At 37.2% G+C, this 72089-nt stretch overlaps 1 protein-coding gene across 1 annotated transcript; it reads left to right on the top strand.

Moving 5' to 3' along the window:
- Nucleotides 1-33083: 33083 nt before the first annotated feature.
- Nucleotides 33084-70595, top strand: LOC145982975 (hemolymph lipopolysaccharide-binding protein-like). The gene is made up of 4 exons (XM_083116255.1): nt 33084-33173; nt 60159-60259; nt 63157-63408; nt 69367-70595. Exons 2-4 carry the CDS (start codon nt 60181-60183, stop codon nt 69537-69539), a joined length of 504 nt encoding a protein of 167 aa, XP_082972381.1. The 5' UTR covers nt 33084-33173; nt 60159-60180; the 3' UTR covers nt 69540-70595.
- The last annotated feature ends 1494 nt before the right edge of the window (nt 70596-72089 follow it).

The raw sequence follows: 72089 nt of genomic DNA, 5'->3' as shown, positions 1-72089 counted from the left end.
ACGTCACTTCGGAAGCAACGAAGAGGTGCAACAGACTGTGAAGAACTTCCTTAAATCGCTGGGCACCGATTGTTACCAGGAGGGTTTCTTGAAATTGATTTCGCGGTACGACAAATGTATCAATGTCGGTGGCGACTATGTGAAAAAATAGCCAACAGATTGTATTTTGTTATGACATTGTATTCTTCTGTTTGTAATAAAGCTTCCCTGCGAAAAAAATGACGAAACTTACTTTCGAAACGTCCCTCGTACTTGACTTTTTCTACTTTCGACTCAGCAACGTTTGGCACACATTGATGAGGTGTCGATTCCAAAACATCGTCCAAAACTACATAAAAACAAATCGCTCTGAACCACGACTTTCTCACTACAAATAATTTGCAAATAATGAACCTACTTGACAAATTTCAATCTCCTCCTTGCCTGCACCCTGGATAAGCTAGGGTGACTCAGTTATGTGAACTTCACATGCGCTTCTGCGTGCTCTCCAAATACCGTGAGCTCTACGCGTTTATTAGAGGTGTGAGGGATACCGGAAAGTCAGTACCGGAATCATGAAAAAACATTTCCAGCCCCTATCCCAAATTCGAGAAACGATTTCCAGACCAGTCGGGAAATCCAAAATGATAGTATTAAAAATGGCGAATTCTTGTTGCGATATGAATGCCTTCTTTGGAAATTAAAATTTTGAATATAGAAACGTAAAAAAAAGGGAAAAAAACTCAAAGGGGAAACAAATGTGTAGAATAGCAGTGCCGCCGCCAAGTCACGCCTATGATTGACAGTATAATACTAAGAGATCTATATTTGGAGTAAATTTACCCTAGTGGAGCTAAAAAGCTCATTGGAGCATTTCGAAATTTTAGGAGCCAAACGAGATCTAGCTCTAAAAAACTTAAGTTGGCAACAGTGGCCCTGAAGCTGCCGTTAAAGATCACATCCAAGTACTTACTTTCTCTTGCGAGAGAAGATGGGAATCAGAAGTCAGCAGGTCAAGCACTTGGCAATAAGAACAGCATGATGAGGAAGAAGTGTGTAATTAGTTCTTGCACTTGAACAAAAGAAGGAAGAAGTTTGTAAGAACAATCTGACATTGCAACGTTAACCATGAATAGAACTTAGATTTAATCATACTTACATCCTTTCTATGATTGGCCGTCTGTAGGTGTCCATGGAAACACGAGCAAGGTTTTTCTTGCACTTGCAGCATAAGATGATAAACAAAGAAGATGACTTACATCGGAAGAGATCGCGTAATGTTTCAACTTTCCTTTCTCAAGTGCAGCACTTCCGTAGTTTTTCTTAAAATTGAAAAGTTGCAACACCTGTGATACAAGTTACTGAACTTCAAGGAGGTTGAATACCCACATCGTACCTAGTTTATTTGTTTTATTTTTATTTTATTTTATTTGTTTTGCGGTTCAAAACATTTTAAGTGAGGAGAGAGCGAGAGAAAGTACATGTACCCATATTTGTTTGTGGTATACTACAAGTCAGGCCCGCACCCAAGTGGGTATGGGGCCATGTCTCCCCTCGAGCTATGAAATATTTTACCGTAGACCTATAAAAATAACATTGATGATTTTTCAAATTTTGCAAGAATTTCTATTTTGTCGTTTCACACACAAATAATGAGTTATTCCTGGAGAGAGGCAGTTTCCAGAAGTCTGCAGTCTGAAATATTTGGAAATTTTAGTTTTGTAACAATTGGTGCAAGACTACCAGATCCAAATTTTGACAGGACAGTCCATTCTATTTAATCCATGCCGCGACATCTTTCGTCTCTGCTCGGACACTTGCTATAAAGGAAGACTCTTGCACCACTATAGACAGTGTACTGGTTATGTAGGACATTCTGTAGAATACTGTGTACATTGTTAAGATTGTTTTGAATTTTTTATGAGTCAAAAACAGTTGTTTGACACTGGAAAAACAAATAGGAACCTCCTGATTATTGAATGGTTTCTTCGATTACAATGTCATTAATGTTTCACATTAATTTTCACATAGGGAAATTTAGTGTACTTTTTACATTATGGAACAAAGGTTCCTTAATAACTGAAATACAAAACCAACCATACAAGGAGGGGGCATTTAGCTCTCCACCTGCACGGCACCGTCTGTTGTTCCCTTTTGTTACCACTGAGCAGAAGGATAAAAATAACTTTGTCTTCTTTTTCCAACATCAAGGTTTTTTCTCCAACTGATGTATAATGCAAATAGAAGAATCCACTTCACAGCAGAAAGTGTACTAGAAATTCTTGTCAAAAATTTGCCTAAAGTACTTTCAATTTTTCCAATACATTTAAGAAATTAATTACAATATTATTTACCAGATTCAATCAATCGGATTTTTTTTACTTCAACTTTTCTTCTTTTCTAATTGTAATTGTCTTGAACCTCGTACACAGTGGAGTGACCGTACAACACTGACAAATTTCACAGTGTGTACAGGACATCAAGGCGAACAAATTCGGCGCTATGAGCCCTTTGAAATTGGCATTATTATTTTATTGTTTCATTTGGTGTTTTAAGTCTACTTTATGCACAGTAAGGCTGTTCGGGACTGGACCTACAGTTTAAAGTTGCATCCGAATCACTATGTGCCTCCACCGGGTATCGAACCCGGGACCCCTTGATTGCAAGGTGCTCCATGGGGGAGGTACTGGCATTTTTCTATCCTATATGTTTGTAACCCTATTTAACAGCTTCTTGGTTTCCACTGGCATTTGTTTTTCTGTCGTATAACATTCTAAAAGCGAATATACGCATTGGAAAGAATATTATTCCAGCAGAGACACTGCCAGGGTTAAGTAAGTTATCTTAACCGTTCCCTTCAGATAATTCATTAAATGGTTCCCACTGAACTTACATTCCTGGAGTACATGGAGAAGTCAGGAAAACCAGGCTAGGAGTGAGAGGTCATTGAAAAGACAGCAACTTTTTTAAAAGCTTTCAAAACCTGGAAAAGTCAAGGGAATTTAATGATTTTTGCTTCCCAGGATTTTGAACTGAAAACACATTCGTTTTTTAATCGCAAAAAATCTTCTATTGGACGTTGTTTTATTTTATTTTAAAATTATTTTCAAAAATGTTCAATAAACTTGATTAATTTGAAACAACCACGATATTCTTAATTGACTGAAAAATTGTGATGGCAAATTGCAAGATATGGGAATTAGAGTAAGTAGTACTGATTAACAAAAAAAAAGTTACGAGAGAGAAATAAATAAGTGATTTGCATTGCTTGATTCCGCCACAATAAAAATAAGTCAATAATTGCCCGATGTAGAGAATAAGTTAATTTTTAAACATGGAAGCCACCATTCCCCCCTCCCCCATAGTTTAGTTATTACAATGTTTAAAGGTGGGAAGGAGAATAATCTAAAACATACGTTTGATGTTTATCTTGTCAGCATCGTTTCTCTAGGATAACACACATAACTATACCGTTACTGTCGTTTGCTCACATAGCATTTTGAAAAGTTCATACACTTATATTTCCACACAACAGGGGAACCACAACCAGCACCTGGCTGACTTTCTCATTCCATGCTTACAAACAAATGAACAAGCCAGAAAGAGTGCATTGTAGTTTACTGCGTGCTCAATTGCTCATTTAATTGATGTTTCGAACTGCACTAGATGAAGTCACATCCGACAAGACCATCCTTCAGGCCTCTGTTTTTGTACCTTTCGGACACAGCCTGAGAAGCATGACGGCAGGTTGAACCCTGGTTCGATAATAAGACAGTAATCCAAAGCGAGTCCGTGAATGGAGGTCAGTGGCTATTCCATCAGTTTCACGGCACACAAATCGTGATCAATGCTTTCAGTTTCTCGCCTTTCGTTCCCCCTTGATGCTCATCTCCCAAAATAAACGGTCTTTAAATTCTACGAAGCCTTCGACTAATGCTTAGTAATGTGCATCTAAAGACGTATGGCCAAGCTGTTGATCAGGGAGCATGTAGATATTGCAGATTGGGTAGAAGGTTCAAGGATGGCTCTAAATGCCATTTCTAACATTTATATGACACAATGAACACTGAAACAAAGTGCGTCGTAAATAGGAGATGTGCAAGAGGTTCTTACTTGCGGTAACCTTGGTATTTCTCAACAATGGTCGAATAAAGAGGGGTGCTCGGATCTCCCTGTAGAAAATTGCGTTCTAATTACAACAATTAGCCACTCGTTGAATACAAAGGCATGTCTAAGAAAATATTTAGTTAAGGGTTTTTACCGATTTGTGTATGTCTGTGAGGGTCTGTTTGTATGTGTACGTATACATCTTCCCCAATCGCAAATCAAGTAAACCAAGTTATTTTTCACTTGCTTTGCATGAAAGCCTGTGCACCGTTCGATCTATATTTATTGTATTTAAAGTTTAAGTAAGTTTTCATTTCAACACAGTGTAGTAACATTTACATAAAGAAAAGACTTAAAAAAATTATGGTACAAAAGGACTAACTCACCTTAATTAACTTTTGTACCATAAATTTCAACTCTTTTCTTTCATCTGGGTATTGATTGAATAAAATAGCCGGATGTCGGACACACATGCTACTGCCTCCTGACACGACCAATGTTGCCAGTACCCCTCGTAATTTGAAAAAACAACAAAACATACTTCTTCATAAATATGTCCCTCATAAACGCAGCTGTCCTATCTACACTTACAGATTTCCTATCGATGTCGTTTGCAGAATGACTCAAATTATCTATACAAAATTGTCAATTGCGAAATCCGCTGCAACACTCTCCTTCAGGAATTTCACTTTCGAGTGCCTATGCGCACAACACGTAACACAAACGTATTTTACACAGAAAAACCCAGACTGGAAATTAATAAAAGATTATTTTGCAGACTTCCTACGCAATATTATGACCTCCCATATACAGAGTATGCCTTTCGGTCTTCCATTAGAAAAAAAAATGTTTGTAAATAATATAATGCATAAAAGTGCCATCTTGACTTACTTTTGTTAATATTTTTGTGTTTTTTTTTCTTTTCACTGTTGACAATTTCAGAGTAAAATGGTCATTTGTGCTGTATTTGGAATTTTCTCAATAAATAAATACATTTCACCGATAGTTCGTACTCCCCCCGAGGCAATTTGAAGTACTTCCTGAGTTGCGAAGTCGCTCCACTGTAATATCCAACTGGTAAAGAACAGTTCCTGAGATGCCACTGCCTTCATTGGAATATCCGTGCTTCCTGAGTTGGGAAATGCTGAATCGGGAATAAATCCACCAGCCATGACCTGACTGAGTATGAAGTTGACTTACAGCAAATATTATGATTATGCATATTTTTATATTACAGCAATAGCACAATGTTTTGACACCGACTATAAACATAGGACAATAACTTCTGTAGAGACTGTGGGAATGCCTTGATCACCCGTTCACACCAGCGCATGACTCATCTTCCAATCCTTCCCTGGAGGCCGGAGCTTCCACAAACGTTCCAATGCTTACTCCTGCCCACGCGAGGATCTGCAGACAAAGGTGAGCGGATGGTGGCTGCTCTTCACAAGGTCACGTTTCTCTCAATGACCGGTCCTTGGATACGAATTATTACAGTGAAAGGCAGGAGGACTGGGGTTGGAATCCAAATGAATCGATTCAAGTCCTGACGTAATTTTCAATGAAACCGGAAGCGATTGAACAAAATGAATGCTACTGCAGGACAGTCGTTCAAAAGCCCGATTGAGGTCTAAACTTAGGCCCCCTGGCAGGCCCGTAGCCAGGAATTCTTTGTAGGGGGGCGAAGTCAATCCTGGAGGGGCCAAATTTTTTATATATTGTGTCGCATTGGCATATATAGCAGGGTACACAGGGTAACAGAAAAGGGATGATATCTTGAAACTGCAACGAACTAAAAAAAAACTTCGAGCAACATCAAATAGTAATATTTCAATAATGACTTCTCCAGATTGCCAAAGAATATAAAGTTTAAGGGAGCCCTTAAAAATCATGCTTCATAATGATTCCCTCTAGTTTCCAGTATGCAAGATTTTTACGCACAAAGGAATCTAACGAGAATCCAACACCACCGTTGTGTTGTGTTATGCAAAAAAAAATCGAATGAATTAAATAATAATGGTTACATATTATCTACACTTAGATGAATTGTGTAAAAATTTGTAATACATTTTTCGTACTTGCTAAAACATTAAAACATGGTCCCTTACTCCACCACGGATTCTATTTCCTTCAAAGGGGAGACTCTTGCATTACTACAGACAATGTTTGCCTACTGGTTACGTTGACCATTTTGCAAAATATTGTGTGAATTGTATTATATTATAGTTGAAATACATGTTTTGACACCTGACAAACAAATAGGAATCCCTTGATTGATCAATGACTTCTTGGATTACAGTGTCATCATTAATATTTCATATTAAGTTTCATAGAGATAAATTGATTTAGTAGGGCGCAAATAAATTTACGGGGCACCATGGCATTCTGTTTAACATTTTTTTCATAAAGATCGTTGGCTCCCAGGGCCGACTCCCGCCGCCCCATAGCTATGGCTATGAACTTGGGCCATGAGAATAGCAGAGATTCCGAGCGAAGCGAGGAAGAAAATTTTACAAAATGTATTTTTATTTGTATAAAATTTTAAATCGAGGGGAGGGCAATTGCCCCTCTGTGCCCCTTGCAAGTGCAATTGGCTGTCTGGAAGAAGAATGCAAGGAACACGTAAAAACTAATTTCATCATAAGTATCCAAATGTCCTCCTATTCTTAGATTCTCCAAGTCTTGTGTTTTTTACAGTACTTCAATGTTTGCTTCCCCTAGAATGTATTTCCGACCAAGGTCCCGGGAGTGGGGGAACAATGCTCCCACCCCCAGTGGTTGCGGCACTGTTTATGAGTGTCTCTTCATCAATTTCACGTCATCATTCATTGTTGCGATTAGCTAGAAGTGGCAGAAAAGCAACGCTAAGTAACAAAAATCAAATATCCACTCCCTCTCTCTACGACATGAATCACTATTACCAAAAGGTAGACTTGGGAAACAAAAATTTAAGCAGTTCCAAGTTCTATCCAAGAAAAAACATCGGAATACATTAGGCACCTGTAATACAAGACTACTCAAAATGTCACAACTGTTCTAGATACTGAAAATTGCGAAATCATTTCCCGAAGTCTGGATCTGGAAGGGAATTCCCCCCCCCCCAATCCTGATACGACATTATACGGAATCCCATACACCCTAATAAATCACAATATCAATTTAGTGTCTTTGTTATGTTGCTAGTGTAACACATGATAATTATAAAGATTAGTGAGAATTCCAGGTAGGAATGTGTTTTGTATTTTCACAGGGGGGCGCAAAGCATGCTCTCAGGAGAGCAGTTGCACCCCCTGTCCCCCTCTAGCTACGGGCCTGCCCACTGGGCTGGAAGGGGCATTTGGGGGGGGGGGAATAATTCAATATTAACTTGGTACTTACATCGGCTACGCCTGGGTGGGAGTAGGGTGCTACGCGATACATGATGTAAAAATCTAGAGAAACTACCATTAAAAATTCTGAGACTCTAGGACTCCTGCGTAGCCGGGTGGTTAGCGGGCTCGTTTTTGGTGTGAGCGGTCCAGTGTTCGATTGTCGGTTGGAGCTCTCAGTGATTCGGCGTTAAACCAGCGGACAATTGGAAGCTATTTGATGAGAAGTAGCGGGCTTACGTATCAAAAGGTAGGAAACAGCGGCAATGGGACTCGACCACCCGTCACCCAATTAAAAAGCAAAAGCAGCTCTCGCAAGCCCTGGCTCTTAGAGAGCTGTTGCGCCACGAAATGTTTATTTATTTATACAGGGCCTACTAATCAGTTCTGCAGGGGCCACCAAAACTAATGTAGCGTCATCGCTTCTGCTAGTGTGTGTACACTATTCGTACATTGACATTATCGACATGTAGAACATGTAGACATCCAGAACCGAATAGCCAACTTTTGTTAAACTCTTTTTTTTCTTTGTGTCCATTGCCAGTCTGGAAAAGGATGATATTTAAGAATTTTATTTTGTGTTGTTCGTTGTGATAAAATGCCATCGCATTTCTTATTAGTTAGCCATGGTTTTGGGGGGCAGCTGCCCCTACCCGCTAAATTCGCCAATGATTTTAGTGTTCGTTGATTCGTTGCTTTTCACCTACAAGTTCAAGTGGTGTCTAGTGTAAACAGAGTAAAATTATATACCTGCACGTGAAATGAAGAGCCACCTCCATGGACCCTTTCTACAGACACTCAGACGACAACCTCTCTTCCACGTAGTACAGCACCCTTGACTGCTAAAGAGGCTCTGGCGCCTGAACCTGCAGCCAGTATAATCATCTGAGGGGCTTGTATTGTGGTAGAAAAGCGAAGTAAAATAAACTGAATAAATCACTCATAGACATCCGCAGACTGCATCAAGGGATTGAGGAAAATTTATGTTTTCTTCTCTTGTATCTTCTTTTTCAGCACTTCTCCTTCTTTGGTCTGTCTTCCTGGTTTTTAGTTCTTTCCTTTCATCATTTTTACCTATATTGTCCGTGTATCATTTTCTGTTTAATTTTATTTGTCCTGTCACATTTCTTTTTTCTCATTCCCTCTCTTTTTTATTTATTTTGTTTCTCTGTTTCCCGTCTTTCTTTCTCTTTTCTCTTTTCTCTCTTTCTATTTCGTCTACTTCGTCCCTCTCTCTCCATATCTCACCCTGTGTAGTATGTTTGGATTTTTAAACTCCCTCTTACAGTTTTTTCTTTATCACATCTGTCGTACTCATAACTTGTCATTCTCTCTCTCTCTCTCTCTCTCTCTTTCTATCTCTCTTTCTCTCCCTTTTTATCTTATCTGTCTCTCGTATCTTTATTTTTTCCTTCCTCTCTTTATTCACTTTCATATTTTAATTTCCATTAGTCTGTTTATCTCCCTCTGTCTGTCGTGTTATCATTATTACTCTTCCTTCTTGATTTCCCTCTCTCTATCTCTTTCTCTCTCGCTGTGACTTATTTTATATCTGTACTTTTGTCCATAACTTCTTCGCTTTAGATCCCCTTGAGAAAATTTTCTGCCCATAGCCATGCTGTCTTGGTATTTTAAAACAAACTACATTTCGATGTCCATTGTTGAGATAATTATTCAATACCAGAAGAAAATTATCCTGAAGGAGAAAAGTAACTCAGAAATATTTAACCTCCGTTACAAATTCTGTGAGCAAAGTGCCAACCGACAATGAAAGTCTTTATCAACCAGTGTTTGACACATTTAGTTGAACAAAATATATTTGTTTAATGAACGAACCCTGCGAATCTCATGCATAAGCACATACCCGAGTTTAATACAGCATGTTGAGCACACCTTGATTACCATATCATCTTTCGAGCCAACTTCTAAGACTTTATTGTAAGTTGGAATCACTGGTTTCGTTTGAAGTCAAAACTTGCCTTGCCAGATATTTTTTATTTTTAAAGGAGGGGGGTCAGGTAATGCAAATAATAATAATAATGCTAGTTTGTTACTATAAAATAATAGCTATCAACCACATTTTATCGCTATTTTTATTATTATTATTATATCGTAGATCCACCAAATGAATGAATATCCAGCACAACTTTTTTTTTGTTTTTTTTTACATTTTACACAGTTAGTTGTACCGAAATGCATAGCTATTCTATTTCGTTAGTAACTTATACATACCTCGATAAAACAAAAAAACAACATTACAAGTTAGTAGGAAAATTTAGCCATAGTGTTTGTTGCGTTTCCTCTTACATAAAAGTCTAATTTTTGGAATATTTAAGGCCGACCCTGTGGCCCAGTGGGCGGCCCCTGTGGCGGAGTGGTTAGCACATCGCGCTACGACGCCAGGGGTCCCGGGTTCGAATCCTGGCTCGGACATGGATGTTTGTGATTGTCTGTCCTGAAAAGTTCTGAAATTGAAATATGAATGAAATGATATGAGTGAATGAAGTGTGATGGGGGAAGCTTCCGCATAAGGGCTTTCCTTAAAAAAAAAAAAAAAAAAGTGGTTAGCACATCGCGCTGCCACGCCAAGGGTCCCGGGTTCGAATCCCGGTCGGGCTTGGTTGTTTGTGAATGTCCAATCATCAATTTCATCATTTCATCACTCATCCCATCTTCGCAAATTAGCCAAGAGGCACAAAACGCGATGTAAAATAAACTAAATCAATCAATCAATCAATTTTTGGAATATTTAAAACTGTAAAACCATTTATTTTTTGTGTAAATGGCAGAAGATTAAATTATACTGGCTTCTGCACTTTATTCTGTTTTTCAGATTTAACGTACTTCTTTACTTAGTTATCTGTTCAACAAAAACTGACTAAAAAAAAGTAACAAGTTTTTGTAACTTGGAATGGACTATGGGGGAGAGCGTCGGACTTGTTCGAGCCCCCTCCCGACGCCCATGTTCTCAGGTTGAATGGATGACCCCCAGGGTCCCACACAATTGAATCGTTCCCATTAGCAGAAACAGGAAGCGATAGCTCTGGATTCGTGCCCAGATACTTCAAATGGACGCAATCTCTTTTAATCTGCTAAAGGCTACAAATGCGAGTGAAAGTAACACGAGAGGTTACGGGTTTGAACTTTCGATATACCTTTCATTTCATGCATAATTTCTTCCAGAAGTCGGCGAATTATCCTTTTCTTCCCGTCGTCCCTCGCGCCAATCTAGTTTCCTTCTTCAAAATGGACGCGTTAATATTTTCCTGTTCCTTCACTCAAAGGCTTCCGGCTGTTGGAAGTTAAATGCTTCAAAAAGAGACCGAAGAAAACCAAGAGAAATTGCATGAAAAAGGTAAAAAGAATCGCAGACATGAAATCGTGCAGTTCCGGAACAATTTTCCTTTCAGACCATCCTCCACTTACAAGCATCGTTACACGAGAGTGTTGACCCCGTGTTTTGTGTTTTAGACTCTGAAAACGCTATGAAAAATGTTATATATAAACCATACAATTTTTCATTTAAATCACTATTAATACAAATAGTAAAAAAACATATAAAAAGCTACTTTTACGGGTTAAGTTTTATTGACACTAGACATTATTATCTTGCACTTTGGCATACCAAAGAGATTTTTTGCTAACGTTTCTACATTAAATGCCTATTATTTTGCCATATTGTCAATTAAGTTACCTACACTTAGTACCGTAAAGTGTGGCGACTTCGGACAGTTTTTGGACGTTTTGTACCGTAATATTCACAATTATACTTGTATCTGCACAAAATGTAATAATTATATGTATCAGAGTTTAAGATATAATCACGAAGTGTTAAAACTATAGTACATCCAAAAATACATTTTAAAAATAAATTTTTATTTTGTCCGAAGTCACCTCTCAATGTGGGCTTCGGACACATTGTGTTTTTCATATAGTCCTATGTATGTTGCATGTATGAGGTGTCTTCGGATCTATTTTATGAATTTTTTAAGTAAACAATGTTTTGAACAGTGTAGTTTTACATTAACTACACTTTTTTACATCTTAACACACACCGTAGTACTTGATTTTACATCAATGTTTACATAAAATTATTCAAACAGAAAAAGTACAACTATTACAATTGGACATCCTTTTAGTTTACTTTTTCATGCACTGAGCACATTTATACTGCTTATTAGGAAATTTGACACACTTGTCATGTGCCCATCTGTTGCAACTATGACATTGGATCCAATCTTCTCCGCTCTTGATTGTTGACCACAGTCTTCCACAATGAAGGCACTCGGTGTCATCAGAATCACTGGTTTCAGACAATTCTTCTGCTGACGACAATTCTCTAGTGTCTGGATTCTCTGAATCCTGTTGTGATGAAGACTGGAAGCTACAAGTAACACTTTTCCCGAGTTCGATATTGATACGTTTTCCTCGTCTCTGGGACTCTGGAGCCTTGACACTTCGAACATCTCGAAGCATTTCGACAAATGTATCAGTCCAGCGTTGTTCATTCTATGTGAGACCGGATTGAAATCTAGAACCCTCTTTAAAACTTGCTGCTGATCAAATGGGAAAAAGCCAGCTGCGGAAAAACCAGACTGTACATTCCGTCCTGAAGTAGCTTCAACTGCATTGAGAGTCTTGTTGATAACTTTTGGGAACTCAGGCTTAGGAAGGCATCCACGATGACATTTTTTCCATTCATTTAGGTTTCTCCTCCATGCTCCTTTTAAAGTCTGAAAAAAGCAATGTCAAGCGGTTGGCACAGGTGGGTTGCATTCGGTGGAAGTAGTATGAACTTCACTTCCAATTCATTGCACTTCTGGATGACATTACTGGATGACTGGACAAAGTATCTCCAATTTGAACTTTTGGACCATTTAGACGGTTTAAATAAGGTACACACAAATTGAAGAACCAGTCCTCAAACACTGTCATATCAAACCATCCTGACTTGGTACTATTATATCGGGCTCCCTCAGGACCATTTTCTTTCCACGTCTGGTACACATACGTAAGTTGCCTTATACACCACGTAAGGCGGTAAAAGAGACCCATCGGCAGCTGCTGCTATCATGACAGATGTGCTAGCTTTTGACGGGTATCTTATAACTTCCGGATGTTTGCAGCCTCTCTTTACGATCACCTTTGATTTCCCCGGATCATCTGAAAAGTTTGTCGTAGTTGATTATATTGGTTGCTGGAACACCCTGTATTGACTCTTCCAGATTATCAAAATACTTGTTGAGTGCGTCGTGATCTACAGCTGCGCGGAACCGTTTTATATTTTCCCCAAATCTGTTTGTAAGCTCCTGGTGGCGAGAAAGAAATAGTCTGCACCATTCGCTACCGGGGCAATTGTTTTTGAAACGTTTTTCTATCCTGCCCCTTCTGTTCAGGCACCCCTGTACAATAAGCTTAACATCAGTAATGCGAAATGGAAAGCCCCATTCAGCGCACTTAAGAAGGCCATCTACTAACTTTTCTTCTTCTCCCTCTGTCAAACATTTTTGTCCTCCATGAGAGCCTACATGTTTCTTATTTAATTTGTCAGAAAGCGTGCTTTTTGGTACCTGGTACACATTTGATGCAAATGCTCATCCTTTGTGATGAAACAGCACGAAGGGCCTTTTCTAAATTTCCGTTCGTATAGTTTTGGTAGAAACGGCCTCCTAACTTCTTTTTATATGCCCTTGGCACAGGCCCGTAGCCAGGCAGGGGCCAGGGGGGGCTCAGCCCCCCCTGGCACTGCTGCCAGCCCCCTTGACATTAGGTAAAACTATTTTGTATTCTAATTTGTTTGAGGTGAAAAGTGAAAATGTAGACAGAATATATTAATTTGTTCACAACTTTGTTCGTTCATCTTGTTTATGAGCAGAAGTCTAAGGCAGCAGCAAGTTTTAGAAGATTCTCTAGACTTTAGAAAATTCTTTCATATGGAGCCTTCTATATCTGTACCTTCCCTGTCCCTGTTGCAGCCTCTCGTTTGACAGAAATCTGTGACTTTGATGTTATTATCCACATTCCTTCCGCATCAAATGTCAACAGATCCCAAGTTTTATTGCTTTGGGCGGGGGTGGAATGTATGATAGGCACAATGATTGAAGTGGATATTGTATATTTTAACATGTATGATATCAATATCTGTAGCATCAAAAATAGCATGGAGTGTGTGTATTAAGGGATGGTGTCAGTAGCAGTCATTAGCACTTCAAGAGATGTTTTAGAAGATATAGAAAAAAAACTGTAGTATTTGTATGATATTTCTAAATTTTATATTTTATATTAACTTAATGACCCCGACACACATAATTTACTTACATTTAATACTATTAAACTTTTGAAAATGGACTTGGTTTACAAAGCCCCCCTGATAACTCGTGAGCCCCCCTGGCGGTCAGTTCTAGCTACGGGCCTGCCTTGGCATGTCCGAAGTCACCTCACAATACACTGAAATTCACTACAAACGAACCTAAAATAGAAACAATACACTGTTATGATCCCACAAAGTATGCTTCAAGTAATGCTATAAATCAAGATAGTATTTCGTTACTCATAAGGTGCTAATGTCAAGCACACACGTCTGCACAATGAGGTTTTATAGGAGCCAATGCAAAGTTGGCAAGCCGACTGGCTACAATAATGTGTTGTTTCTCCGCTGATCACAAGATATTTGACCTTGAACCCATTATAATGCAATAGTAAGAAGGTTAGCTCAGAGTATTTCCCATTGTTGCGTTTCGGTGGCAGCCTACGTCTGACCCTCAACAATGGAATGTTTTACGTATGCACGTGTCAGAAGTCACCTCTCATGTCCGAAGTCACCCCACTTTACGGTATTGTAGGAATTAACAGCCCCGTATTTTGGCGCCATTGGCAGGATTGTTGCTTGGTGCTCTTCTCCTCTCTCCGCACTGCGCAAAATTGACATTTTATGTGAGTCCTTCGATATTTTCTGGTTATATCATGGTTTGTGTTATTTACAGCCTACAAATTTTGAAATGGGGAAACAAAGAACAACTTATTTAAAACTAATTATAAATATATAATTATATTACTATAGTAGTGGAAACGTATTGTTTCACCTGCCTTCCTTGTAGGTATACCTAGTATTTAGCCTCAGTTGTGACATATTTTGATGATTTTTTTGTTGATTTTATAGCGTTTGACGATTATAACACCATTAAGCCTTGTTTCCATTATTATGAAAAAATATAAATATGCTTACCAAGGCAGTAATTTATTTTATTAAAAACATAAACTAAACGTAACGTTTCAACCTTCTAGCAAGGTCTTCATCAGACTCTGTATCAAGTACAAAAGTAACAAGATACCAAAAACAGGGCATTATATACACAAAACATTACTCCCTCCAGACTAATTGAAAGTAGTTTCTGGCAGGTGGCTTTCACTATACTTTCACCTAAAAGGCGAAAAATATATATACTTTCATATAGAATGTGGATTGTGCTTTATATATCACGCTCTTTTTCCTTCATTTTCTTCCTTCTCCTCTCCTCTTTTTCTCTTGTCCTTTCCACTCTTTCTAACACTTTCTTCCATTCTTTGTTTAACTTCAGTCCCCCATTCCAGTTCATTGTGTCTTCTTCACCTTTCTTCTCTATTTCCTTGGCTTCCTTCCATTTTCTCACTAGCATTCTCTTCTCCCTTCCTATCTGCTTAGCCTCATCCCACTCTATGTCATGTCCTGTTTCTCTCGTGTGTTTAAATATCGCATTTCTCTCTCTCTTAAGTCGTACATCATCCCTATGTTGTTTCAACCTATCTTTCAGTCTCTTTTTCGTTTCTCCTATGTACACACTCTGACATTCTTTACATTTTACTTCGTAGATAATCCCTTCCTCTTCTTCTTCTCTGTTTTCTTTTTTCTTGTTTGCATTCTTCGCTATTTCTAAGATGCTTCTTCCTCCCTTCCTGTAAGTTTTAATGCCCGCTTTCCTAAGCACTTTGCATATCTTTTCTGTGGTCTCCCCCATACTCCTTATTCCAAACCACCTCTCTTTTTCTTTCTCTTCATCTTTTTCTTTCTCTTCCAATTCTCCCCTTCCTCTTTTCTTCCTTCTTCTGTTTATGTCCAGTCTATCCTGCTTCTCATAGCCATTCTTTTCCAGCTGTTTCCATAGGCTATTTATTTTGCCTTCTTTTTCACATTCCTTCGTGCATATTTTCGTTATTCTGTCCTCCATATTCTTTATGAAATTTCTTTTTGTCACCTCACTTACATCACTTCTTTTGTGGCAGAATACCCCTGCTGCACACTTCTTCTGATGCCAAGCGGTTTCAATTTCTTCTCCTCTCTTCCTTCTTCTTCTATTTCAAGTTCCAATAAAATCCCTCTTTCTTCATCTTGTATTTCTTTGGCAAAAATGTCAAGCTGCCTCTTTGTTCCCTTCCATATGCCAAAACAATCGTCCACATATCTGCAAAACAAAATTATTTTGTCACCTCCTTCTTCTATCACTTTCTTTTCCCATTCATTCATAACCAATTCAGCCAATGCTGGGCTTAGGCTAGAACCTATATTCAGTCCTTCACTCATTAACATTATTTTATCTCCCATTATACTGTAACCGTTATTCCAAATGGTTTCCAGCGCCTTCACTACCTTTTCACTATCCCATTCTCCTATAATTTCCTTTCCCATTCTCTTTTTAATAATGTCCAAAACGTGTTCCCTCTTGATGCTTGGGAACATACTTTTTACATCTAAGCTAAGGTTGAAACGTTACGTTTAGTTTATGTTTTTAATAAAATAAATTACTACCTTGGTCAGCATATTTATATTTTTTCGTTTGACGATGTTCTAGCCCTATTTTTTGCTCAATCTCATTTTTGGAGCCTCTTCTTTGTAGGTATGCCATGATCTTACGTGATATAACTTAACCTATTCACTTTTTTACAGCCTTTTACGGGTTAAAATAACCTACAAAGTGTAAAAATGGTTGTTTCTACGCAACCCTTGTAGGTGGACCTAGTATTTAACCTCAGTTGTGACATATTTTGATGATTTCTGATCTTTAAGAAAATCAGCATATTTAAGAATATTTCAGTTGTCTTAGTGTCTGAGGAACATATATGGAAATATATTATTACTACTATTCCGAGAAAAAGAAAAATCCTGCAGTGTGTTACCAGAATATAAACTTACAAGTAAAGGACAATGAAAATATTAAGAATAATAAGTTGACCAGGGTAAGTCTGTAACTTCGTATCAACCTGATAAATCGAAAAGGATTTATAATACATATCTTTTCGTGTGGTGGTGGAACGGAGAACATCATGTTCAGAGTTTAATGGTCACATCTATTTTCACGTAGTGACCCCCCCCCCCCCAAAGGAAGTATCTAGGGGTCACATTATCACTTGAAAATCTTCAACGAGAACAAGGGTCTAGTTACACCTTGTATGTTTTCTTTCTCACCTCTGTCAAGTGTAAATTTCTCCGTCGTAAGTTCTGACTTTGTTGTCTTAATGAAAAGAAACAAAGCTTTGAATTGCCTATGGCGAAGCTCTGTATATGGCGCCCTAGGCTAGAGCCTCCCCTAGCCCAACCTTCGCTACGGGCCTGGGGATTGAGAAAAAGGCGAACACTGAATTGCTTCCGTTTCTGATTTTTCAATATTGTTCATGGCCCTTTTCACTGTTTTCAAAAATCTTCAGCTTTCTTCAGATGATGCAAGTCGCGTGTCAATTAGGGACAGGAAAGGCGAGGTAGCCACAGCTTCCTTCTTCCCTCAGCAGAATGTCATCTGCATAACGAGGCATAACTACACTGAAAGGAAAAATAAGGTTCTATCGCTTGGAGGCATGTTGCAACGATGACTTGCACTAAAGAAATCTGTCGGAATGAATAAGATTTCCAAACAAATAAGATTTTCAACACTTTCATGCAGAAATTCTCATTCTATGAGTCTTAAGCTTGGGAATTTGTAATGATGTTTTCTACTTTCCCTCATAACGTGAACGTCAGTTACTGTAAGTGGATTTTAAAGCGGTTGAACATTTTGATCATTAAGAATGAACGAAATACAGAATGATTGTTGGAAATTGTATTCTGCAGCCAGCATCAAAGTTTAACCGTGCTGCAATTAGTCACAGACTCGCAATGCTATAATTTGATTTTGCGTGGATGAAATATTTTTTTTACTAGTTGGATTGCACAGGCATGCTTCCTCAAAGGAAAGTACCAGTTGCTCGTTTAGCATGGAGGGTGGGGAAGGGGTAAACAAAGAATAGTATTTCTTGTTGTTCCTCACCAAGAAGATGATATTGTCAAAGTTGAGAATGCCAGGTCAGTGATTCTCAAACAGGTATTCTACAGCCAAAGGCACAGACTAATATAGGGTTGGTCAGAAAAAAACTGATGATTTGTTAGATGACATGACACAGTACATAAAAAGAGTTTGTCTTTATTCATGTGCTAACCTTACAGCCATATGTATGCCATACTTATATATAAAAAAGATGATTTACTTAACATTATACCCTGTCTCAGATCTCTGGAGCAAGGCCGCGCATTGCGTCAAGGAAGGGGAGGAAATCGAGTGGGCAGAGCGAAGCAGTACACGCTGTTGCGAAGGCTGGTAACTGCAGTCAATTTCCCCCCTTCAGTAGTATAAAAGTATATAGGATAAACGCGAGAAAGTACGAACCCCCCTCAAGCAGATTTGGCTACACTTAAAACAGGCTCAACATGTCCATATGAGCTTTTTGCTCAAGTGTGGAATCTTGTCTAATCCAAGATTTTTGTAAAAATGCCCTCGGGAATTTCCTGAGAAAGTATGACCCCCCTCAGATTGATTTGTCTACACTTACAAAAGGCACTTCTGAGAGATTGTTGTCCATAAACTTGTCAAAAATATGCCCCTCTTGAGGCTACACTTAAAACTAGGCTACACACCTACCCACACACATACATGGTTTAAGTTTAATTGGATACCAGGTTCACTAATATTAAAACAATGTAATTCTTCTAGAATTGCTCCGTGACTCTCTCATTTCTTACATCATAAACATATGATTTTTCACCTATGAGAATGACACTACAAATGGTGTCATCTGGTAATGTCTCCTGGAATTCACAGATAATTTTAATGTTTGTCCTGTCATTAACCACAACTTGTTTCCTTTTTGAAGTGTTGATTACAAACATGGGTCTCTGTGTTTTGAATTCATCTGGTGAGTAATACATATCAGTACTGCCAGTAGTGACACGTTTGAATGCCGAAAATGCCTCATATAATTTAAGGAAATCATCCTTGGACATGTCTAAATTGTAATTTTCTCTAGGAAATACCTCATTTCTGCCATTTTTAAGATATATGTTCTTGATGTTGCAGTTATCAAATTTACTTGAATTTTTTTCCTGATTGTTGTGTCTTCCAGTCTGAAACAGTACCACTACAAAATCAGGCATGTCGTATTTTATGCTGGAGAATGAATTTGTAGCATCAAACTCATAATAAGACCCAGATGCAGGCTTCTGTACACATTGATATGTGTAAAATTGCAGAGGAATCTGTGGATTTTTTATTATATCAGCTTTGTATTTAAGAGCATAACTGGCCTCATATTCAACAACTGGGATTCTTAACTCCATAGTCTGAATAATGCATTTTCCTGCATCTGGTAAGGTATTGGGCAGAGCTTCTCCTGTAGGGTTTAATGTGCTGTACCTCATCAAAGCATTGTTATCATTGGCAGCTCTTCTAAATGTAATTCTTAAACCACCCTTCCACATAATGTCTTTGTAATCTGAGAAGAATCCTGGCAATAGGCGCATGGGGAACAGCACTGTGTGATTTTTAGATAATATCTTATCACCAGCCTCAAATCCACCGATTTTGTAGTATGAAGCTTCGGTCTTGGATAATTTTAGAGTGGCCAAAGCTGTGGAGGTAATACCGGGATAATCCACTCTGTTTATAACAACGCCATGCTTTCTGATCTCAATTTCAGAGAACAGATGCGGCACAAAATTGTCCACCAATCTTATATTTGTGTTAGCTGGATAATCTGTTCCATCGAGCTTTACAACATCAAATTTGATGTATAGATCTGCTCTGTGGGGGTGTATAAATCCATCCCCTACATCAAGATCAACCTCAATCTCTGTGTTGGGTTGATTTAAATTTGCAAATGTCCTCCTGTTTGGAGGGAATGATTGTAGCTCATAACTCTCAATATTTTCCATTGTATGTATTTTTATTTAAATGTTAATCTCTATGATAGCAGTTGTTGTGGCTCCAGCAAAATCAACTAATTCTTCTTTTTCATTAGTGACCATCAATTCAATGTAATCTATTCTATTATGGCACACAGGAAAATATAATGTTGGGGATGGATTGTAGATGATTGGCTCCATAAATTCGGAATTAGGTTTGAATGTTGCAATGATGCCAGTTTGTTTGTGAGTGCCTATGCCATTTGATTTGGTGATCATACCCTCGGCCATATTACAGTGAATATTCAGAGTCTCTATGGCTAGGAATTTAGGTATATTCATAGCAGTGTGTTTGATGCCTGCTTCAAGTTTTGTGTTGTTCTCAAAGCCTAACAGCTCTCCTATAGTACCCAGATGCACTGTTTCTGTAGCAGATACAATCTCTACTCTGTGAGTGACAGAATTTTGACTTAACACTACACCTCTGGGTAATTGAGCATTTAGAGTGGACAGATTATATTGCCCTGGAGTGATGACAATTTTTTGATCCCCTACTGCAATTTTGTTGTTGTGGTGTGTAATATTAGGTATCAGGTACATGCCGTAAAATGCTCTGAGAGCTATTGTTTTGGGATACACTATGTCATCATGCAATTTGAGTTTCAATATTGAATTTTGGCTGGTGAGATGGAATACCCCCATGATGTTTCAGATACCACAAGGCCTTTTGAAAATTTTCAATTGATGGTTTATTTATTTGAGACATATATCTAAGAACAGATAAACACAAATGTCCGCAATTAACATCTTTGAAGTTTTGAACACGGGCATTATTGTAATAAATATTAGCCGATTTTACATATTTTACTAAATTTTCAGGTGGAACACCTCCAAATGAATCAAACACAAATGCCTCATTGTTTAAATATTTAAGATAACAGATCCAGTGAGTGCCCTGATTTTTGTACTTATCCAAATTAACAATGCCACACTCTTTGTTGAGTGGTTGTTCTGGTAAAGAATCAGACATGTACACACCTCTAAAATTTTTAATGCCCAGTGGCTTGATTAAAGCTTCAATATCTTGGTTTGTAAGCGGCTCTTGTTTTTTTTAAACTTATTCATGGCTCTCTTAACACCTTTGCCTTTTTTCTTCATTGCCAGGTTATGGCGCTTCTGCTCATCTAATTCTGCCCTATTTTTCTTGGCATCTATTACTGTTTTTGCTATGGCAGCTGATCCCCCAGCCAAGCTCCCAACAGCCCCAAGTGCTGCTAAGATGGCAGGGATAGTAAATATGAATCCCCCCACATGTGATTTTTTTCTTGATTGCTGTAATTTTTTTAATTGGGGGGTACTAAGTAACAATTTCATACCATGTCCCTTTGCAATACAAGAGCTTTTTTTCTTCCGCTGCTTTTTGGTTAAAAGACTATCAATAGTTTTAAGAGATTTGAGACCTGCATAAGGTATTTGATACATAACACCCTTGGCCTTCATTGTATGTTTATTATATACATATTTACAACCCCCACCCCAGTTTTTGTTTGGTGCTCATAGCTATGGTGGTCCCCAATGCTGCTATTTTTTCACTTAAAGAAGCATCTTTGCTTACAAATCTACCAAATGCAGCCTCTTCTAATTTCTTGTCTGCAACATGTCTCTTGTCAAGATCAGTATGTGTGTTGTATGCTATGTCATGGTCTCTACAAGCAGCATCTAAAGGATTTACACCAGGATCCCCTCTGTTTAATCTATTCTCCAATTTTGTGCCTGGACCACAATACTGATAGCCTGGAATGTGTAGTTCAAATGGCAACTTGTTTATAATGTCATTAACCAAGCCCCGACCCTCAGAAATATTCCAAAATTTAGGTGGTAGAGTATTAATAATTTTTATGAGATATCCAATCCCCTTAGTGTCATTCACTATAAAATTAGACAATTTTGTGCTTATCATGTCCATAATTCCAACCTTTTCATTGTAAAAATTGTGGTTCCCAGCATTTTCCTCCCCAGCTATCACCAGCAACCTATCTACAAGTTTCCTGACATCATCAACCCAGACAAATTCTTTAGGCAGGGTGTTGTATTGTTTGATTCCACTGCCAGTCTTGATCTGTGACCATATGGGCTTGATTAAATTATTGTATTTTGCTCCACTGCTCGACTTGACTCTTTTTTGTGTGGGATCATTGTTCTGGTATAGAGCATCTGATTTTATTAATATTTCTTTGTAATACTCATAATCTTGATCTGTATAGCTGCCAGGCCTTTTCCTAGTCATCAGTTCCCACAATCCAGGTGTGCCGGGATACTTAACAAAACCACCTTTTTCTCCGAGACGAGATTCTGAATATACAATTAGATCATCTCCCATAAATGTTACTCTGAAATTGCCAATTCTATGAATGATGCTACCATCAAGCTCTGTGTCAGCATATAAGCCAAAAACCTCATCTTTGTTGTCTTTAGGTGTGGTTAAATATTTTTGAGCAAGAAGACCCAATTCAATAGGATCCTGAGTAGCTTCAATTCTTCTAGGAGCAACAGGACTAGGTGTATGAATACTAGAAAGTGGGGTGATTGGATAATCTAATATGTTCCTTGCAGCTACAGGTACGAGCTCTGTGATCAAATTTTGATTTTGCTCTGTAACAGTTTTGATATTTTTACCTAAATCACTAATAGCATCAATAATAGGCTGTTCTGTTTGTTTGTGTTGTTCATAAATTCCTCGGTTCTCTGATTTCCATCCCTTGAATCTTTTTACAAGATAATCTCTTAATTTAAGATCATCAATGATTGGCCTTTTCATGGTTATTTATATATGTTTCAACGTCTAGAAAATCGTTGATTTTATTTCTGTATTTGCCGCTACTGGGTTTTCTTGTCATATCAATTGTGAACAACCGATAACTGTCCTGGTTCCAGCACTTGCTGCAAAATTTAGAAAAATCATTGTAGCTCAAGTCCCCACCTACATATTCATCATGTATGTGTTTGAGGTTGGTATGATCTTGATGAAACACACATATAAAATTGCTGTTGTCTCGGATCAGCTGCTTCGGTATTTTAGAAAAAGTCTGTGCCAGGTAGAAGCAATCAATGTTTTTGTGCCGCCCCTGTGTAAAGAAATTTCTAACCTTGTTTTGATTATCCAGTATAATGTCATCAAACACAACAACAGAATTATCGAGACATTCATGAAGTGGCTTAACATCTGATTCAAAAGTGGCTATATCCAATCCGTCATATAGCTTCATCAGCTGCTGATATTTTAATTGTTCCAAGCTCTTAGAGAAGACATACAAGTGCCTGTTTTTCCAGTCTAACCAGTTGGGTGCCAATAAAAAATTATCAACCATTAGTGTAGTTTTACCACAAGCTGATGGCCCAACAATAAGACACCTAATATTATCAGGCAGCAAGTTGCCATTTCTCTTATTCTGCTGTTCAGGTTCTGCCAGCCTTTTTATAACATCCCAGGTGCTCATATTATCACTTTGTCTGCATCGATCCAGCTGTTTTCCGGATGACCCAGCCATTTGACAAGTAACTTGTTGCCTTTTCTGCGGATGATTTTTTCTATGAGATAAGTGTCAGGCTGTTTAGTTTTGCTGAGTTCTTGTTCATAGAATCTGCCTTTGAGAATTTCTCCTCGGTGATCTTTTATTATATATGTGTTAAGGGTCCCGGGTTTAACTTGAACTACTGTAAATAATTCAGTGCTCCAGTTTCTTGTAAAGCCTCTTTTGAATAAGTGCTTATATTTGCTGATTCTTACTTGATCACCCACCCTGTATTTGGCCCTTCTTGTTGTTGGCTGGTATCTAGGATAATAAACAGTCCTGATCAAATTTTGCTCATCAGATGAAGTTACTTCAGAGGGTTTCATGTTGATTGTGGAATGGACAGAGTTGTTATATTTATGTAGAAGTTCTGGAAGAATATTAATCCATTTATAATTACCTTGAAGTGTAAATTGTTTATACATAAGATTTTTTAGGGTTCTGTTGAATCTCTCTACAATTGAGGCTTTGAGATCACTGTAACTCGAGTAATGTTTTATTGCCTGGCTTTTAATAAATTGTTGAAACACTGAATTATAAAATTCTTTGCCATTATCTGTTTGCAAATAGCGCGGTGATCTTCCACTCTGATTGATGATTGTCGTGAAGGCTTCTGTAACACATGCCCCAGTCTTGGATTTGAGTGGCAGAGCCCAGGCAAATTTTGAAAATGTATCTATTACAGTGAGTAGATACTTGTAGCCCTTGTTGATTTTGTCTAAGTTTTTCAACTTTCCACTTGACAACTCAATCAAGTCGCTCTGCCATAAATCATCTATGCCCTTTGTGACTACTGGCAGTCTCTTAAAATTATGTCGGGCTTGTCTGTGTAGTTCATCAACAATAATTTCTCTAGACATAATATGAAAACAAGAATATTGCAACTATGGGGTGTTCAGCAGCTGAGACTGCAGGATTTTCTAAATATAATTTGTCCCCTATTTGTATTTTAAATTCCAGAGAGCCATCATCTTCAGCATAGGCTGTTTCTAATGTATTGGGGTCTGTAAAATCCTCTAACTCTACACTGGTGATTTTCACTTTGTTATCAGCATTTGTTATTGATAAGGTAGGGTAGTGGTGTGCCTGTGGCTGATGCCAATATTTGATCTTGATTGGTCTCAGTGTGCCCCCAACAAAAAACTGGTAATAAAATTGTGCAGGGGACAGCATATATATTTTGCCACCTGGTGTAAATGGTGAATCATATTCTTTGTTGGGGATGCTGTACAATTCAAGAATTACTGTATGTTTTGGATTCTCGATTATGCCTGTTATTTCTTTTTCTGCTGTAAGCAATCTGCTTGTTACAGATTCAAGATGCTCATTAATAGTCCTAACAACATCATCATGGCCTGGCTTGATTTTTATGTCCACAATAAGTTTCTTGTATTGTTGCACAATCTCTTGAAGCTGGGTGGCAAAAACAGAGAGAGCATTTGCTTGATTGGATTCCATGGTCCCTAGCTGTTGCTTGATATTAGCTACAATTTGTTGCAAATTTTCAACAATTGACAATTTTGAATTTTGAGCAGTAAGATCATGGACCTGTCTTCTGATATCCTCAAACAGGGCATGCAGTTCATTAATATGTTGATTGGTTGGTAGAGTGGCCACTGTCTGAGTGAGATGTTTGATTTCTGCTTGGATATTCTTGATATCTTCTGATTTCAATATCCTATTCACTGCTCTCTTAATATTTTTAAGTTCCTGTGATGTAGGAAGATTTGATACTGTATTTTGCAAAGATTCAAGTGCCAATTTTACATTGTTTAATTCAGAAGCATCAGCCACATTTTGCATAGCATTTTGGAGCAGGGCTATATCTGCCTGAGAGGGTGTGGATTGTTGTAAAATTTCAAGTTTTGTTTGGATATCATCAATCAAGTGATGAAAATGAGATAGTTCAGATTCAGTGTTGAGGTTTTCAAGCTTTGTGATTTGTTGCTGGACACTGACAAGTGTGTCTACAATCCCAGGCAGGCGGGATTCTTGTACATTTGCCAAATCATTTTGCACTGCTGCTATTGTACCCTCAAGATGGGTTATGGTACTTTGAATTTTTCCAAAATCTTCATATGTTTCAAGTTGCAGCTTAATGTTTGCTACACTCCGAGTTATTGCACTCAAAGCATCAGAAGATGGCAAATTGTTCATAAAATTTTCAAGCGTCTCAATTTTTTCTTTAACCTCGGCTATGGCATTGTGCAGAGGATCCAGATTAGGTATCTGGAGTGATTGAATCTGTTCTTTTAGAGTGGAAATGACTAGATCAAAATCTTCTTGTGATTTTATGCTTTTGACAATTGTTTGGAGCTGTGTCTGGACATTATTTATCTGCTCTTCCAATTGGTGTTTCAATTGCTCGGAGTTGGTAGCCTGGGTCTTAAATTTGGCTTGAAGAGCTGCTACAGCTTCTTCTAAACTTTGAAAATTATCTAATGTGGCCAGATCAGTATATTTCTGAAGCAGCAGTTTGAGTTCGGAATCAATTTTAAGAAGAGGGTCCATGCATTGTGATTGCAAATTTGTAATTTCTAGTTGAAGACTGGCATTGAGTGTGGTTTGTAAAGCTTGTAAATCACTTCTTAATTTCTTGACTCTGACATCAAGCATCAGAATCTCATCACTGTGATCTTCATGTCTTGTATGGCCAAATATATCATTAGGCATTTTTGTTTTAATGGTTATTTATTATAGAGTATCTGATTCTTAATTCTATAAAAAAGGGTATAAGCTTGTCATAAGATCCAGGGACCTCAATATATAAGCAGTCACCAGCAGAAACAGTATATACAGTGCCAGAAATCATGTTTGAGTGCTTAATTCTATAAATATTTCTCCCTACTGAAATCTTGACATCACCCTCAGGGGTTGTAATAAATTGCAATTGCCCACCTACAGGTAATTGGTAATGATTTAAATTATTGTTAAATATGTACAATATTTTGCCTGTTTCATCATCAACATCTGTAAGTATGCTGTTCAGATGAATAATTAACAAGCCACTCAGTTTAGATATTATATCAGAAGAGGGTTGTGGTGTTGGCAGCTCCATAATAGCCTGTTTTTTGAACCCAAATAAGTTCATGGGCATGTTTATTTATTTCAAATCATGCTCTGTGTTTGGGCATTGATTGCCATTTTTCAAATCACAATGCCCCCATGGTAGAGTATGTATGCCACATGATAAAATGCATCTCTTATTATCATGTGGGTCCAGAGCCACTTTTCTTACAATATTTGAAGTCAACAAGTGATCCACACTCTGGATTCTGGATTCTGATGTTTTGATTGAATTCTGGGATTTGAGGCAATTTTCATAATCTTCAAATTGAAGATCTTTGTCAACAGTTACTTTGCCAATACCCTTGGCCTTTTTGGCAACAGTACCACTACATGTCTCAAAAGTGTACATCTTGGCACTTAACCCAGCAAATTTCACAATAACATCACCACATGTCTCATCTTTTAACTTGCCAGGCACCTTTTTGTTGTGGGGTTGAATCTTTGTATGTTCACTGGTATCAAAGTATTGAAACAATTCAGACTGTGCAATATCTTGATAAACATCTTCTGTTTGAATATCAAGAATAAAACTATCCGTATCCATGTACATCAGTTTTACACGATCACCATAAAAAGGTTTCAACACATCATAATACAATGTTAACATATGTAATTTGGACAATTCCAATATCGCAGCCCCTACATAAATAGGTTTATCAAACTTGATCTTTGTTTTCTTCATGTTGAAAAGTGCCATGTGCTCATCATAAATTCTTCTGTAATTGAAATTAGGCTTTGCAACCAATTTTTTGCTCCGGCTGGGGTCAGTAATTATTTTAACATCGGTATGTTTTCTGACATTTTCTATAGTTTTGCCATAGACAGAATTCACCATCAATTTAAACAAGGTCTTATCAAATTGGCTCATTGCAGATGTTCGAAGCTCTTTGTTTGTATCAATATATGGCTTCAACCATCTTGAGTGCCTGAACCTCAAAACTTTTCCAACTTTGGTCACTTGAACACCATGTTTCATCAGGAACTGGAGGTTTTTGTAATATATGACATAATCCTGTTTTGGCTCTAGAGTCATCATTAGCTTCTTCTGTTTAGAGCCAGGTGAGCACTGAACCTCGGGAATTGGGGGCAGATCAGAAAATGTGTTGTGTAAATCATCAGGAATTTTCAGATCAACCTCTAAGAATAGACCATAGTCACTGTCATCAAAATCCTTAAGATCCTCAATGTTGAAATCTTCAACCCATTCAAGCCCTGCATATGGTAGTTTTTGCATCATGGCATGACCATAGAGGCTGTTTGCATCTACATACACTATATAATTTGATGGCCGTGCTGGATCATAATCAGGCAGCATAATATGCTTGTTATTTGCTCTGGCATATCTCTGGGAACATTGCACCATCCCCCCTCTTATACATTTCTCCATAAACAGATACGTATCTTGATCGTGGATCAGATCCAATTGCATTTTAGTGTTGAAAAACATTGCGGCCCATGCTAGGCCCGGGGCACTGAAAAAATATATTGGGTCCAGTTTATAATTTTGCATGGAAGATTTTCTGAATGCCTGTATTATATCAGCTAAGAGGGTGACATCAAGTTTCAAATATGCCATGTGATAATCAGCAAATGTCTTGCATTTTAAATTGTTCCACATCAACTGAGCATGGTGATAATCATCATCAGTGATTCCAGATCCTCTGATTTTGCTGTAAAACTCTTCTTGTGGTGGCAGGGAACACTCATCAAATTTAGAAAAATCTGTAACATAGTCATATGGATATACACCCTTCCGCCTAATTAATTTCAGGTCCTGATTTGGAAACATAGCACATGTGATTTTGAATTGATCATCAGATAATTGACTGGCCAATGTAGCTAGGCTAGCGGACAGAATTCTGTAAGAATCAAGAAATCTTATGTGAATAGGAACACCATCAACTTTAATTATCTTGCTAATAGATATATATTTCTCATCATTTTCAGCTAAAATATTTAAATTCTGCTTGTCAAACCCCTCGTATCTGATCAGATGATGGAAATCATAATTGGATGCTCCATGGCAAAATATGGGGACAAATTTTGGTCTCTTGATTTGAATATTGCAGCTATTACACAGGGCCATTAAGAATTTACCATCTGTATGAGAATGGTGTTTCACCTTGATATTTGTATCTGAAAATTCAGAATCACATACCGGGCATTTTTCTGCATTGTTGAAATCTTCAATCTCTTCCTCTGTTAAAGGCAACATGGGCTTTGATTTTAATAAGATGTTAGATGCTATGTCACGGCACTCATTTTCTATTCTAAGTGCAAATTCTTTGATGGCATCTGGTCCCATGTATAAGCACGGCTCACTAGCTACACCATCCCGTATAACTGTATAACAAAAACTGGAAGGTTCATGTAGCTGGTATGGTGTAATTGAAGATTCTTCAGGATCTGGATTGCAGAATTCAAGAGGTTTGACGTTCGATTCGAAATCACAGACAATATATGCTGGGTGTTCCAACGAGGCTTCATACTTTTTGAATTTGCAATTTTCACTTGGATTGGGCATCACCATATGAACAGGTTTATGATTCCCACAGTATTTCAGATGCTCAATTAACTTGTTTTTAGCAATTTCTGCATTCACTTCCCGAACCCCATTTATTATTTTTTTACCATCAAATTCAGTTAAACATCTTCTGCACAACTTGAATGTTGTATTGGATTTGCCTTGTTGTTTTCTGACTAAAGCTTCAAGACTGTGTATCAGAGTGTAATGATATGTGCCATCCCCTTCAATTAAGAGCAGATCAATCGGAACAGCAGAATCATCATCAATTGTACTGATTCTGAGAGGTGCTATCAAGCAATTGCCAGTGGAACAAATAAATACATTAATAGATAATTGTTTGCCATTGATGTGCCTGGCCCTTTTTTCAAATTTATCAATATTCTGAATAGACATTGGATATTCTAAACCCTCCATTGCATCGTCAAAAAGATGTTCATGCAGTTTGTAATAACTTATTCTCTGAGGATCCCTTGAAACTGGATACAGAGCAGCTAATATACACCACAAAAAGCATTTCTGGTCGGTATTTTCTATATTGACCACGGCTCTTTTGTTTTTGATATTAGCAGGTAATGGCAGATATGTAGAACCTTTTAATGGGCTGAATTCAGAAATATTAATATATAACTTGTGTGATGAACCGCATAGGCTCCATCCGGACTCTTTTGCCGCAAATTCAGAGTGTTTGATTTTCAATTGATCCATCAAACTGCTTATTATTTTGTCCGAATTTGCATTTGAATATACCGGTACAGTTTCTGTTATGTGGGGCTGTATAAATTTTGTGCCATTTGGCTTCTTATATTGTGTATACAATTTGAGGGAGAGCTTATAAGAGCCATTTTGTGCATTTAGAATTGCCTGCACATCAGGATTTACACTGTTCAAAAAATTATTAATTCCACATCTTGGCTCTGATACAAAACGGTGATCCCTTAATTGGCCTTTAAAACTGCTACGGATAGGTTCATAGCGTGGCTGCTTTGCTGCTCTGGCATTAAGAGGTGCTTCGTGCCTTCTTTTCAGACCAGAAGTAGATGGTTGTGTTGATGATTGTGCAGAGCAAGTATCTTTATGTTTATATGTGAAATATTCCATGTTATATTCTCTATGGCATTTGGGGCAAATTATTGTGGGAGTTCTGTATTTGTCTGGGTTACAAATCTTTTGGTGCTTGGCCCAATTGGAGCTGGATATATTTTTATTGCACTGATTACAATATTTTTGATTCGGCATTTTTGTTGTTGTTTATTATATACAATTTCCTGGGATTCAAATCAATATTCTATGCTTAATAAAAAATATCAGCTGGGTTCAACACTGTGCTTTGTGTGTGTGTGTGTGTGTGTATGTGTGTATACACTTAATATTTTTGGCTTTGGTATTTATATACAATTTCTTGGGGTTCAAATCAAAACTCTATGCTTAATCAGTTGGGTTCAGTGCAGACAAAAAAAAACTGCATAGCTCTATGTCAATTAGTTCTTGAGTTTTGTATTTAGGAACCACTTTGGCCCCCCTGCCAAAAATTGGCTTTTATTGTATCAGTGTATATTGTCTCTATGACCTTACTTGGGTTATTCCAGTGCAGACAAAAAAAACTGCATAGCTCTATGTCAATTAGTTCTTGAGTTTTGTATTTAGGAACCACTTTGGCCCCCCTGCCAAAAATTGGCTTTTATTGTATCAGTGTATATTGTCTCTATGACCTTACTTGGGTTATTCCAGTGCAGACAAAAAAAACTGCATAGCTCTATGTCAATTAGTTCTTGAGTTTTGTATTTAGGAACCACTTTGGCCCCCCTGCCAAAAATTGGCTTTTATTGTATCAGTGTATATTGTCTCTATGACCTTACTTGGGTTATTCCAGTGCAGACAAAAAAAACTGCATAGCTCTATGTCAATTAGTTCTTGAGTTTTGTATTTAGGAACCACTTTGGCCCCCCTGCCAAAAATTGGCTTTTATTGTATCAGTGTATATTGTCTCTATGACCTTACTTGGGTTATTCCGCCAAATTATATGCTTCAAGTCTCCTATACTTTGGTGGAGCCTGTTCAGGTTCTGCCCCCCACTTGTGGGTTCCACTGCCGATCCAGCAATGGTGAAGAATCTGCACTGTGCCCTGGCTTATATAGATTTACAGAGCCAATAGAAACACTGCTTATTTAAACGTAACACATAATCGCATTATGTCATAAGCAACCAATCAGAAAACACCACATAATTACATTATGTCATAACCATTTAATCAATTAATATTGCACAACATGATGCAATAGAAGTGGACCGGGAAGTAAATATGTATGGATGTAGGTGGGTGTGGGTGGGTAGGGGTGGGTAGGTGTGGGTGTGGGTGGGGGTGGGGGTGGGGGTGGGTGGGGGTGGGGGTGCATCTTGGCTTAGTTTTAAGTGCTGTGTTCAAAATAAAAATATAATGGCTGGTAGCTGTATCCAAGCCTTATTATAATTTTTGTTTCTACATTCTGTCACTAATTTTGATCCTAGAATAATTATATTTATGGGGGTGACTCTGCATGGCCCCCAGAGCAACATACTGAAATTTTGAAAAAATCGATTATTTTATTTTTGCAATTTTCACTAATTTTGATCCTAGGCCAGTAATATTTTATGGGGTGACTCTGCATGTTCCCCAGAGCAACATACTCAAATTTTGAAAAAATCGATAATTTTTTGGATTTTGATTATCTCTGGAACCATGAATCCTAGAGACATGGGGTTTGTTGCTTTGGCCTGGGCATGGCAAGATGCAACTTTTTGATCTCTATAATTTTTCAAAAATCTCTTGTTGTTCTCTAGATCTTGAATAACTTGCCTATTTTTCAAGATAGAAGCATGGGGGTTGCATATTTGAAGTTTAGAAGTTTTGTTAAAAAATCGATAATTTTTTGGATTTTGATTATCTCTGGAACCATGAATCCTAGAGACATGGGGTTTGTTGCTTTGGACTCAGCACGGCAAGATGCAACTTTTTGGTCTCTATAAATTTTCAAAAATCTCTTGTTGTTCTCTAGATCTTGAATAACTTGCCTATTTTTCAAGATAGGTGCATGGGGGTTGCATATTTGAAATCTAGAGGCTGTTTAGAAGTTTTGTTAAAAAATCGATAATTTTTTGAATTTGAGATTTTTCAAAAACTATCAGTACTGGAGACTTGAAATTTTGTAGACATATTCTAGGCATGATTCTCTACATTTTTTGTCTCTATAATTTTCCTGATATATGAAATATTTAAGCTGTAAATGCCTAATTTTTATAAATAGAATTTTCTAAAAAATGCAATATTAGCAAAATTGTTAATATTTTGAAATCTATACATGCTGGGGCACTATAGCAGTTACTATACTTAAGATATCATACAATATCAAGAGGGGCATATTTTTGACAAGTTTATGGACAACAATCTCTCAGAAGTGCCTTTTGTAAGTGTAGACAAATCAATCTGAGGGGGGTCATACTTTCTCAGGAAATTCCCGAGGGCATTTTTACAAAAATCTTGGATTAGACAAGATTCCACACTTGAGCAAAAAGCTCATATGGACATGTTGAGCCTGTTTTAAGTGTAGCCAAATCTGCTTGAGGGGGGTTCGTACTTTCTCGCGTTTATCCTATATACTTTTATACTACTCCCTTCACGTGTTCATTGGTGGAGCCGTCTCGCGTCACTACTTGCGCAGACTTATTTTCGTTCGCCTACTCCAGAGATAGCTGAGACAGGGTATAAGTGCGGGAAATAACATCTTGCCCATTTTGGTCCACACGTTGATTAATTGGTTTTCGAAACTTGTAATCACTTTTTACAGCATGTTTCTCGGCATGGCAGCTACCTCACGTTGAATCGCTGTCTTTATTCAGGTAGGGAACGCGAGCTAGCCATCATAAGAGACATAACTGTGTTATATCATGTTAAAAATCATCAGTTTTTTTTGCCCAATCCTATAATAGGCAGATCGTCCATCATGGGCGTGCGGAGTGGTGGTGCATGACTATTCTTCGTGAGTGTTTCTTCGTCAATTTCATCAAGCCATCCTGATCTTCGTGATTAGCCAAATGTGGCAGAAAAGCGAAGTAAAATAAACCAAATCACTCAATTTACGCAGAAAGGTCAAACTTAACCTTGAAAGACTCATGTTTTATTAATTTTTTACCATCACTCACAAGCACCAAATCTGGAGACTGATTCAGTTCATTATCTATAATACTGCCTTATCAGTTAATGTGAAAACGTGAACGATTGTTTCTGGAGATAGTACACACTTCAAGATAGATAACAGAATAGACTGTGCGCCAGAAGCTCTCACCAAATAATCAAGATCGACACATTTCTCTTGAAAATTACAACGTGTCAACGGTAAGTAAAACAAATTAAATGTTAGTTGAAATTAGTAAATATGTCGTAATTAACTATCATATTAAAAATTCTGGTCATTACAATTGGAACAAACTGGGTTCTTCACTGTGTCAATATAAATTGAATTTGTTTGTTTGAATTGTTGTCTTAAGTCCGCTTTAAGCACAGATAGGCTAATCGGGACTGGATCTAATTTAAATTGGGTTCGGACCACTTTGCCTCCACCCGGTATCGAACCCGGGACCTCTAGATTACAAGGCGACGACGTCGATATAAGTATAGAGATTGCTAGTGTCATTTTCTCACTACAAGTTACTCAGAACAAAATTGTAACTGGGAACACAAGTGCCCAATATTATGTAATAGCGGGAGGAACGGTATACTATGTTGAAACAAAGAGGTTGTGTAAGTATTGAGGACCTTCGACCTTGAATTCAATATTGGACAGATGTTTTACAATACAATAGCTTTAATATATACGTATATAATTATGTATGAAGCGCTGTGAGAAGAGAAATAGCACTGGGATATATGCAAAAAAAAAATAAAAAAAAATAAAAAACGATGTGTTGTATGTACACTTCTCCAAAAGTTATCTGGCCGCCCTGAAATATTTTAAGTCCTGGAATCGTTAAAGTGCCAATATAGCTCTTGAACACCAGCAGCGAGTAGCCAACTTAACGGCTTCCTATCCTAGTCAAGAAACGCAATTGGCGAAAGATTACATTATTTTACTTATAACATTAGAACTATTACAACATTTTAACATAGAACAAAGCTGAAAACTTACGTGTGAAGAATGTTTGTTGAAATTGGAAACAGAGAAACATTTGTGAGGTCGGAAACACTGTATTTTTGTCGACCGCCTGGAAGAAATTGCCAAGTCCGGATAGAGAGAGAGAGGTAATGTTACGAACAGTTTAGGTTTAGCTTCGCAATATAGAATAGAATAGAATAGAATAGAATAAAATAGAATGGTCTTTATCTAAGCAGGCGTGTTTCGGCCTCATGAGCCGTTCCTACAACCAACCGTTGTCAAAGATACAATCTTCTACGTATATATAAAAATGAATGTATGTGTGTATGTATGTAAATCTGTATGTGTGTATTTTTGTTCCGGCATAACTCTCGAACGCCTGGAGCGATTTCAACCAAACTTGGAACACGTATCACTTGCAATCTCCAAAGAAATTCTGTGACATGTAAACATAATCGAAAACCACCGATATTAGTGTGGAATCCATAGTCTTCGGAGTCTCTAAGATGAATAGTGACACTCCTAATGCAGTTCCACTTCAAGTTCATCACCTTTCGGGATGGGGTGTGAGAGGGGGTGAAAATTGAAATGTAAAAAATGACCAAGATTAGTGTCGAATCCATAGTGTTTGGAGTCGCTAAGCTAATTGGTGACATTCACGATGACCAAACTTGGAACACATATGACTAACAATCTGGGAAGAAATACTGTGCTGGTAAGACACCCCTGGCACCCCTAGGGGTGGGGGTGAGAAGAGGTTGACACGTAAAAATAATCGAAAACGACCGACATTAGTGTGGAATCCATAGTTTTCGAGGTCGCTAGGATGAATAGTGACACTTCCAATGCCGTTCACTCCAAGGCACTCCTGGCACCCTTAGGGGGGGGGAAGGAAGGGGTGACATGTAAAAATAATAAAAAACGATCGATATTAGTGTGGAATCCATAGTTTTCTGGGTCGCTAAGATCCCTGGGAGATATAGTTAAGGCCCTGGGAGATATTACTGTACACTGGAGCGCAATAGTCTAATGTAGATAGGACGAGTACTTGCATAAGGTGATCTGTAACTGTCCAGAGTATGTTTTAAATGATACAACGATTTGAGTTTCCCACATACAGTTTTTCACAACAAATTCGACTTGTGCCTCCCAATTTAAGTGTCTATTGAACACAATCCCCAAGTTTTTGCTTTGGAAAGGGAAAGATTAATAACGGACACAAGGGCTTCTAAGCAAGAGGGCATGCGATATTGTAAAACAGTTGGGTTTATGCCATCATAACCGCACGCTTTTGATTTAATTTTGTTAAAAAATTTTACGTACTTGTTCGCTACTTACTGGGTAAAAAGAACGTGTCATTGTTGGGTTGCTGGAGATAAGTATTAATTTCATCACTCACCGTTGCATTGCTATCTGAGGGTACACTCGGGTTAACAAAGAACTCATCTGCCACATTCGGCCGAAATGTATCTGAGGAGAGCGCATTACTCTTTATATTTGGTAAAAGTCCCTGGCTTCTGAGGTTAGACCATAAGTTTTTAGGATTTTTTAAATTCATATTTACCGTTTCGGTATAGTGACTGCTTTTTTGGCCCTGTTTCTGAAGTATTTGTACGATAGGAGAGCGTCTGGGTCTCCTGTATTTACATATCTCAGATGAAAGTAGTCGCGCAACTTCCAGAATTCCCTTACTCGATTTGAAATCCAAGGCGGCGGGAGGTTTGGTATGAATTTTTCGCTGGGGGCGTGCTTATCTATTAACCTGATAATGTTTTCATTCAAGGCCTCCACCGCTGCATCTACGTCGTCGTTTCTTTCGATTGTACACCATTGCACATTTTCCGCGTCTTTACGAAACTTGTCCATGTACATGCTTTTGAAATTTGTAATTTTGATAATTTTTTAAAATTGTTTTGGTGCGTACAGGTCAAATATGGAGTATATTATATGGTGATCTGTAATTCCTGGTAACTTGCTCTGCCCAATTTGCTTTACAATTAAATATTGTGAACAAACAATTAAATCAATTAACGACTTTGACGTCGCTGTCAATCTGGTTGGTTTGGTAATTAATTGTTTCCCGTAAACTTCCTTGATTATACTCTGAAGGAGTCGAGTGCTGCTTTAATTTTTTCTTAACATGTTGATATTCCAGTCGCCTAACGCAATGAAGTAATCGTAATTTAAGTATAGGTGTTGGAGGATATCTGCTACGTGACTGATGTGAGTATAGCTGACATTTGGGGGTTTATATGCTACCATAATTCAAATTTTTTCGATATCGATAGTTAATTCGATTACAAGGGACTCTACGCCGACATCATTATTTACGAACCCGTCTAAAAATTTCAATTTAAGCGATTTAGATATGTAAGAGCACACACCACCTCTAGATTTGTTCAATCTATCTTGTCGAACTAATGTGTAATTTTCGATGTCTTCTATATCAGGTGAAAGTTTAAGTCCGATATTTTTTGTTTAAATTCGTCTATGGAGTTGAATATACCTTAAATATTTAGATGACATAATTTAAAGCCATTTTCAGATCTATTTATTTCAAATTCGAGCTGTTCCTTTATGTTGTAATTACTGTGGCGGATATTAATGGGCAACTCTTCAAAGTAACTGGAGTGAATTCTGAATTGGAGTGGTGTTACTGCACCATTGACTACATTGGTAGGGTGATTTATATTTATCGTTTCCTCCACTGTTGGCCATGAAGTATATATTCTGTCCCGAGTGTGAATTGCATAGGGTAATAACAATGAAAATGTGCATACGTATAACACTTAATTAAACAAAACAGGTGATAGTTATCATAGTGACTTATTACTACAACCAACTTTTTTAAAAAATGTAAAAAAGTAAATGAAAAAATATATAAAAAAATTAAGAATAAAAAAGTAAAATTTAGTATAAAAGTGTAAATACTAACACAAAATAAAAAAATGAAAATATTTGTTGATTAACTAAAAATGGGAGAAATATAGATTTTTGAGCTTGCCGATATATTCTGGCGTGAGTTAGAATACTAGCTGGGGGTTGTTTACATTTAACAGCCTGTTATGTGACAGGTTGTTGCCCTCCTTTCGCGACCATTGAGGAATGCAGAGAGGCTTGCATGCTTTGTATGGTTCGGCACGGAATGCACTCCCTTCCCCTCATCTACACGTTTCATACTTCGGGCTAAGTTATAGAATAATTAGGAAAGTCCTCGTGCGTCAGCTTCATTCTTCCAAGAAATAAGATGTCCCGGGTCCAAATCTAAACCCCTGCAGTGTTTTTTTTCTAGTATGGCATTGATGATAGCCTATTAGTTGTGCATGAACTGCAGTAATTAAGTGAGATAATTTTGATTCAGAATGTTTGTAAAATTAATTAAACGTTGAGTTTGATTAATGTTTTGATTTGCTCAGTTTCTTCAATTTTTTCACACTGACGTTTCAAGATGTGGTGTTAAGAGATGAGATATATTTCACACCCTACTGCGACTGACAGACTTAAAAGATGAACTTTAAGCAATTCTGGTATACTATGTAAAAAGTTGTAAAATAACTTCAAAATATTTGCACAATACCTATTCTTGAATAGAATACTACTGGTATTATTCACTCTAAGTAATTCTACTTTTTTATGTGCTTATAAATTAATATGAACTTCCATCATTACAAAAAGTATTGTTTGAGCTCGTCACTGCATATCCAAAATTCTTGTCAGAATCCAACAGAAACTGCATGGTCAAACAAGGAATATCTAGACAACACTGAAAACAAATCACACTATAGCCCGCTTTAGACGAAAGCATTCTCCTTAACATTTTTCTTAATATTTATGCCATGACCAAAAAGTTACCGTGTAAAGTGAGAAATCTCATGGTATTTCTCAAGGTTAGGCTATAACCGATGTGCCAATTACCATTTCCATGTGCCAATTACAAATCTCCATCGGTCTTTCTACGCTTTCCCCCAAGATCTTATTTTCTGCTCTCTGAGAAGAAACCCAGCTGCCTCGCCGAGCGTTCGTTCCCATGAAGCCTCCCATATATCACCGCCCCTACTTCAAGGTGAAGGAAACAGTGTGTCCGGCATTAAACTCCGTACAAATTCATCTAAACTCTGGCTCACGTCAAGATAATTTCAGCCCAGATGGAGCCTATCAAGATAATTTCGGCCGAGAAGGAGCTAATCACCTGGAACTTCAGGCATTTAAAATTTAAGAACTTTCTTCCCTTGTTTTGAACAAAGATCCCCTGTCCTCGTGAGATTTTGCAGGTGGCCAGGCTCGGAATCGAGACAATTGCTCCACACATGGTGTTCTCCACGAGACGCATAACTTCCACGATCGCCGCCAGGCCGTCTGGCTCACTGACATCGAATTGACAAGAGTAAATAGCAGAGAATCTTGAACTCCAACCCTGCCAGAACATTTCTCTTCGTATTTCTTCGATTCAGTGAGATTTTGGCAGGCAAGGAAGACATAACTTTAACGAAGTGTCCCAGTTGCGAGCAATAAAAATGGAGTTGTTAGTGATAAGAATTAATTAGAACAGATGCTTTTCATTCTAGAGATCAGCTCTCGAACAAGGTGCTATTGTGTTTTTATGTTAAGCGATTCTCACCCTTATCACCCCCGTGTGTTACGATTATCGCCCCTACATGCAGAAGTGACCACGTGTGGGCGGAGCAAAAAGTTCAACGACCAATAGAGTGAAGGACAATTCTTCGGAGAACGGAAAGAAAAGACGAAGTAAGGACTTAGCGGAGGCAGTGGAAAGTGAGAGTGAATATACACAGTTCGATAGACACAGTTCGATATAGACCTTCGATTTAGCAGTGTAAAGTTAGAGTGGAAATAGACATTACGATCTGGCAGTTCGACATTCACTTTTTAGAGAGACAGTTTTAGAACATTCATTCACAGTTAAAAGTTTCAGATAGAAACTTTGATTTTCAGCACCTTTGTAGGTCAGAGAGAAACTGTTTTCTCTCTCTAGACCATGATTATATTCCTAGCTTTGTGTGCTTTAATGTAGTGTTTACGTATAAAACCGACCATCAGCGGTCCGCGTTGCTCACCTGTTTAGACCCGGTGCATCATGGGTCCGTGAGTGTTTTGTCTTGTGTCGGTGAGCGACCAGAGATTGTAAGTATATCAACAGAAATGTATTAAACGTTATTTTGTAACATATTTCAGTGTCCAGTGTTCTGATTTCTGATTTCCGATTCTTGATTTTTAAATTCAAGATAAATCCATGGTAAATTTGGCTAGTAAACGAAGACCAATGCAGAGGGAACATCATCGTCCTTCTCCATTGGCCGAACCAGTGACCGTTCACGCAATGTACATTTCTAATCATATCTAATTCAAATTGTGTTCGTACATTTTAATTGCTCATTACCTGAAAGAACATCCATGCCTTATAAATAAAGTAAACCTTGGTTCGAACCCTAAACGCCCCTAATTATTATTATTTAAATTTTTAATTACTGTTATAAATGGCGCCCGAACAGGGACGTGTTTACAAGCCAAACTTGACGTACCGTTTCTAAATATTCTAAATTTGCCCTAAATTTTAAAAGAAATCAGGACATTACAATAGTAGTTGCATGCCTCGCGAGTGAACTAACTTCCGAGTAGCATAAGTTAATAAAGTGGAAACAACGAGTTGACAATATTACTGAAATGCACATACGTAAAAAGTGAAAGTACAAGTAAAGGGGAACTATGGAGCTAAAAGCTAATTTTGAGGGCGAGATAACTTAATCGCTACCATGAAAATGAAGTATGATAAATTAATAGACGACCATGCATTAAGAATTTCTAGTGTTTGTTTTATAATGTCAAGGGGCAGAGATAGGTTTGTTTCACAAATAAATAACGTGAAATTGTAACAGCAATAATGGGGATGACGATTGAGGAATTTAACAAATCCGTGCTAGAAGCAATAGGTCTATTAAGAGCAGAATTAAATGAAAGTAAAGCAAGTTTGAGCCAAAGAATAGACTCATTAAAGGAGGAATTGGGAAACAGGATAGAGCAATACAGGGAAGACACTAATGCTAGGATAGAGGCACAAATAAAGAAATGTGAAGTAACAAGAGGGAAGGTAGACCAGTTAGAGAAAAGGGTGGAGAAGTCAGAGGGAGAAAATAGAGAATTGATTGTTAGTGAGGTACAGCAGGCAGAAGTTAGGCCTAATGATGATAATGCTAGTGTTAAGGATTTTGATAGAGCTAGGAAGCATAAGTTTGCTATTAGTAGTAAAGTAACTTTTGAGCTAGGAGTAAAAGGGGATATGACCCACTTTAAGAAGATTATTGCTGATGAATTAAGGCTAATTGAGTACGGTGAAATAGGATGGATGTACCTTAATGGGAAGGTTATGAGTAGGCTGCGTAGCTTTGAAAGTTGGAGGATTAATGAGAGAAGGGGAATAAGGGGGAAAGTAGAGAGTAATGTTAAGAATAATGCATCTACATTAATGATAGGTCAAGGTAGCAAGTACGTGAATGAATTAATGATACCCCTCTATGATTTGCCTGCCAGCAAGGAACTGGTCAAGGACAGTAAATGGTCCGAAGCTAGCATTAACCTAACCAGCAATGAAAGTATGTCACTACGTATGAATCTTAACTGTAGCCAAGACACTAAAGCATATCTTTTTAGCATTCTAGTAGGCGAAGCTAATGTAGCATTGAGAAACACCTGTTCGGCTCTGCGTAATGTCAGAGGTAAAGGACGGCACGACGTTTCCGCCTCGTTCCGTAACCATGTAGACCGGACAACACCCAACATGCATAAAATATTTCAAGTATGGAAGGGTAACAGAAAAAAGAAGAGAGGTAAAGTACACAAATGTACCAGTAGGTAAGAGACCAGATTTTTATGATGACTGTGCAATATACACACTTAATACACCAATATGAGTGTAAATAATGAGCAATTTCTTCCAGAATTAATTTTTTCAGTAACTTCGTAGCTGCGGAACAGCAGAAACACCACATACTTCTTACCAACATACAGTTTTGAGTTGTTTACAAAACAAAAGCTAAATTAAATCACAAATTAGCTGTATTTTACAAAATTTTTGCAAGATGGCATAGCAGCCACTATGATTATAATTTTTTGAACGAATAGAAACTTTGCATACCAGAATTATTGGTACCAGTAGTGTTTTAGACTACCAAGATATTCTAATACATGTATAGAGTAGATAAAAGGAAGAGAAAGATTTTTTAAAACTGTATTTTGGAGAAATATATAGATAGATGGCATATCATATGTTGCGAATAGCATTACGTAATCCCATGCCGAAAGGGAAGTCCTCTTAAAGGACTGGAGGCTGGGAGACTCTTTTACACTTGATTCTCAGGATGGCGTAAATAGAATCTTGTTCTTTATTTCTCCTTCAACCTAAAAATTGGTTCTTAAAACAATATTTGGCTTATCTTTCATTTTCCAAACTTAAAAGCGTTACGCTGTTAAATAAGGCACTTAAAATGAATTTTCAGCATAAAAGCTACAATTTTTGTAACAAATTCTTACATTTAGAACTTAATAATAACAATTAAGCTATAAATTACTTAAATATAAAGAGTTAATCTTGTATTGTTTCATAAAATTGAGCTACTGTGACGTAGAAATCCAAATTTTGTCTGAACTAGTACCTTTGCGGAGAACTTGAATTTTAAATCAGCCATAAAATGCTTAATTACAGTCGGATCTTTATGAAAACTAATTACTGAAGTCATAAACAGACTACCCTTGAGGGAAATTACAAAAAAATCAACCAGGACTTGCATAATTTTATTTTTAATTATCCAGTTTTTAGACAAAGGTGTCGTATCGGAGGCTCGTAAACCGAGAAACTTCGAATTTATGTAAAAAATTTACTTTTATTTCAGGATATTTACTTCAAACTTGTTTAATTATTTAATATAAGTGTTATAGAAGTTTTGCAACCAACTACCATTTAAAGTTAGTGAAAATCAGTGTTGCCAGCTAATTTTTTAGAAAATTTTTGACGTTCCGAGGAATTATTTTCCGAAATCACCTTTCTTCGATGTACTGATTAAACCAGCATACCTGTGACTTGTGTAATCATACAGTATAATAGTTACTAAGTAACAATTCATTATAAATGTTTTTGCAACCATCAACTTTAATATTTTTCTCAGCATCCGTGCTTACTTGCACATGCTGAATGCGATGGATGACCTGATGATAAATAAGAATTTATAATGAAAGGGAGACCAACTTCTTCGTTTTATATATCTCCCTAGGGTTAATTTCTTGCTATAGAGAACCTCAAAGATCAAAATTTCTATTCTCAAAGGAGACTAGAACCCAAAATTTATTTTGCCACCATTTTGGAATACTTTTGGTATACCCCGGGTAACTTGGAAAGATTTTTTTTTGGTGTGGAAGTTAAGGAGTTAGGAAGAGGAAGATTGGAGCACACCGCGTGTCACCTGTCCTCCCAACGGCTCATAAGACGCTATGGCAGCGTGAGCTAAATATGATTTTAAATATGGATTAGACTTAATCAGTAGTGTAATTGGCTATATAACCAGTGCCAGAAAGGATGAACCCCCCTCTGGCAGATTTGGCTACACTTAAAACAGGCTCAACATGCCCATATGAGCTTTTTGCTCAAGTGTGGAACCCTGCCTAATCCAAGATTTTTGTAAAAATGCCCTCGGGAAGTTCCCGAGAAATGATGACCCCTCTCAGATTGATTTGCCTACACTTATAAAAGGCACTTCTGTGAGATTGTTGTCCATAATCCTGTCAAAAATATGCCCCTTTTGATATTTTTTTTGCCCACACCTAAAACTACGCCAAACGTATTAACACACACACACACACACACACACACACACACACACACACCCCACCCACACCCACACACACACACACACATATTTACTTCCGGTTTAAGTTCAATTGGGCACCAGGCTCAACTTGTATATCTAGTATTAAGATAATATAATTTTTCAAGAATTGTTCTGTGACTCTCTCATTTCTTACATCATAAACATATGATTTTTCTCCTATGAGAATAACACTACATATGGTGTCATCAGGTAATGCCTCATGGAATTCACAGATAATTTTAATGTTTGTCCTGTCATTCACCACAACTTGTTTCCTTTTTGAAGCATTGATGACAAACATGGGTCTCTGTGTTTTGAATTCATCTGGTGTGTAATACATGTCAGTATTGCCAGTAGTGACCCTTTTGTATGCTGTAAATGCTTCATTTAATTTAAGGAAATCATCCTTGGAAATGTCTAAATTATAATTTTCCCTAGGAAATACCTCATTTCTGCCATTTTTAAGATATATGTTCTTCATGTTGCAGTTATCAAATCTACTTGAATTTTTTTCCTGATTATTGTGTCTTCCATTCTGAAACAGAACCACCACAAAATCCGGCATGTCATATTGTATACTGGAGAATGAATTTGTAGCATCAAACTCATAATAAGTACCAGATGCGGGCTTCTGTACACATTGATATGTATAAAATTGTAAAGGAACTTGTGGATTTTTTATTATATCTGCTTTGTATTTAAGAGCATAACTGGCCTCATATTCAACAACTGGGATTCTTAGCTCCATAGTCTGAATAATGCATTTGCCTTCATCAGGTAGGGTATTGGGCAGAGCTTCCCCTGTAGAGTTTAATGTACTGTACCTCATCAAAGCATTATTATCATTGGCAGCTCTTCTAAATGTGATTCTTAAACCACCCTTCCACATAATATCTTTGTAATCTGAGAAGAATCCTGGCAACAGGCGCATTGGAAACAGCACTGTGTGGCTCTTAGATATAATTTTATCACCAGCCTCAAATCCACCTATTTTGTAGTATGATGCCTCGATTTTGGATAATTTTAGTGTGGCCAAAGCTGTGGAGGTAATGCCGGGATAATCCACTCTGTTTATAACAACACCATGCTTTCTGATCTCAATTTCAGAGAACAGATGCGGCACAAAATTATCTACCAATCTTATATTTGAATTTGCCGGATAATCTGTTCCATCGAGCTTAACAACATCAAATTTGATGTATAGATCTGCTCTGTGGGGGTGTATAAAGCCATCCCCTACATCAAGATCAACCTCAATTTCTGTGTTGGGTTGATTTAAATTTGCAAATGTCCTCCTGTTTGGGGGGAATGATTGTAGCTCATAACTCTCAATATTTTCCATTTTTTTTGTATGTATTTTTATTTAAATATTAATCTCTATGATAGCAGTTGTTGTGGCTCCAGCAAAATCAACTAATTCTTCTTTTTCATTAGTGACCATCAATTCAATATTATCTATTCTATTATGGCACACAGGAAAATATAATGTTGGGGATGGAGTGTAGATGATTGGCTCCATAAATTCAGAATTAGGTTTGAATATTGCAATGATGCCAGTTTGTTTGTGAGTGCCTATACCATTTGATTTGGTGATCATACCCTCAGCCACATTACAGTGAATATTTCGAGTCTCTATGGCTAAGAATTTAGGTATATTAATAGCAGTGTGTTTGATGGCCGCTTCAAGTTTTGTGTTGTTCTCAAATCCTAACAGCTCTCCTATAGTACCCAGATCCACTGTTTCTGTAGCAGATACAATCTCTACTCTGTGAGTGACAGAATTTTGACTTAACACTATACCTCTGGGTAATTGAGCATTTAAAGTGGACAGATTATATTGCCCTGGAGTGATGACAATTTTTTGATCCCCTACTGCAATTTTGTTGTTGTGGTGTGTAATATTAGGGATCAAGTACATGCCGTAAAATGCTCTGAGAGCTATTGTTTTGGGATACACTATATCATCATGCAATTTGAGTTTCAATATTGAATTTTGGCTGGTGAGATGGAATACCCCCATGATGTTTTAAATACCACAGGGCCTTTTGAAAATTTTCAATTGATGGTTTATTTATTTGAGACATATATCTAAGAACAGATAAACACAAATGTCCGCAATTAACATCTTTGAAATTTTGAACACGGGCATTATTGTAATAAAGATTAGCTGATTTTAGATATTTTACTAAATTTTCAGGAGGATCACCTCCAAATGAATCAAACACAAATGCCTCATCTTTTAAATATTTAAGATAACAAATCCAGTGAGTGCCCTGATTTTTGTACTTATCCAAATTAACAATGCCACACTCTTTGTTGAGTGGTTGTTCTGGCAAAGAATCAGACATGTACACACCTCTAAAATTTTTGATGCCCAGTGGCTTGATTAAAGCTTCAATATCTTGGTTTGTAAGCGGCTCTTGTTTTTTTAAAACTTATTCATGGCTCTCTTAACACCTTTGCCTTTTTTCTCCATGGCGCTTCAATTCATCTAATTCTGCCCTATTTTTCTTGGCATCTATTACTGTTTTTGCTATGGCAGCTGATCCCCCAGCCAAGTTCCCAACAGCCCCGAGAGCTGCTAAGATGGCCGGGATAGTAAATATGAAAACCCCCACATGTGATTTTTTTCTTGATTGCTGTAATTTTTTTAATTGGGGGGTACTAAGCAACAATTTCATACCATGTCCCTTTGCAAGACAAGAATTTTTTTTCTTGCGCTGCTTTTTGGTTAAAAGACTATCAATAGTTTTAAGAGATTTAAGACCTGCATAAGGTATTTGATACATAACACCCTTGGCCTTCATTGTAGGTTTATTATATACATATTCACAGCCCCCACCCCAGTTTTTGTTTGGTGTTCATAGCTATGGTGGTTCCCAATGCTGCTATTTTTTCACTCAAAGAAGCATCTTTGCTTACAAATCTACCAAATGCAGCCTCTTCTAATTTCTTGTCTGCAACATGTCTCTTGTCAAGATCAGTATGTGTGTTGTATGCTATGTCATGGTCTCTACAAGCAGCATCTAGGGGATTAACACCAGGATCACCCCTGCTTAATCTATGGTCCAATTTTCTACCGGGACCACAATACTGATAGCCTGGAATATGTAGTTCAAATGGCAGCTTGTTTATAATGTCATTAACCAGGCCCCGGCCCTCAGAAATATTCCAAAATTTAGGTGGTAGAGTATTAATAATTTTTATGAGATATCCAATCCCCTTAGTGTCATTCACTATAAAATTAGACAATTTTGTGCTTATCATGTCCATAATTCCAACCTTTTCATTGTAAAAATTGTGGTTGCCAGCATTTTCCTCCCCAGCTATCACCAATAACCTATCTACAAGTTTCCTGACATCATCAACCCAGACAAATTCTTTAGGCAGGGTGTTGTATTGTTTGATTCCACTGCCAGTCTTGATCTGTGACCATATGGGCTTGATTAAATTATTGTATTTTGCCCCACTGCTAGACTTGACTCTTTTTTGTGTGGGATCATTGTTCTGGTATAGAGCATCTGATTTTATTAATATTTCTTTGTAGTGCTCATAGTCTTGATCTGTATAGCTGCCAGGCCTCTTCCTAGTCATCAGTTCCCACAATCCAGGTGTTCCGAGATACTTAACAAAACCACCTTTTTCTCCAAGATGAGATTCTGAATATACAATTATATCATCTCCCATAAATGTTACTCTGAAATTGCCAATTCTATGTATGATGCTCCCAATAAGCTCTGTGTCAGCATATAAGCCAAACACCTCATCTTTCTTGTCTTTAGGTGTGCTTAAATATTTTTGAACAAGAAGACCCAATTCAATAGGATCCTGTGTAGCTTCAATTCTTCGAGGAGCAACAGGACTAGGTGTATGAATACTGGAAAGTAGGGTGATTGGATAATCTAATATGTTCCTTGCAGCTACAGGTACAAGCTCTGTGATCAAATTTTGATTTTGCTCTGTAACAGTTTAGATATTTTTACCTAATTCACTAATAGCATCAATGATAGGCTGTTCTGTTTGTTTGTGTTGTTCATAAATTCCTCGGTTCTGTGATTTCCATCCCTTAAATCTTTTTACAAGATAATCTTTTAATTTAAGATCGTCAATAATTGGCCTTTTCATGGTTATTTATTTATGTTTCAATGTCTAAAAAATTGTTGATTTTATTTCTGTATTTGCCACTATTGGGTTTTCTTGTCATATCAATTGTGACAAACCCATAACTGTTTTGATTCCAGCACCTACTGCAAAACTTGGAAAAGTCATTGTAGCTCAAGTCCCCACCTACATATTCATCATGTATGTGTTTGAGGTTGGTATGATCTTGATGAAACACACATATAAAATTGCTGTTGTCTCAGATCAGCTGCTTCGGTATTTTTGAAAAAGTCTGTGCCAGGTAGAAACAATCAATGTTTTTGTGTCGGCCCTGTGTAAAGAAATTTCTAACCTTGTTTTGATTATCCAATATAATGTCATCAAACACAACAACAGAATTATCGAGACATTCATGGAGTGGCTTAACATCTGGTTCAAAAGTGGCAATATCCAATCCATCATATAGCTTCATCAGCTGCTGATATTTTAATTGTTCCAAGCTCTTAGAGAAGACATACAAGTGCCTGTTTCTCCAGTCTAACCAGTTGGGTGCCAATAAAAAATTATCAACCATTAGTGTAGTTTTACCACAAGCAGATGGCCCAACAATAAGACACCTAATATTATCAGGCAGCAAGTTGCCATTTCTCTTATTCTGTTGTTCAGGTTCTGGCAGCCTTTTTATAACATCCCAGGTGCTCATATTATTATTTTGTTTGCATCGATCCAGCTGTGTTCTGGAAGTCCTAGCCATTTGACAAATAACTTGTTGCCTTTTCTGCGGATGATTTTTTCTATGAGATATGTGTCAGGCTGTTTAGTTTTGCTGAGTTCTTCTTCATAGAATCTGCCTTTGAGAATTTCTCCTCGGTGGTCTTTTATTATATATGTGTTAAGGATCCCAGGTTTAACTTGAACCACTGTAAATAATTCAGTGCTCCAGTTTCTTGTAAAGCCTCTTCTGAATAAGTGCTTATATTTGCTGATTCTTACTTGATCACCCACCCTGTATTTGGCTTTTCTTGTTGTTGGCTGGTATTTAGGATAATAAACAGTCCTGATCAATTTTTGCTCATCAGATGAAGTTACTTCAGAGGGTTTCATGTTGATTGTGGAATGGACCGAGTTGTTATATTTATGTAGAAGTTCTGGAAGAATATTAATCCATTTATAATTACCTTGGAGGGTAAATTGTTTATACATAAGGTTTTTTAGGGTTTTGTTGAATCTCTCTACAATTGAGGCTTTGAGATCACTGTAACTCGAATAATGTTTTATTGACTGGCTTTTAATAAATTGTTGGAACACAGAATTATAAAATTCTTTGCCATTATCTGTTTGCAAATAGCGCGGTGATCTTCCACTCTGATTGATGATTGTTCTGATGGCTTCTGTAACACATGTTCCAGTCTTGGATTTGAGTGGCACAGCCCAGGCAAATTTTGAAAATGTATCTATGACAGTAAGTAGATACTTGTAGCCCTTGTTGATTTTGTCTAAGTTTTTCAACTGTCCACTTGCCATCTCAATCAAGTCCCCTTGCCATAAATCATCTATGCCTTTTGTGACTACTGGCAGTCTCTTATAATTATGTCTGGCTTGTCTGTGTAATTCATCAACAATAATTTGTTTAGACATAATATGAAAACAGGAATATTGCAACTATGGGGTGTTCAGCAGCTGATACTACAGGATTTTCTAAATATAATTTGTCCCCTATTTGTATTTTAAATTCCAGAGATCCATCATCTTCAGCATAGGCTGTTTCTAATGTATTGGGATCTGTAAAATCCTCTAACTCTACACTGGTGATTTTTGCTTTGTTATCAGCATTTGCTATTGATAAGGTGGGGTAGTGGTATGCCTGTGGTTGTAGCCAATATTTGATCTTGATTGGTGTCAATTTGCCCCCAACAAAAAACTGGTAATAAAATTGTGCAGGGGACAGCATATATATTTTGCCACCTGGTGTAAATGGGGAATCATATTCTTTGTTGGGGATGCTGTACAATTCAAGAATTACTGTATGTTTTGGATTCTCGATTATGCCTGTTATTTCTTTTTCTGCTGTAAGCAATCTACTTGTTACAGATTCAAGGTGCTCATTGATGGTCCTAACAACATCATCATGGCCTGGCTTAATTTTTATGTCCACAACAAGTTTCTTGTATTGTTGCACAATTTCTTGAAGCTGGGTGGCAAAAACAGACAGAGCATTTGCTTGATTGGATTCCATGGTTCCTAGCTGTTGCTTGATATTAGCTACAATTTGTTGCAAATTTTCAACAACTGCCAATTTTGAATTTTGAGCAGTAAGATCATGGACCTGTCTTCTGATATCCTCAAACAGGGCATGCAGTTCATTAATATGTTGATTGGTTGGTAGAGTGGCCACTGTCTGAGTGAGATGTTTGATCTCTGCTTGGATATTCTTGATATCTTCTGATTTCAATATCCTATTCACTGCCCTCTTAATATTTTTAAGTTCCTGTGATGTAGGAAGATTTGATACTGTATTTTGCAAAGATTCAAGTGCCAATTTTACATTGTTTAATTCAGAAGCATCAGCCACATTTTGCATAGCATTTTGGAGCAGGGCTATATCTGCCTGAGTGGGTGTTGATGGTTGTAAAATTTCAAGTTTTGTTTGAATATCATCAATCAAATGATGAAAATGAGATAGTTCAGATTCAGTGTTGAGGTATTCAAGCTTTGTGATTTGGTGCTGGACACTAACAAGAGTATCTACAATACCGGGCAGGCGAGATTCTAGAGTTTCTTGTACATTTGCCAAATCACTTTGCACTGCTGCTATTGTACCTTCAAGATGGGTTATGGTACTTTGAATTTTTCCAAAAATCTTCATATGTTTCAAGGTGCAGCTTAATATTTGCTACACTCCGAGTTATTGCACTCAAAGCATCAGAAGATGGCAAATTGTTCATAAAATTTTCAAGTGTCTCAATTTTTTCTTTAACCTCGGCTATGGCATTGTGCAGAGGATCCAGATTAGGTATTTGGAGTGATTGAATCTGTTCTTTTAGAGTGGAAATCACTAGATCAAAATCTTCTTGTGATTTTATGCTTTTGACAATTGTTTGGAGCTGTGCCTGGACATTATTTATTTGTTCTTCCAATTGTTGTTTCAATTGCTCAGAATTGGTGGCCTGGGTCTTAAATTTGGCTTGAAGAACTGCTACAGCTTCTTCTAAACTTTGAAAATTATCTAATGTTGCCAGATCAGTATATTTTTGAAGCAACAATTTGAGTTCAGAATCAATTTTAAGAAGAGGGTCCATGCATTGTGATTGTAAATTTGTAATTTCTAATTGAAGACTGGCATTGAGTGTGGTTTGTAAAGCTTGTAAATCACTTGTTAATTTCTTGACTCTGACATCAAGCATCAGAATCTCATCACTGTGATCTTCATGCCTTGTATGGCCAAATATATCATTAGGCATTTTTGTTTTAGTGGTTATTTATTATAGAGTATCTGATTCTTAATTCTATAAAAAAGGGTATAAGCTTGTCATATGATCCAGGGACCTCAATATATAAGCAGTCACCAGCAGAAACAGTATATACAGTGCCAGAAATCATGTTTGAGTGCTTAATTCTATAAATATTTCTCCCTATTGAAATCTTGACATCACCCTCAGGGGTTGTAATAAATTGCAACTGCCCACCTACAGGTAATTGGTAATGATTTAAATTATTGTTAAATATGTACAATGTTTTGCCCGTTTCATCATCAACATCTGTAAGTATGCTGTTCAGATGAATAATTAACAAAGCACTTAGTTTAGATATCATATCAGAAGAGGGTTGTGGTGTCGGCAGGTCCATAATACCTTGTTTTTTGAACCCAAATAAGTTCATAGGCATGTTTATTTATTTCAAATCATGCTCTGTAATTGGGCATTGATTTCCATTTTTCAAATCACAATGCCCCCAAGGTAAAGTATGTATGCCACATGATAAAATGCATCTCTTATCATCATGTGGGTCCAGAGCCACTTTTCTTACAATATTTGTAGTCAATAAGTGATCCACACTCTGAATTCTATTTTCTGATGTTTTGATTGTGCTACATGATTTGAGACAATTTTTATAATCTTCAAATTGGAGCTCTTTTTCAACAGTTACTCTGCCAATGCCCTTGGCTTTTTTGGCAACAGCACCACTACATGTTTCAAAACTGTACATCTTGGCTCTTAACCCAGGAAATGCCACAATAACATCACCAAGTGTCTCATCTTTTAACTTGCCAGGCACCTTTTTGTTGTGGTGTTGAATCTTTGTATGTTCACTGGTATCAAAATATTCAAGCAATGCAGGCTGTGCCATATCTTTATAAACATCTTCTGTTTTAATATCAAGAACAAAACTATCTGTATCCATGTACATCAATTTTACACAATCACCATAAAAAGGTTTCAACACATCATAATACAATTTTAACATGTGTAATTTGGCCAATTCCAATATTACAGCCCCTACATAAATAGGTTTATCAAACTTAATTTTTGTTTTTTTCATGTTGAAAAGTGCCATATTTTCATCATAAATTCTTCTATAATTGAAATTAGGCTTTGCAACCAATTTTTTGCTCAGGCTGGGATCAGTAATTATTTTAACATCGGTATGTTTTCTGACATTTTCAATAGTTTTGCCATATACAGAATTGACCATCAATTTAAACAAGGCCTTATCAAATTGGCTCATTGCAGATGTTCGAAGCTCTGTATTTGTATTAATATATGGCTTCAACCATTTTAAGTGCCTGAACCTCAAAACTTTTCCAAGTTTGGTCACTTGAACACCATGATGCATCAGGAACTGGAGGTTTTTGTAATATATCACATAACCCTGTTTTGGCTCCAGTGTCATCATCAATTTCTTCTGTTTAGAGCCAGGTGAGCACTTAACCTCGGGAATTGGGGGCAGATCAGAAAATGTGTTGTGTAAATCATCAGGAATTGTCAGATCAACCTCTAAGAAGAGGCCATAGTTACTGTCATCAAAATCCTGAAGATTCTCAATATTGAAATTTTCAACCCATTCAAGCCCTGCATATGGCAGTTTATCCATCATAGCATAACCATACAGGCTGTTTGCATCTACATACAGTATATAATTTGATGGCAGTGCTGGATCATAATCAGAAATATATTTGTTATTTGCTCTGGCATATCTCTGAGAACATTGCACCATGCCTCCTCTTATACATTGTTCCATAAACAGATACATATCTTGATCCTGGATCAGATCCAATTGCATTTTAGTGTTTAAAAACAATGCAGACCATGCTAGGCCCGGAGCACTGTAAAAATACATTGGATCCAGCTTATAATTTTGCATGGAAGATTTTCTGAATGCCTGCAATATATCAGCTAAGAGGGTCACATCAAGTTTTAAATATGCCATGTGATAATCACCAAATGTCTGGCATTTTAAATTGTTCCACATCAACTGGGCATGGTGATAATCATCATCAGTGATTTCAGATTCTCTGATTTTGCTGTAAAACTGTTGTTTTGGTGGCAGAGAACACTCATCAAATTTAGAAAAATCTGTAACATAATCATATGGATATACACCCTTCCGCCTAATTAATTTCAGGTCCTGATTTGGAAACAAAGCACATGTGATTTTGAATTGATCATCAGATAATTGAGTGGCCAGTGTAGCCAGGCTAGCAGATAAAATTCTGTAAGAATCAAGAAATCTTATGTGAATAGAAACACCATTAACTTTAATTATTTTGCTAATAGCAATATATTTCTCATCATTTTCAGCTAAAATATTTAAATTCTGCTTGTCAAACCCCTCATATCTGATCAGATGATGAAAATCATAATTGGATGCTCCATGGCAAAATATAGGGACAAATTTTGGTCTCTGGATCTGAATATTGCAGCTATTACACAGGGCCATTAAGAATTTACCATCTGTATGAGAATGGTGTTTCACCTTGATATTTGTATCTGAAAATTCAGAATCACATACCGGGCATTTTTCTGCATTGTTGAAATCTTCAATCTGTTTCTCTGTTAAAGGCAACATGGGTTTTGATTTTAATAGAACATTAGATGCTATGTCATGGCACTCATTTTCTATTCTATGTGCAAATTCTTTGATGGCATCTGCTCTCATGTATAAATTTTCTTTACTAACAACACCATCCTGTACAACCACATAATAAAAACTGGAAGGTTCATGTAGCTGGTATGGTGTAATTGAAGATTCTTCAGGATCTGGATTGCAGAATGCAAGAGGTTTGAGGTTTGATTCAAAATCACAGACAATATATGCTGGGTGTTCCAACAAGGCTTCAAACTTTTTGAATTTTGCTTTTTCACTTGGATTAGGCATCACCATATGAACAGGTTTATAATTGCCACAGTATTTCAGATGCTCAATTAACTTGTTTTTAGCAATTTCTGCATTCTCTTCCCGAACCCCATTCACCATTTTTCTACCATCAAATACACTTAAACATCTTCTGCACAACTTGAATATTGTATTGGATTTGTCGAGTTGTGTTCTCACTAAAGCTTCAAGATTATGTATCAGAGTGTAATGATTTGTGCCATCCTTTTCAATTAAGAGCAGATCAATCGGAACAGCAGATTCATCATCAAGTGTACTGATTCTGAGAGGATCTATCAAGCAATTGTCACGGCCAGTTGAACAAATAAATACATTAATAGATAATTGTTTGCCATTGATGTGCCTGGCCTTTTTTTCAAATTTATCAATATTCTGGACAGACATTGGATATTCTAAACCCTCCATTGCCTCATCAAAATCATTTTCATGTTGTTTATAATAAGTTATTCTCTCAGGATTCCTTGAAACTGGATACAAAGCAGCTAAAATACACCACAAAAAGCATTTCTGGTCATTATTTTTTATATTAACCACGGATGTTTTGTTTTTGATATTGGCAGGTAATGGCACATAAGTGGAACCTTGTAATGGGTTGAATTCAGAAATATTAACATATAACTTGTGTGGAGAACCGCATAGGCTCCATCCAGACTCTTTTGCTGCAAATTCAGAGTGTTTAATATTTAATTGATCTATCAAACTGCTTATTATTTTGTCTGAATTTGCATTTGAATATACCGGTACAGTTTCTGTTATGTGGGGCTGTGTAAATTTTGTGCCATTTGGCTTCTTATATTGTGCAAACAATTTGAGGGACAGCTTATAAGACCCATTTTGTGCATTTAGAATTGCCTGCACATTAGGATTTACACTGTTCAAAAAATTCTTAATTCCACATTTTTGCTCTGATTCAAACCGGTAATCCCTTAATTGGCTGTTAAAACTGCTATGGATGGGTGCATAGCATGGCTGCTTTGCCGGTGAAGCATTAACAGGTGTTTCATGCTTCCTTTTCAGACCAGATGTAGATGGTTGTGGGGGCAATGTTGATGACTGTGCAGAGCAAGTATTTTTATGTGTATATGTGAAGTATTGCAGATTATATTCTCTATGGCATTTGGGGCAAATTTTTGTGGGAGTTCTGCATTTGTCTGGATTGCAATTCCTTTGATGCCTGGCCCAATTGGGGCTGGATATATTCTTTTTGCATTGATTACAATATTTTTGATTTGGCATTTTTGTTGTTGTTTATTATATACAATTTCCTGGGGTCCAAATCAAAATTCTATGCTTAATAAAAAATATCAGTTGGGTTCAGCAGTGTGATTTGTATATTTTGTGTGTGTGTGTATGTGTGTATGTGTGTTAATATTTTTGGCTTTGGTATTTATATAAAATTTCTTGGGGTCCAAATCAAAACTTTATACTTAATAAACCTATGACAGGTTGTCAAAAATTCTGTATATTAAATCAAATAGATTTGTAATTCAATTTATACAAATCTGCAATATTTTTGTGTTTAAAAAATATGAGCAGCACTGCAACAACACATCTGTACTCTTCAACAACTTTTTCAATACTGGCTGATATGCAATGCAAAATCTCTTTATATACCCTAAGCACGGACCGCCTTGAAAACATCTGAAACAATGGCTAGCCAATCAGAATTTAACACATCATCACATTATGTCATAAGCAACCAATCAGAAAACAACACGTGTCTAATGCATAATATTGGGTAATAATTTGTTGCAAAACATAATGCAACAGAAATAAAGCAGAAATAGGCCACAAGCGGACCGGAAGTAGGCAAACCGGAAGTGAACCGGAAGTGGACCGGAAGTGAACCGGAAGTGGACCGGAAGTGGACCGGAAGTGGACCGGAAGTAAATGTGTGTGTGTGTGTGTGTATGTGTGTGTGTGTGTGTGTGTGTTAATACGTTTGGCGTAGTTTTAGGTGTGGGCAAAAAAAATATCAAAAGGGGCATATTTTTACAGGATTATGGACAACAATCTCACAGAAGTGCCTTTTATAAGTGTAGGCAAATCAATCTGAGAGGGGTCATCATTTCACGGGAACTTCCCGAGGGCATTTTTACAAAAATCTTGGATTAGGCAGGGTTCCACACTTGAGCAAAAAGCTCATATGGGCATGTTGAGCCTGTTTTAAGTGTAGCCAAATCTGCCAGAGGGGGGTTCATCCTTTCTGGCACTGGTTATATAGCCAATTACACTACTTTAATCATTGCGGAATTCGACAGTTTTCATGCGCGGAGCATATTTTATTTTACACTTTGCCTTCTTTAGGCTTTAAGGGATTTTTTTTTTATCAACATATCATCTTGCTGTCGGATTCAAGGGGGGGACTCTTTTATATATACATGCGGGTTGGGTTTTGGACGTGTTCGGTTCCTGAATTCTATCAGCCACGTGACAGGTCGACATTTGGCTGCTAGAAGTTAGGGCCTAACTACGTAGTCCTCATAAAATAGCCCTGTGGGGCTAACACATTGCAACAATTGCTTAAGAATAAGTAAGACAACAATTACACTCGACCGAAAAGCAAAGGTTCGTACACATGCGTACACTTGTAATATAAATGTATTTTAATCTTTTGATTTGTGTTTTATGATGTAACTAACAGAAGGTGGTGTTAGGTCTTCTGTTTGTAATAATCTCATACATTTGCTCATATTAACTTCTTTATTATATTTAAACAATCATATCCTCTATTATTTTTGTGTGTTTAAATTTTATGTTTTTATCATTTTGTAATCCTAATTTTTGTAAACTTGTGTAATCATGTGCAACAATATATATGCACACACGTGACTCAGTAAGTCACCTTATCATTTTATTAATGTCTAGTTAGTGGTGAAACTTATAATTTTGTTTATTTAGCACAGTCATAGTGCCATGTAATCTTTTTATTTTCTTAGGAGAAGTAGTTGTTTTGATTGTTTCATTTATTTGTCAATATTTACAGGAAAATGTTAATATCAATGGATTATTATCTGATTGTCTACTTTTATCTAAATGTGTATTTTGATTTATTATAGTTAATATTTGATAGGCTAGACACACCAGACCGACCAAGGCATGGAACGGCCAGTGATGTATGATGAAGAAAATAAGTTGGGTCTGTATAGTAAAATAAGGATTATGTTTTTATAATAACTAGTTTCATGCACCATTTAACTTTGATCAGGAGAAAATGGAGGCTAGATCTCCATAATAAGTATTCACTGTTTGTTTTTATGTTGATAAGGAGAAAATTTAAATTTTTGCATCTTAAGTGGCTCAAGTTGCATAATTTTACTTAATGTAAGGTATAAGACACAGAATAAATACATCTACCACATACACTTGCCGACAACACACAACAAGGATTTTGGTGTTATAAGTGGGTTGCGTTAATTTTAATTTGCCCAAGGAGGCCTATGCTTTACATAGCATAAAGAATGTGCCTATGATGCACACATAATTCCTGCCATAGAGCAGAAGATTTGCCCATAGTGGCCGTTATAGTTTTAAGTATGCACATGTAAGGGGCTGAATGCCCGTGCAGTAAATACTGCCTAACCTATGAAGTGTGTTAGTGGAATAGACTTGTGTTGGTAAAGCCTTGAGCCCAGTAATGGAATATGAAATAAGCTAAAAACAATGAGATAAGTTGAAGAGAAGGGTGCATGAAGAATATAAAATACAGGGAATTTTCTTATTTTAATATGTGTATTGGTAATTTTTCAATTTTTAATTTCAAAACTAGCCAACAAATTTTTATATAATATCTTATTAAATCCTGTATTGATTTTCGTATTATCTTTGTAGAAGCTACAAATTTTTGTGTAATTTTCATTATTCATAAAAATGTAATAAAGAGACATAGTGGTCAAGTGCACAAAGACAAGGAACTTAAAGTGGTAAAGAGACTTGAAGTTGTGACATGTGAAGAAAGTGCATGAAGATAAATTAAGACTTTCAACTAAGCATATTCTAATGCCTTTAAAAACTTTCACAGAATAAGATACTACAGCCAAAGAGATGGCAGGAGAAGATGCACCAAGGAGACTCCGGACACATTTCTTCAGCCGATACGAGAGCTCCAGCCAGGCAGACCGGATGGCAGAAGAAGAGGCCAGGACACGCTACTACTCCGAGATGACTAGGCAATGAGGGTGGCACACCTTTATTACCAACCATGCTCCTGAGCCACTCAACACCGCAGTTAGCAGTCGGAAGAGAGAAGATGATGCCATGAACACCAAATGAAGCAGAGAGCGCACAACTCACTTGCCCAGAGCCAATCCAGGCAGGAGGAGAAGCAGCAGAAGAGAACTACAGCTATGGGAGAAAGAGAGAGGCAGGCAAACTTGCCAATAAGAGGCAGATGTGACCCGAACACTTAAGTCTACGGGTGCTAGGGTTACGGAGGCAAGACACATCAGAAGTCCTGCAGGAGGCAATGCAACTGATAGCTGAAAAATTTGCTTCCCTTCATTTCAGCAAATTTTATTCGGGAGCAGGGGGATGTATAACCGATGTGCCAATTACCATTTCCATGTGCCAATTACAAATCTCCATCGGTCTTTCTACGCTTTCCCCCAAGATCTTATTTTCTGCTCTCTGAGAAGAAACCCAGCTGCCTCGCCGAGCGTTCGTTCCCATGAAGCCTCCCATATATCACCGCCCCTACTTCAAGGTGAAGGAAACAGTGTGTCCGGCATTAAACTCCGTACAAATTCATCTAAACTCTGGCTCACGTCAAGATAATTTCAGCCCAGATGGAGCCTATCAAGATAATTTCGGCCGAGAAGGAGCTAATCACCTGGAACTTCAGGCATTTAAAATTTAAGAACTTTCTTCCCTTGTTTTGAACAAAGATCCCCTGTCCTCGTGAGATTTTGCAGGTGGCCAGGCTCGGAATCGAGACAATTGCTCCACACATGGTGTTCTCCACGAGACGCATAACTTCCACGATCGCCGCCAGGCCGTCTGGCTCACTGACATCGAATTGACAAGAGTAAATAGCAGAGAATCTTGAACTCCAACCCTGCCAGAACATTTCTCTTCGTATTTCTTCGATTCAGTGAGATTTTGGCAGGCAAGGAAGACATAACTTTAACGAAGTGTCCCAGTTGCGAGCAATAAAAATGGAGTTGTTAGTGATAAGAATTAATTAGAACAGATGCTTTTCATTCTAGAGATCAGCTCTCGAACAAGGTGCTATTGTGTTTTTATGTTAAGCGATTCTCACCCTTATCACCCCCGTGTGTTACGATTATCGCCCCTACATGCAGAAGTGACCACGTGTGGGCGGAGCAAAAAGTTCAACGACCAATAGAGTGAAGGACAATTCTTCGGAGAACGGAAAGAAAAGACGAAGTAAGGACTTAGCGGAGGCAGTGGAAAGTGAGAGTGAATATACACAGTTCGATAGACACAGTTCGATATAGACCTTCGATTTAGCAGTGTAAAGTTAGAGTGGAAATAGACATTACGATTTGGCAGTTCGACATTCACTTTTTAGAGAGACAGTTTTAGAACATTCATTCACAGTTAAAAGTTTCAGATAGGAACTTTGATTTTCAGCACCTTTGTAGGTCAGAGAGAAACTGTTTTCTCTCTCTAGACCATGATTATATTCCTAGCTTTGTGTGCTTTAATGTAGTGTTTACGTATAAAACCGACCATCAGCGGTCCGCGTTGCTCACCTGTTTAGACCCGGTGCATCATGGGTCCGTGAGTGTTTTGTCTTGTGTCGGTGAGCGACCAGAGATTGTAAGTATATCAACAGAAATGTATTAAACGTTATTTTGTAACATATTTCAGTGTCCAGTGTTCTGATTTCTGATTTCCGATTCTTGATTTTTAAATTCAAGATAAATCCATGGTAAATTTGGCTAGTAAACGAAGACCAATGCAGAGGGAACATCATCGTCCTTCTCCATTGGCCGAACCAGTGACCGTTCACGCAATGTACATTTCTAATCATATCTAATTCAAATTGTGTTCGTACATTTTAATTGCTCATTACCTGAAAGAACATCCATGCCTTATAAATAAAGTAAACCTTGGTTCGAACCCTAAACGCCCCTAATTATTATTATTTAAATTTTTAATTACTGTTATAAGGCTCGGTCCGTAGCATTTTTCGTAGCGTAACCAATCAGAAGCGAGCTGTAGGTCACGAGTGCAGTTGTAATGGCGACCGCGTGAGATGTAAACAATGTATCACTTCACATTTTTAAAAGCCGATAACTATTCAACCGAGAGGAATAGCATTTCATATAAAACGTTATTAGGTATAAAACAATGGCGCTGCTTAAATACATACTTTACAACGTTTACTGTACACGTATGGAAGAATATTTTAGTTGTTTCAAAATGCAAACACAGTTCACTCAGCATAGATGGTGTAACTCGACGTGTCTTTCATGCTGTATATATTATACATTGTAATCGCAAAAGCTAGCCGAAAAGTTACATGAAATGTTTGAGTGTAAAGTACTCTCTGTTATAAGATTTTTTAGAAGCATTTACATAGCATTTATGCTAGCAAAAATGTTAAAGGAAACGCTTTCGTCTAAAGCCGGCCGAAGATTCACGCAAGTGCTCTAGATGGAATTCTAAGGACATTAAATTTTTCAGATTTTGGAATATTATAGCGGTTTTTCAAAAGGAGAGGAAAATTCGAAAAATATCTCGCTGACGTTGGTCAAAGGTCTAGCCTAACCTCGAACGTTACAGTTCACGTAAGTTGCACTATATCTTTCCACACTTTCGAAGCCCCCAATTTGAAATTTCAGTCTTTTTTCCAGGAAAATCTAATAATATTATTTACTTTTTATTTTTCAGAGAACAATTTCTTAACAAGACAATGAACGTTTTGTCAGCTCTTCTGCCATTATTCTGCATCTCCTCGGTCTTCGGGTTGAATCAAGAGGCCCTGGTCAAAAGTAAGATGAAATTCCGTTCTCTAATTATTACAAAACGAGTTGAAAAATTTGGAAAAAGGCTCGCAAAATTATTGGGAACCGCATTAGTTCTTTCTTTACAGTCATAGTTGATACGACCTTGGGGGTAACTACTTGACTATACTATTTATACCAAGGCTACAGAAATCTTAATCTCAGGGGATAGGTTCTTCATTCGAGAATTCCAAATAAGAAACCGTTTTATAGCCAAGAGGATATAGTTAAATGCGGATCTATATTCCAAAAACTGTACACAATACACATAAAATATGTAGCGAAGCTTGTATATACATTGAAATATATATATATATATATATATATATGTTGATTCCAAATTTACGTCGGTTATAATGTTCTTATATATATACGTATATGTATAGTTGAAAGGAAATCTTCTTCTTCTTTTCTCCTAATTTTGGGGAAAAGGCTTCTTCTTCTTCTTTTCTCCTAATTTTGGAGAAAAGGCTTCTTCTTCTTCTTTTCTTCTATTTTGGGAAAAGGCTTCTTCTTCCTTCCAATCTTTGGTTTGGGAAAAGGCTTCTTCTTTTTTCCTATCATTGATTAGTGAAAAGGCTTCTTCTTTTCTTCCTTCTATTTTGGGAAGAGGCTTGTTCTTCCTTTCTATCGTTGATTAGTGAAAAGACTTCTCCTTCTTTTCTTTCTTCTAATTTATTTTCTTTCCTTTTAAAGCGTAATCATATATGTGCTAGCTATCCCCGTTTTTTGCATTATACAGCAACACAAGCTATATTTATAGAAATATTAGGGGCGTCTAAACTGTCAGTAGAGCCACCTCCTATGTAACGACCAAAAAGGGAATAGCCCAGGATCGCCAACAGCAAGCGCTGCCTATGGCCCAGTGCGTGTAATAAGGAGCGCAACCGTAAGTGCTTCGGGGCGTCTAATTTGACGGACAACCACAAAAGCTGACGATGTTCTCCTCTTCAGAGGTATTAAATCAAATTTTGATCACTAGGATAAAAAAGGATACATTTCTGAATTCATTTGCTTACTTATTAACTTTCCTAATTGTTTCATATACGAGCATATTCTTAATTATCTTAATTGGCTATATGCAACATTTTATTCACTCCTTCCATAATTTTTATGCGCTTCCTTTATGTATTTTGCATTTACTATAATATATATAATCACTCTTCTCCGCTCTTAGTTTCTATAATAAACTCTGCTCTTCTTCATATGGCGCACTGCCACCTATCGTCGCTCTCGTGAAACATTTCTTCCTTGCATTTCTCATTGTGTCGTCTGAACTGGCACGTGACATAGTCCGCTTCTTCTCTTTCACTTATGCACCTAATCGTGTCAACTCTAGTATTGCGTTTCCACCATTTACAGACCAGTTCCTTCATTCCATCCTATTTGCAACCAATCTTTTCATTTCGCTCATTGTCATTCCTCCTTCCTATTCTAGTCAATATCTTCATTTCTCCCCGCATCTTCTTCTACTGTGTCTCTGTCTTCTGTCTTCAGGCAATCACATTTCTCTCATTGTGTTCGCTGTGTTCGCAATATTTCCGAAGTGTTAACATTCCATTGTCGTATTTGTTTCATATTTTTCTCTTGTATAATTTTCTCGCTGTCTTTCATATGTTCCTTTTAATATAACTTGGTCGTCGTAATGTAGCAGTCTGCACATTATTCTGTGCGTTTTTCCAGAGATAGTATACTGGCCTTGTTCTAACTATGGGCGTCCGGAAGAGGTGGCAAGAGGAGGGCGTGGCTCCCCTGGAAATTGAATGTCAACCAAAAATTATATATTTCACACATATAATTTAATTTTAGCCACAATAATATGTGTTAATTATTGCATGAACACCATAAATTCGAATTTAAGCAATGCTTTCTTTTAGAGAACAACACTATTTTTGGGAAAAATGTGCCTTCTTTGCCTCCTTCCCTGAAAAAAATACCTTCCTTACCCCTGCCTGGAAAAAATCCTGCTGACCTCCATGGTTCTAATCCCAACTTCAGAGATTTTCTGATAGGTGAGGACTATTGATAGGGTCAATCAATAGTCCTCATTGGCCATCTATATAGATAAGTCACTTAACTATGAACTGCAGGTTCACAAAGTGCTTCTTCTACTTTAATTAATCACACATGTATAATATGAATTCTAAAAGAAAATGATTTCACACTTATCGCACACACAAGTTCTTACTACAAAAATAAAGGGGGGAACCCCAGAAAAATATCCTCCTTCACCGCGTACATCAGGAGGTATGCGCTATTGTCCCGCTGTCTTAAATTATACCCGAACGTCAGTTGCGCAAAATATTTACCGGATTCCCCCACTTATCTTTGTTCTTCATTTTTTATTTGTATTTTTTTACATATAGGTATAATTCAGAAAATGGACCAATGATTATTCGGAGACCAGAATATACATTAGTTTACATTGTCACGTGCCAGTTCCGACGACACAATGAAAAATGCAAGGAAGAAATGTTTCCCGAGAGCGATGATAGATGGCAGCACGCTATATAAAGAAGAGCAGAGTTCATTGTAGAAACTAGGAGCGTGGAAGGAAGTTTAAAAGCCTCTTTTTCTTGTTAATTTTTATGTGTTAAAAGTTTTTCATCACCATGAATTAGTAACTTTGTCAACTTTGAATCCCTAACGTAATAATGCTTTTATACCATTTCATACACTTTACACTGGTATGAACCTTTCGATTACTAACGTTTCTCTCTAACTTTAAGATCCTAAAATCAATAATTGTAGATCTAAGGCAATCAGTACAAGAAGGACCTTCTGGAGACCAGAGGCACAAGTTGTTACTGGTGTAACGTTTGATTTGTAGTTGATATTTGATCTGTAGCTAACAATAATAAGATGGTGCAATTTGACCATTACAGAGATTGGGAGCAGAGTAATTGAGTATGAGCCAGGACATCTTGCGGGACGCTACATTTATCACACAGAAACCAGAGTGTGGGACGATGCACTGGTTATTTGTGCCCTGCAAGGAGCACATTTAGCTGTCATCAATTCAGCGGAAGAAGAAGCCGGGATTCTGAACATCATTACGAACTACGGTGCCACTACAAATTTTGTGCATGTTGGATTTCACGACAGGAACATGGAGGGCGTCTACGAGACGATTCTAGGTGAGATTTTGATAATACATTCTGTATCGGGAATCTGTGGAGCAATTCTAGTGTGATTTAAAAGTCCTGCAGGATTCAAAAACCTCTAACTATAAACATGATAGGCTCATTGCAACGAAATATTGTTTGTTAAACAGAGGCAGGGTGCGAAATCTTGGGGGGATGAGTGGGATTTCGATACAACAAACAAAAGATAAGCAATTACTTTTAATTTAAAATATACTGAATTAAGAATAATATCGAAAACAGACACAAATTAGTGTAGTTGTCAATGTTCAATGCTTTTTATCTCAAGAGAACATTAACAAATCTACATCAATGCGTACAATAAAAGTAAAAGAAGAATGCGAACCAATAATAACTATGAAATCTAATTGATGTATATTAACATAAAGGAAAAACTAAAAAAAAACTTACACATAATAAAACCACTTCAACTATTTCATAATTTATTAACATCTTTAACCAGTTAGTAAAGGAAGTAGTTTGCTACTTTATAATATTTGATTTTTAGTAATTAATAATAATAATATATTTTAATTAGTAATTTATTTTTACTTTTAATAACATTATATATATGTACATTTTATAATTTATATGTATGTTTGTGGGGGGAGGGGGTTTGTAGATCAAGATATTTCTCCCCCCACCAGTCTTAAATGATTTAGCACCCTGCACAGAGGGAACTTTAAAATTAATGTTTGGTTCATCTCCAGCTGGACACCATTCACGTCCAACACTCTTGCAATTTTTGTTTGAATCCGAGAATTGCCTTCTGACGGTGCTCGTCCAGAATGGTGTGAATCACATCACATATCTTGAACTTCAGGTCGTCAAGATCTGTCGGTTTCTGTGCATGCACCTAATCGCACGGAGTAAGGTCTGGTGGCCTTGCGGACCAAGATGTGAGTCCTCTGCGGCGAATCCATCTCTCCCGAATTTGACCATCAACAAACTCACGAACATCAAGGGCGAAGTGTATGTGTGTGGGAGGGGAGAGGGGGGAGGAACGTAGCCTTAACTTTTCGTACCGTCTCTGGATACTTGTCTCCCTGGAGATGTTTTTCCAAACGTTCTTTGGAACCTCCTCCGCACCAAAACACAAGATTATAACTCAGAAACCCATAACACGTAAGTGAGATTCTTCCTGCTTCGACGCCATCTTGGAATCACGTGATCGCGTGGTCACCTGCACACACGCCATTCAGCACTATGGGTAGAACAATATTTTAAATTTTCCTTCGTGTAAAAAAAAAAAAAATAAAAAAATAAAACAATAGTACGTTGTTAAAACCTATTACTTTAAAATTTTATAGCTTTTTACAATCCTTCAGGACTTTCTAAACGCACTGTATAACGAGAGACAATGGGAGAATGCAAATGGGCGGAGCAAAGCAGTGTGTACTGCTGCTCTACTTGTTCAGATACTTATTTCTGTTCTCTTGCTTCATAGATTCCCTGTACAGAGTTTAAGTCAGCTCTTGTATTATAGAGGAAGATTCACTCCCTTACAGATGGCGCAAGCATGGACAATTGGTGGTAATTTTTCGTAACTTACGTTTATCTTATAACAGCAAATGTGTAAGTAGAATATGTAAAAAATGCTATAACATTGAAGTACGTATAAGGTAGGTGAATAAAGGTATCCATAGGTAAGCTTCTAGAACAATTTACAAACATGTAATGAGATGTCAATTTCTGAAATTCAAAGAAATATCTCCTGTAACAACGTGTGATAAATGGATATTTTATAAAATTGCTTCTGACGTTAAAAAAAGTAATAATATTTTTAAAAAGAACCGTTACATAGGGTCCCAAAGGTGACCAAGGCTTATGGTTGCTTATAAAATCTATGTACTCAAGAAAACATATTTATTCATTTTTATTCACGTTTTTACGATTTATTGGAGAAAATTGTTGGTCTGAAACTTTTGATTGTTGACATGCATTGTATACAGCAACGACGAATAGCCAACCTCCATGGTGAAGAGGCTAGCACAGTCCCTACGACGCCAGGAGTCCCAGGTTTGAATCCCCGCCTGGGTAAGGGTGTTCTTTGTAAGTGTTCCTTCATCGATTTGATCACATCATCACTCATCTTCGCGATTAGCCACTAGAGGCAGAAAAGCGAAGTTAAATAAACCAAATCAGCCATGCGCCACCTTAGAACTCGCTTCTGGACCACGTTTTTAAACAAAAATACATATCGTTGCTTTGACACAAAAAAACATTTTTACAATTTACGAGGCGTATTCGGAAAGTAAGTAACGAAAGGGTGTAAAAAATAAAGTAAAATAGTTTCGTATCTTTTTTTTTATTCCCATTGCATTCTACAGACCTTAAACTACTTTTCTACGTAGTTTCCACAATTCTTCAAGCATTTGTCGTAGCTTGGAACTATTTTTTGTATCCCATCATCATAGAATGTTCCCGCCTGTGACGAAAGCCATCCATGCACTGCTGCTTCGACGTCGTCATCCTCGTGACCAGCAAGAAACTTCTTCTTCAGATGAAGAAAGAGATGATAGTCACTTGGTGCCAACTCAGGGCTGTTGGCGGATGAACACTTGTTCCCAGCCGAATGACGTGATGAAATTTTGAGTTTGTTGGGCCGTATGCGGACGAGCATTGTCGTGAAGCAACACAATGCCTTCGCTAAGCATTCCGCGTCTTTTGTTTTGAATTGCACGACGCAGCCGGATTAATGTGTTACAGCAGGCATCTTTGTTGGGGGTCTGTCCTCTAGGCAAGAATTCAACCATTCTTGCATTGAGAAAACAAATCACAGACCGGACTTCACAGTCGGCGGGCCGATTGATTTTCTTGAACATTTCAAACCTTCAGAAAACTACGAAGAAAAAGCATGACCTGCTCCCACGCGTGCCTGTGGATAAGGACGTCAGCGAGAACTCACACGGTCGCGACTGCATCGCTACAGCGGCAATATTTGCAAACGGTACTTACTTTATGAATACGCCTCGTAACTACATGATGAAAATGATAATTAAATGAGCTTTCAAAATATGTGTAACATATGAACATTCTTTAATTTCAATGATGTACAAACATACATTTCTTACTAACCTGAATATAAACACGACGACCAATGTGCTCCCTCCCCAACACAACTACTTACATAAAATGGCTGCTGGCAGCCCGAGGCACTTGGGTTTCTGCATGGTCCACCTGAGGGGACTTGGTATATTTATGTATTGGAAGACAAGGATTATATTGGGATCATACGGCTTTGAATGACATTACAAAGAAGATTTATACACTACTACTCAATACATAAAATATTAATCAGAAACTTACTTTTCTCCAACTACATGTAACATCATTTTTGTTATTCTATAAATATTCAATTATTCATCTATTTGGCTATAATTTAATTTGCTAGAGCACTTGTTTTTATGTAAATTATTCCGATCTTGACTACAGGTAAGTTATGTAATGAACATACACCCTTATATCTCTATTCTTATACAGTCTTTTACCTAATAGTGTAATAATAATATAATATTAACTTATATATTGTAATTAGTATTAATTTTATTTATAATTATTTTAATATAAACATTATTATTATTATTATTATTCCTGAGACACTTGGTTCGGTCCCCCCCCCGAAACATATTTCTAGATACGTGCCTGTCTGGCAATACACCCTCTTAAATGAACGCATATATATGGTAATAATATAACACGTTCCCTGTGAGTTCTTTCTGTATATTTTTTCTCCAATGGCATAACGTTGGCGCCTTATAATGAAGAGGTTCTGATTTCTACTGCCCCCTCCCCTGGTGGAAGCACAATGCACACCTGTTCGGACTCTACTTTAAACTGTAATTTTAGTCCGGATTAGCCCATCGGAGCATAAAATTCGACTTACAAAAACAAATAAACAAAAGTTCGTTATGGATACTTCGTGACATCCATTTTCTTCTTTACTTCATCTGCATCTACAGATTCTGTTAACCTTTTCGGCTCTGATGTTTCTAAAGTTTAAACCATTCTCATCGTGATTGATTAGTTTTCTGACACCCTCAAAACAAAGCTGTCCTTCCAACCCCTTCTTCTTTTAATTCTTCGTAAGTTAACCACAAGAAAAACCGCATGATTACGTAACTCATAGGCAAAATTTATGTGTGAACTAGGATTTCTAAATAGAATTAGCCACCCATTATCAATTCAATAATTATGTTGCTTTTTCCTAACCCACATAACTGTTACATCAAATACCTCGGTATTGCAGTGGTTGTTATTTTGTACACCATGTAGATATTTGAAAATGTATAATGTGAAATATATGTAAAATAAAAAGATAAATATAAAAATTGTAATGAAATAATGAAAGAAACACTTCTGGAATTTCAATGTAGAACTAATTTATTGTGTTGCTGGAAGAAGTAACAATGAGGTTTTTATTTGTTTATTTAGAGATTATTTTAATCACACGCAGGCCGGGATTTTTATATGTGAAGACCCGGAGCTTACAACATTAACACCCCACCCCAATCCCCTCCACAGTTTGAGTTATAACTTTTCGCCAAGCTACATGAGGTGGTTAGTTATACGTATTTCTACATTTTTTCATCACATCCGAAGCACCTAGTATTTTCTTTACGTGGTACTTTTCAAAGCAGTGTTTTCCCCAGTGAAGGCCTGGAGCTGCAGCCCTCAAGTTCACCTTAAATCCTGATTTAATTTTGACCATACCCTGCATAATTTTGCGCCTCCTAAGCCCACTAGCTGTTTCTAATCATAGAACTATTCAATTGGTCAGAGTTTTCTTGTTTCACGATCTCTAGTAATTCCTTTCGCTTTCTACCGTAATGACAAAGTTAAATCAGCTTTTTATGGAATGATGAGTGAACATTTCTAGTATGGATACTATTCTTTAGTAAAATATACATGTATTGAACATCACAATACCCATATTTGTTGCAACATTCACATATCTCTAAGTACACTGCTCCACAAAACTTAAGCAACACCAAGGGATTATGAGAGCAAGTAGAGTATTAGAGAATATTGTTAATCTTGAGAATAACATTACAAAAAAATATGCCTTTTCAAATCATCGTCCCAAGTTTATCACCGGACCTCAATCTTATCGAGCATGTTTGGGATGCACTTGATAAGGGCTAATGAACACCAATAAAAAGTACAGATGCAACATTAATCGAAAATGACCAGCAACAATGCAAAATTGTACACAGAGTGAACCCTGCTTTTGTGTTTGTTTCCTTCTTCCCTTGGTGTTCCGTAATTTTTGTGGACAGTGTATATGTAATTAGTGAATTTGATTGGGTGGACAATCGGGTGGGCACAAGAATTTTTGGATGGGCGCTTGCCCACCCGTGCCCATCCCTGTCGCCCCAACCTACGTCTATATTTCAAGTTGTAGATACACTTTTAGAATCTGTAATTAGTATTCATGCAATATTTCCTTTTCTTAACCTGTGCCATTTTGTTTTTATCAAATATATGTCAAATAAACCATTTCCTTGTAACACCTGTTTCGAATTAGGTATGTTCTGGTAGTAGTATCAATTGTTTGAATGTTTACCTTTCGCATTTTGATATCCCTTTTTCGACAACCCCTTAACAGTAATAGATTCATTGATGTGTCTTATTTTACTTTGCTTTCTGTGCCACATTTGGCTAATTTGCGAAGATGGGGATGAGTGATGATGTGATGAAATTGATAAATGGACACATCGCGCTACGATGCCAGGGGTCCCGGGTTCGAATCCATGTTGACACTCACAAACATCCATGCCCATGTTAAAGAACGTTCATATTTCTATACTTCGCAGGCTATCTCATATTTAATCCTATATTTAGTTAAACTAAAAAGAACTCAATTTAAGTGCAACATCAAATTACATTTCCGTTATTGTCATAAAGTTATTTCTTATTGATATTTGCTTATATTATTCATGTTTGTTCTAGGAGACGATGTGTACTCTATCTACAATTCATGGATGGAAGCAGAACCTGACGATAACCACAACAACGAAGACTGTGGCACTATCAACAGTGAAGCAAAATTAAACGACGGTAACTGCGCCGTAGCACGTCCGTTTTTGTGCGAATTGTATGAAAACGAAAGCATGAAAACTTGAAAGCATATGGAATTCAAGCTGGCGGGCGGGAGATACTAACACAGACATTCGTGATTTAAATCAAACGTGCTGTTGGAGCGGATGTAACAATAATAATAATAACAATTCCTTTATTTAGCGCGCGAGGTTCAGCCATAGGCTGCTCTACCACCTAACCCTTGTAATTTGCTACATAAGAAAATATAAGTATATATAATATAATATATGAATACGGATGGAAAGCTTGGTTACACTAAAGATAAATAAAGAATATTACATTACCTACAATTACGAATATTCTCATTACAGTAATATTAGTCATAAGATAATATAAATGTGAAAGAAACTAAAATAAAAAAAAATAAGAAAAAATACAAATCCGGGAACTTTTCTAACGATGGAAGCGGCCCCGGCGCCCACCCAGCGTCGAATAACATGGGTACCTGGGGAGAAACCCTGGGGGGTAAAGGCGGTCAGGGGCGTGATGCTGATCACATCACCCCCACTCACGACCGGATCAAGAAAGTGTGTGGCGTTACCCTCACACCCCCTATACGACTTCATGGCGTGGTGCTATGCACAGGGGAGCACTTTACTTTTTTTACAAATGTAAAAAGAAAAAGATATAAATGTGAATGTTAACATTAGGTTGCCTTTAAGTAAATAATAATAATAATAATAATAATTTGAAGATAGTAATAAAATTCCAATAGTTACAGCTATAGAACATGAGTGTTCTGTCGTTTGTTGAGTGCCAGTTCACTTGTAGTATGTGCTACTGTTCACAACGCTACGTGGTGGATATTTCCTTGAAAACGACAAATACAATTGGCCTCAAACATGGCGGCTGTGCGCAACCTGACGCCACATGAAATCTACCTATTACTTTTGTTCATAAAATTATAATAATAACGTATATAGGAGGCAAGATGTATGTGGTGGGTCTATCAGCCCCTCTCCTTGGAATGTGTTTCTACATGACACTCTTGCATGTAACATTGTACAATTGGCTGGTAATTCTTGTAATTATTATAATTACTGTATAACTGCACTATATAAACAAAAAAACATTGATATATTTTCTTTAGTGAATGACAACAAATGTGTCTGATACTCATGCAATAACTGGTTCTTATTTTTTTTTAATTAATGACGGTAATTTTTGTAACTATTATAATTATTTGGGGTTCCAACTGAGAGCTCCTTTCTCTACTGAATTCCCTTTCCTCGGATCGTAACCATGCATTCGCAATTATCTCGCAAACAGTTCGTTTGTTTACTGAGACTTTTTTGCTTCTACTATAGTGTACTTTTCACCGTTTCAGTTTGCGCTATAACTTCTTGTACACCCACCCTGTCTAACCTTTCTTTGCGTCATCGTCGCATCAGCTCACCATTCAACGAAACCAATGATAGCGGCGCGAATCTTTCGACACAGAAGATTAAATTTTGAAAGCCCGTACTTCGCACCACTTTAGTAAATTTTCTCAAGCGTAATATTTTTACTAGAATTCACACCGGAAAACAATTAGCTTAATCGTCAGGAAGAAATTATGTGCATCTATTTGAACTATCCAATTGTAACGTATAATTACGAGAATTTCGTGAATCGTAATCTTGAATCAAAGATAGTTTGGCAATAGATGATTTTTAGGTACACTTACGGACACTTCTGGATGGTAACAACTCCATTAAGTTTCAGTATGATCACTACAACTCAGAATTGTCCGTGACTGTACAATTTTTCCTTTAAAAAAGACCTTCACACAAATGTCGCCCAAACACTCTCCTTGCAAAAAAGGAAGGAGAAGATAGCACAAAATCTGCGACGATTATGCAGTGAAATACAGCAGAGTACCTGTTTAACTTATTTCTTTGTCTTCCTGTCATTTTTTAGAATTTCAAGTATGACTTTTGTCCACTTTTTGCACAGAGAGGCTAATTGGGACTGGACCTATAGTTGAAAGTGGGATCCGAACCACTATGTGTCTCCACCCGCTATCGAACACATGATTACTTAATTACAAGACGACAACGCTTGTACAGCAACATTTTTTTAAAAAAGAAAACCCCTCTGAGCGGTACTTTCTAACGTCATTCAATTTCTCAGCGTTTCACATGTCATTTTTTTACTTAATTTTTCACTTAATGAAAAACACAGGAAGAGGCAAACTAAGATCTGCCCACTAACCTTGCAGAATTGAGATATTTAAGTAAATTGACGCAGTGGAAGTTGATAGTTTTATATATTTAAGCTATAATTTGTAGAAATCCGAGTCACTGAAAACGTAAGGGTTGATCCGATAATATTTTTATTTTAAAAATAAGCCTGGAGGAGTTCAGAATACAGAAGTTGGGAAATAACAACATAAACGTAAATAACATAGTACAAAACAAATAACAGAAAACGTCGAGCATCGTAATAAACAACTTATTGTTAAAAATACCTGAAACACAACAATGATGTTTCTTGCATAACAATGAGAAAATCTTCAAGTTTTATTTCCATGCACAAGACTTTTGCAAACACGGTCATTGTGGCGCTGGTGTAGTGCTAAGGAAAATGGCGAC

This window comes from Lepisma saccharinum, unplaced genomic scaffold, assembly GCF_977018435.1.
Source record: "Lepisma saccharinum unplaced genomic scaffold, izLepSacc3.1 HAP1_SCAFFOLD_509, whole genome shotgun sequence".
Lineage (NCBI taxonomy): Eukaryota > Metazoa > Arthropoda > Insecta > Zygentoma > Lepismatidae > Lepisma > Lepisma saccharinum.
This window is presented reverse-complemented; position numbering and strand designations above follow the sequence as displayed.

Bases quoted from the DNA above. Each gene is read 5' to 3' on its own strand.
- LOC145982975 (XM_083116255.1), top strand. From the start codon at position 60,181: ATGAACGTTTTGTCAGCTCTTCTGCCATTATTCTGCATCTCCTCGGTC. The intron at 60,260-63,156 runs GTAAGATGAAAT...TGACCATTACAG, and splicing joins TCAAGAGGCCCTGGTCAAAA to AGATTGGGAGCAGAGTAATT. The intron at 63,409-69,366 runs GTGAGATTTTGA...TGTTTGTTCTAG, and splicing joins CGTCTACGAGACGATTCTAG to GAGACGATGTGTACTCTATC.